Here is a 61397-nt window from a genome sequence, read left to right on the forward strand (position 1 = left end):
CACATGCACTGTAACCATTGTAAAAATGTAGTGTTACAGGGTGGACAAACTTGAAATTCGAAATGTTTGGTCAAAATTATTAGGTTATACTAGCCTGAGCTTCACCAGTGTGTTGATAGACCTAAAAATTGTTAAATTTTAAAGTTTTTATCAACAAACCTGTTCAGTCCAAAATCCACCAAACCGTAGGAATGATCTGCCAACTTAGGACTTCCCTACAACATAGGCAGAAACCAGTATGTGAGACAAGTAGTATGTCTGAATTCACAGTATTCAAAAGTACCTGGATGACCTACTTCTGGCAAGACTTTGAAGTGGGCTTCTGATGAATAGCCTACTTTACTATCTCATGAGGCGAAATTTCAAACCAAACGTAGTATCTACTACTAGAAAATATGCAATTTCAAACGGCCACTGTCTTTATGATTGAGTCATTGAATTATTAGTTCAATCGATCTGTTCAAAAACAGTAGGTAAATTCATTGTCGTGCGTTGCCCGGAGATGCAAAATTTTTCATTCTGCCGTAGCAATATTGTGCTTAAAATGTTAGTTGCTCAGTGTTCATTTCTTGTTTGTTGAACGACATAAAAGCAATTGTGCTGTTAATCTGAATAATTTCCTGCCCCCCCCCCCCTCTCTCTCTCAAAATCCTAATCAATAAAAGTAGCTTTAAAAAACATTTCAACCACTTAACATGGTTTATAATATGCCATTTCCCCTTGAATGTTTAATCTCCCCTTCAATCATTTTCCCCAGAAACAAAACCTGGAGCAGAGTTTGGCTGATGTGGGCATACGCTATGCTGTCCAGCTGAGTCAGTTGCAATTGCAAATAGACCACCTGCAGGAGGAGCTACAGAGACTCAATGCCAACATGCAACAACAGGCTTCCGAGTACCAACTGCTGCTGGACATCAAGATGAGGCTGGAGACGGAGATCGTTGAATACAGGAGGCTGCTGGAAGGAGAAGCTCAAACGTACGTAGAACAGATTTATTCAAATTTGCTCTGTTCAGGTGTATGTGACTTGTTGTGAATGTCAGTTCAGTTGTTGAGCTTATGTACTGTATCAGCTAAGACCCAGGGTGTATCGTTGTGTTCTGTAGGACCGTCATAAGCACGTCTCAAACTTCCATGACTAAAACCTCCATGACTGAGACAGAAACAGTGACCAAAACAGTGGAGATAAAGGAAGAGGAAGAGGAAGGTGAGTGAAATGAAATGTTTTATGTTGGTCCCTTCCTTCAGTCAACATGGAGCAGAAATGAATGGAACCAGTAATAAATGTGCCGTTTGAACCCTTTACAGAGTATAACCCTCACGTCCAGCGCAGAGTGAAGGTCATTGTGGAGGAGATTGTGGATGGCAAAGTTGTATCTTCTTCTGTTGAGGAGAAAATCCATGAAATTAGCTGAGAAGATAATGCAATAACAAAAATAATCTTATATATGTAGACTGTAATGACAAATGTTTTTTTTTTATTTGTTGTATTTTGGATACTAGCCACTAGGTGTCGCTGTACATCAATTAAACGATCAGCTATAGTCGAAATTAACTCAAGGTGAGGATTGCAACTATGAGTAAGAGATTGAGATAGCGACATGGTCAGTGTGAGGCAAAGAAGGGATTTTTATTAAACGAAAATCAAATGTGAACATTGACACTCAGGAAATGGTTTTATTTGTGCAAGTGAAAATAATGTTTGTTTAAAAATATAGGCCTACCCCGTTTGAATGCTTAGAGTCAGTGCAAAACATGTTTAATAATGGACTTCTTAGCAAATAATACCTGTTTTTTCATTTGAAACAATGACTCTTTGCAAATTGTGCTTGCTTACATTGCAAACTCACACTCGCACACATTAAGGTTTTAAGGAAATTACTCTTTGCATTTGTTATATATATATATATATATATATAAAATAAAAGGTTATGTCTGACATATCACTGTAAAAAATTAATCATGGGTCTTGGTGATAATTGAAACATTTCACTAATAAAATCAAGAGATACATTTTCCTAAAAAAAATGTAAGCAAACATACACAATTGTGAGGCTTGAATTGAGGAACCGATTATAAAATTAAGGAAAAATGGCTACCTATTTATTTTAATAGAATTGGCTCAATAATGCGTTTTTTTTAGAGACGCCATTGTTAGTTCCCAGCATGCTTTGCACATGGCTGGAAATGGTGAGGAAATATTGAAATGAAGTGTTATTTTATGTGTATTTGAGTAAAGGGAAATATCAGTTAATGTTTATGTTTGACATTTGAAAGAGTTTCTATTTTGTTTAAGTTTTGATCGTTACGATTGTGCAGAAGAGTAGGGCTTATGCTTAGGTTGTGAATAACTGCATGTAATGGAACTAAATCATGTTCCCTTGATCATAGAGCAAAAACTTTGCTGCAATGCCTGTATATTAACAAGTTTGATTCTGTGCTGATCTAGCAGTAAATAATCTTTTAATATTGCAATATAACTCAATCAAATATAAACAGGTTATTTCCATTCACTCTAATTCACACATTTTTGAGCATCAACTTAAAATAAAAAAGCATATTTCACTAAAAATATTAAATTCAATGTGTCATAGACTAAATAATTTAGGGGATTTTACATGTATTTATATAGGTAGATTCCATGAAAGAAATCGAGCCTTAACTACTCAAAAATATTATGTGTAACATTGTTACCATAATTTTTTTAAGTAAATATCAGTAATTTTTTTTTACAGTGTACTCCTCTACAAATGCACTAGGTGTCATAATACATCCATTATATGTACTGTGATAGTAATGTAATTTCTGTCATGCAGTAGCCTACATTTTCATATCCTTATCGTATATTAGATAAAATACTAAATTCACAATTTGTAAAGATGGAAAACACAGTATCATAATTAAGTGTACACGAGTTTAAAGGACAAGTTCGGTATTTTACACTTAAAGCCCTGTTTACAGATCGTATCTGATGAAATAGAACGGTTAAGATTAAAATTTGGACAGATTTAATCAAAATGTTTCAAACACAACATTTGTGATTAATTGTTTGTGTTTGTGTGCGTGTGTGTGTTTTGTGTGTGTGTGTGTGTGTGTGTGTGTGTGTGTGTGTGTGTGTGGTTCAGGTAGATACATACGATAGCTAAATACGTTATAATATAGGTTATGGGGACAAAATGTAAAGATAAAGATGACAATATCCTTGTCCTTGTATCCCCATGAGGAAAACCGCTTAAAATCATACTGTGATGTAAAAATGCAGACATTTTTCTGTAATGAGTAGGTTTAGGGTTAGGGAGTAGGGGATAGACTCTTTTCTGTGATGGTTATAGGTTTGGGGGTAGGGGATAGATTAGAATATAGTTTGTACAGTATAAAAATCATGTCTACAGTCTTATCCTATAAGTGATATTCATTTAACTAACAAAAATCTTAATGACATCATCCTCCAGGAAGTGACTTCGGTTGGAAAAACGTCTTAGGTTACGACTGTAACGTCTTGGTTACGTATGTAACCCTAGTTCCCTGAAGGAGGGAACGGTGACGTAGTCGGACGTGCCGACTGATTGGGATCACGGTTAGGGAGCCTGTCATCTTCGAGTATTGTTAAAACGAATTGCATCACATGCTCCGCCCCGCAAAGCGGGTATAATGGGAAAGCGTACCTATCGGTGTAAGGAAGGTATGCTGCGGAATCCACATCCTGTCTGTAGGGAGGTGACATGTGGAGATGGGACTGGGCGGACATATGGACTGGGCGGGCAGTACAAAATTATGGAATTTCACTGAGGTGGCTCCCTCCTATAACAGGGGGGAGAGGGAAAACACGGGCTCACCGCAGGGAGCAACATATGGACCCAGCCTAACACAGGTTCCACAGTGCTTACGAGTGAAAGGCCTGGCATTGAACGCTCTGCCACGTCTGACGCCAAAGGGGTGTGGAGGAACTCGACAGGGTTGGGTAAAAGGGGAACTCAACTGGCGCAAGAATTGCGCACGTATCTAGTCCGTAGGAGGGGAATGGTGCAGCAAGCCGACACTTCGAACCGGGATTACAGTGAAACTGGCTTCATGTGAAGGGAGCCCACGGGAAGCAGTGGTTCGACACATAAGCTAATTTTGTAGCAAACGTGATAGGTGTCGCCCAGCCCCCAACTCTACTAATTCTGTCAGCGAGGCACACTGTGTCAACGCCTAGGAGGGAGCAATACTCTCACTTTGGAGGAGCTCACCACCCATGTGGGCATGTGCATCTAGGGAATTACACCAAGATGAAGGCCACCACTACAGTGGGTCAACCTCTGCTTGGAAAAAAGCCTTCCCTTCTGCTGTTCTCCGTAAAAGACAAGAGCTGGTCTGAGGCCTTAAGGCTTTGCATTCTGTGCACGTATAACCGCAATGGAGTGGGCGGACAGAGAAAAGCCAGGGCTGGGTCTGCCTCCTCCGGGGCAGCGCTTGCAGGCTCACCACCTGGTCCCATTCTAAGGGAAAGGTAGGAACCTTGGGCACATATCCAGGCCGGGGTCTCAGACACCCTGAGAATTAGCCGGTCCGAATTCCAGGCATGATTCGCTGACCGAAAATGCGAGCAAGTCTCTACCCTCTAGTAGAGACCAAGCAAGCAGGAGAACTGTTTCTTTAAAAACAGGATTATTAACTCAGCTGCCTGCAGAGGATCAAAGGAGGTGTCTGCAGTGCGGTAGCACCATAGATAAGTCCCAAGAGGGTAAATATGGGGCGCAAGGCAGATTCAGTCTCCTTGCTCCCCTCAGGAACCTGACGATCAAGTCGTGCTTCCCCACGGATTTGCATCCTACTGCATTATGATGTGCGACAATCTAGAGGCAATATACATATATTGCCCTCACTCCAACCCATCTCGCAGGAAAGAAAGCACTGAAGTGATCGAACATCGAAATTGCTTCACGGAAAGAAGACTCAATTCAACGAATAGGTTCCACTTCTAATTGCCGTATGCAAGCCTCATTAGAAGGTGCTCTCGCAGAAGTGATGGTGTCTACGACATATTCTTGTGGTAGCTACCGGAACCTCCGCGCCCTGTCCTTTTAGGACCAGACCTGGAGTTTTCCCAAGGTCTAAACGCAGGTGCCATCATGCCCCATCCCTGAGAATGTACTCAGAGGAAAGAGTCAGGAAGGGGCTGTCGAGAGGAGCAAAGTTTGAGAGAACTAGGTCCGGTTGGGCCAATAAGGGGCAACTATCAAGACCTGCTCCATCTCCTCCCTGACCTAGCACAGTGTTGTGCAAGAAGGCTCACTGGGGAACGCATTTCTGCGGGGGCCCCGGGGCCAGACGTGAGCCAGTGTCTTTCCGTGCCGAGGGTTGTCCGTTCGGAGAGGAGTAAAACAACTGGCAGAGGAACGAGTCCGGAGCAAGATTAAAGCAAAGATTGTCTCAAAGCAAGATTAACGGCAAGCAACTCGAGGCAATGGATACCAATGCAGTCAGAGTCCGCCCAGACCCCCGTTACTACATGCCATTTGTACGTGGCCCCTCAGGCCGTGTTGGTGGACACTCGTTCTAGGAGCGGTTGGCCCGGAGAAACAAAGGTCTGATAACGGGCTGAGGGTTTAGCGACAGGCCAGGGTGATTGTCACATGGAGCGTGCCGCTCTGCCACGGCCACCTCGGGACTCGGCTGTAAAGCCAGTGCTAAAGTGGTCTACATATGGAGGAAGCCGTGCATCTGCCATAGGCCCAGGAGCCTCTGAAAAGTTTCAGAAAGACCCTTCCTCACTTCTGGCCTGGGTGCGGAAGGATGGAGATCTGAAGTACATGTCCTTCAGGTCAAACGCTGCAGACCAACCTTGGGGATTGGCAGGGCCGGAGCACTTAGTGTCGATGCCTCTCCAGCCTTAAGATATCTCGTCAATTCCATATTGACCATAACACTCATGAGCTTAAAGGGCACCTATTATGGAATTTTGAAATTTACCTTTCATGTAGTGTGTAACATAGATCTAAGTGAACAAAAACATCCTGCAAAGTTTGAAATATGAAAGTGCACCGTATATAAAGTTATTGTCTTTCAAAAGTAAGAGTTGACTCGGAGTCATTTTTATGAATCGTTAGAAGACCGAAGCTTTTTCTCTGACTAGATGACGTCAACTTGTCAAGTTATTTGAATACGATACGCCCACTTATTGCGCTCCAAGGCCAGGGAAAATATCATGGCAACGAGACGCTGTGTTCTGAAGTGCGACTCAAAAGCAAACTTTTGTCATCTGCCCAAGGAGGAGCATTTGAAGACTAAGTGGCTACAATTCATACAACTATACCACAGAAGTATAGTCCGAGCCTTGTGCTTTGCTCGCGCCATTTTCAAGACGATTGCTTTACCAACTTAAATGCAATCAAACTTGGATTCGCGAGCCGGCTGATATTGAAGGAAGGTTCAGTTCCAAGTGTATTTGCATCAGCTTCCTCCTCCGTATCACAACCTGTAAGTGTTATTAATAATTTTTTGCTTTTATATTTTATGTAGCATGCTTAAGAATTATTTTGTTTGTTGTGTAAGCACCGTTTAGCTTCTAGGTCTTCAATGACAATTGTTTTCGGAGTTGTCTTAAAGAATAGAGTAATACCTCGTAGTAACGTAACTACATTTTATTTTTTTTATTTTTGTAAAAACGTTATGTTTATGCATCGGGCTAACGCAAACAAAGACTGATTGTGCTTTTACAATATGAACTCTGGGCTATGCTCGCTAACATAACATTACATGCTTTATCTTATTTTTAGTTTTTTACTACAAACTACAAAGCAGTGGACTATAATAATTATTATAACACAATTTAATTGATAAAAGCATCATTGTACTCCATGTTAAACAATAAGTATTATCTCTGTAAACACTGCTGGGTCATCTGACCAATCAACGCAGATTAGCGTTGCGCAAAGGAGGGGTTTGAAAAATGAGTCGTTGAACGATTCATTTGGGAGTCGGTGAGCAAATCAGGTAAAAATAAATGCATATTATACGACAACAAAAGTGTTTTTTGTCATTGCATGCATGTAAAACTGTTGTTGGGGACTCCCTAAACAACATTAGGAACATTTTAAATGTCATAATAGGTGCCCTTTAACATACACTGTGCAGGGTGGGTGTGAGGGTTTGGTTTGTTGGCTCTCTTGGGCTGGTTGTTTTTATACACAGCAGAGCACTCGCTGCTGTATCATTAGTCTCTGAAGGGCATGAGAGATTAACAATTTTCTCAACCTCCTCAGCGAGCTCGCTCTGAAAAAACCCACATGAATCGCCTGGTACAGATGTCTGTCCCTCTTCCCTCGAGAAGAGAGCAGACGAGAGTGTAATTCTCTCAAGGGAAAAAACTCACAGTGGCACAAGCAGATCCTTCAGGAACTGATCGTGCATGCTCTGAGCCCAAATAAACACACAAGTTGTCTGTCATCAAGTAAATATCTTAGACACGGATGCACACACTTCTTGAAGCGTTTTTCACAAGCCATGATTACCTTTTTGAAGTTTTCAGATTGAAGCGTACAGACAAAACAGTCCCTGAAGACGAAAAAGCTGTTGACAAGTTCTCCAGTCTCCCCTTATACACTTCCGGGTCGCATGGTGATAATGCCATAGGCTGTCGCCGGCCAATAGGATTGCCGTGATTAGATGATTAGCCGTGATTAGCGTTTCAGACACCGGTTCACGCGGAGGCATTCCCCATAGTGTTCTGACCCAGTGCGAGTTCCCTTTCGAAAGGGAACAACAGCACAAACATCAGTAAGTGTGGTGTTAAAATAATACACTTTAGACAATATTTCTGGATATGTGATTGAGCAGGACCAGGTTTAATTTTGCATTCACAACCTACTTGAATTCAAGTAAATCATTAAAGGTAAAAAAAGAAAATAACATTCTTGCAAAGATTGAAGAAGTGGAAGGAAGCAGAATACAATTTTTTCTATATATATCCTGTGCACTGGTTAATGGTTTTTGATAAATGAGGCAGGAATAAAAACCTTTTGCACAATGATAAACAAGTCTTCTAACCTGTAGTTTTCATAATTCAAGAAGACTTTGAGGCTCCTCGGTATAGTAGAGCTCTTGTGACTAATATTTATCTTATTTCTGATTTATGCCTTTACAAACATTATTGAGTTTCTCTCAAAGCACATTTTAGGCTAGTTCTGGCCCTGGCCTTCTTAATTTTGTTATATAATCTGGGTGTAGAAATATTAGAGGCCAGATGGTCTCTTCCGATTTTTGATTTCACAATAAGGTGAATGGTTGTCAAAAGAATAAAGCCTTGTGGTTGACATCTTGAAAACAACTCGTTTCAATTTGTCAATTTTAAATGACTTAATGATCATTATCAAGAACATAAAGTGACTTATCTTCAGGCCCTTGGCTAAAAAGCTCTGAGATGGCATCAGATTGATAAATGAGTCACCAGGGAAAACTAGTTTTGTCAAGCTCATTCGAGCTCTCACACTTAGTAAGATGTAAGATGCCACACCTATGACAGACTCACTATCAACACAGCTGCTCTGCCTCACAGGCAAATCAAAATGATCTATGAATTTTCTCATAGTCCTCAAAGATCATTTGCTTGTGTAGGTCATAACAACACACATTTATCATCCAATATTTGAATTATCATTTAATAATTTAATTCATTAATTTAATCATATGGAACTATGCAACTGTGCTACCACAGAAACCGAAAATTCTCGGGCCAGCAGCATGTGTCCAAATTTCAATCTTAACCGTTCTATTTCATCAGAAACGGTCTGAAAACAAAAATACATTTTGCCATTTAAAGGTCACAATTTTCAAAATGAGAATAATTTAGTCAGATAATGCCTTAGTATTTGGTTCCTCTATTTAAAATATTTAAAAAATATGAAATATTTTCCTCATATTTGGATTATTTAATTGAACTTGCAATCTTTAAAACATTAAAAACAAATACCCCCCTCCAGACATAATTTTTGGCCACTACTATGTTTGTTAATCTAATTCAGCTGACACATTTTTTATTGCTTCCTTTAAGGTTAAATGTTTTCTTTTGCAACTATTGGTATTGAATATGATGTTGCCCTAAGACCAGCTTTGTCATTTTCTCCTTTCTCTCTTATCCTTTTCTTTATCATTAATTTTTTTTAATTTACACATGCTGGATATTTCATCTCATCTCATCTCATTTCATTATCTTAGCCATTTTTTGGTGCCCAGAACATGGGAAAAGTAAATAATGGAATACACTTGCTTCAAATGATAATCATGCGCCTGAACAGTTAATCCTCTCAACAACAGATTGAAAAATCAACCCATGATTCTTGCATGAATTGTGCTTGTTGTGCATGACAGGTCAAATCCAGGTAAAAAAAAAAACATCTTCAGATCATGAGAAATGAGAAATCCTGAGACCAGTTATCACCGAAGATGTACAAATTTTATTTCTATTTAATTATTTGTATCTTTATTTATATAGCGCTTTATACAAAATATAATGTGTTTATATTACATTTGATATGAGATTATGTGAACACCCCCTTCTAATTAACGGTTTGGTTAGGCTCATGATTCCAGTATAGACAAATCTTAATGCTATAGTAAATACAGTGTCATCCATGGGCTTCCAACTGTCAATGTTTTATTTTCACAAAGCAATGTCCTTAAAGTCAAGAAGAACTGGTCAGGCCTGCATAAATCCCACACTTGAACCCAGTTGATCACCTTTGCGATGAAATGAAACACTGACGGCGAGCTGTCACACAAAAAACAATGCCTGACCTTTATGCTTTGTGTCTTAATGGGAGCAAATCCCTGCATCCATGTTCCAACATCTAAAGCCTTCAGAGAAAAAGCAGTTAGGGAGGAGCTACTCATAACGCCCATGTTTTCAAATCAAATGTTTAGAAAGCAGATAAGGGTGTGGACGGTGTGGTGATCAGGTATACCACTTGGTAATATCTCTAAGTGGATTTTTGGTTCTAAATCTATGGTATTTGAACAGCCTCTTGTGTTGGGTCCTTACAGAGCCTCTAAATATGATGATAAAAAAAGAGATGGTAAACAGTGCTTTTGCGTTTACTCACAACTTTTGCATTCACTTGCAAACGTTTTGAGTGAGAACACATATTTGCGAGAGAATGCAAATTTTCTCATGGAAATGCAATGGGGACGCAGACCCCGGTGTCTGAGGGTGTGTCCCAATCCACTTACTTGTGCACTATTCTGTGCAGTTTTGTAGCATAAATAGTGTGAGTAGCGTGTTCACTGAAAATTACAAAAGAAAAAGTACACTTTAAATACACTGATGATGCACTACATTACCTGAAAGAACAAGTAGGTAAAGTAAAGGTGTGAAACTTTAAACACTTTATGCACTCAAATGTCGCAGCTTTAGTTACATAGCGGATGGAGAGTGGCTATCAGACTCCGATGTTGAATGACGAAATAACCTTATAAAATTAATACACTACACGGTTGAGTACATAGGGCATAAGTACACAGTATAGTGGGTCATTTGGGACACAACTTGAGGCACGTGTGAAATCAGTGCAATGACGTCACAAAGTGAACATATTTGATTGAATTCCCTCGAAAGGGAACGTCTTAGGGTTACGTATGTAACGATATGCTGTATCGTGTTGCCTTGCCATGCATAATTGTTATAATACTGCTGGATAATACTGCTGCAGTAAGTTACAGTAACACTGGGTTTGCAATATGAATGTATTAATGGAACAACACAATTGTTAGATAATAAAAAAAACATCAGTGAATCAGGCTATTTCATGATGATTATAAAGCCATCAACAGATAACCACCATCACCTGATCTCCTTTCACTTTAGCTTTATTTGCTGCTGCAAATATGTTTAACAATCACAGTCACAGCAGCCAAAAAAGACAAAAGCTATAAAGAGTTAAGAGCCCAACTAATGGAAACACTAATCACTGTTATGGTAACTTCTAATGAAACACATTAGAGTTAAACTTGTTAATTCTCAATAAAAACTTTTGTAGACGTCTGACAGAAATAAAGTCAAACTGGTTGAAGTGAAGCTGTTAATGCTGTTTGTGGAGTTGTTTAATCCTCCTCTACTGAGATCTTGAGAGATCTAATGTCTTCTTTAATCTTCAGTTGATTTCATCTAGAGCCCTATTAACACTGGATTAGTATTATCTGGGGATCTCGTGTGGTGCGAGAAATGTAGAAATTACCCACCCATATCTGAATTTCGTGTGGCGCATTCGCACGGGATAAACGAATGGTTTTCAGCTTTCTCTTTCTTAAAATTGTATAGTTGTATGGTGTAGCGATATTACCCAGCACCCAAAATACTATCAAAACACTCCACTCCATTCTTCGCGAAAGATGGATAAAAAAGCACACAGGAAACAAAAACCTTGAAAAAATTATATACGACCCCGCCAAATCACAGAGATGCCCATTCGCAACGACTAATATTATCACAAGACCATATATTATCATTTAATATATTACCATATATTATTAATATTATCCATGTGTGCCAGATGTGGGCCGGATTTGGGACGTCACAATGTTGCTATGTGGGCATTTATATAGAGTTGGCTGCTGATGTTCTCTCTGCATGTATGGCTGATGTCGGACAGTGGCTCAATCAAAATCAGTTGGTGCTAAATTATACAAAGACAGTTTCCATGTGTTTTTCCATTAAGAAACTTGATCTAAATAAAAGATTTAAAATTAACTTGCAAAATGAAAAAATTCAATTTGTAACAGAATTTACATATCTTGGATGGGTCATAGATCCCCAACTAAATTTTACTAAACACATTAAGAAAATCTCGAAAACAATACGAAGAAATCTTAACTGTTTTAAATTAATCAGAGATTATATACCAAACCAGGCAGCCCTACTGTACATGCATGCTATGGTGTTTTCACACATTTCATACTGCATGACAGTTTGGGGGCAAGCAGCTCCGTCTGCAAAAACACATTGGTTCACTTTACAATCAAGCAATAAAAATTATGGATAAAAAGCCAATCCGTTATCATCACTGTTACATACTGGAGAAATATAAAATATTAAGCTTTGAAAGCTTTAGTAATTTATGTTTCCTTAAATTAATCTTCAAGTGTATTAATAATTTAGCACCTGAGCCTCTTAGTAAATTTATTAAAATACAGAATAGCCAAAGAGTTACTAGAAGTAGTACAAATCATAACTGTATAATACCGTATTGTAGGACAAGTTTTGCACAGACTGCCTTTTCTGTTAAGAGCTGTAGGCTATGGAATGTATTACCATCTGATATTAAGGCCATATCTGACTTCAAAAAGTTCACGTTTTCTCTGCACTCAAACATTTAATTTGTCCTCCCATCACATATTTTTTTCTATCGTAGGTCCTCATTATGATGATATGATACCCATGTTCTTCAATAATCATCTGTGTCTGCATTAGTAATTTTATATATATTTTATTTATACTGATTAACTGTAATAATGTGATGCCCTCAGTAATGTGGCATCAAAATGCACTGTGACATTAAAGTACTCTGGCAATTTTGACAGTATAAGATGATTACACTTTTCATGCCATAGCAAATAACCACCATGTGTGTGATTCAACAATCAAGACCTTAAAGTCTTTGAGTGTGGATTTCGATTTGAAATGAATTTGCACAGAGTTTTGCCAGTGCTGCAGAGAACAACGAGTATTGGCACGAACTTTGCTGGGTGAACAAAACAGGAAGCTCAGTCTGCGGTGAGTCATGAACATTCGTATCCTGCAGGCGATAATAGGGTGGATACCTCAACAAAAGGAATAGCTGTCATTCAAACAACAGAATCCTAGATATGTGTAATCCTAGGCACCAGTCCTTCATTCAGGGCAGGGCAGATAGAGTCATATGCCTACTGCACTCTTAGAAGAGAGATAGTTGAACTGTTCAAAGACATTTAAACCTGTTTTCTGACCTAAAGTATAGAATTAATGCTCAAAGCAGAGTATTGCTTTGTAGTACCCCCTTTAGTAATAAGTGAGAGTGAGAGGACAGGAAACATGCAGGAGACAGTCAAGTTCAAGCGCAAAAAGTACTCCTATCCAGGCCGATACCTCCCAAAATAAAAAATGCTCCAAGGAAAGTTTCAAAGTGTTCATTTCATTAGTTTGTTAGGCCATTAAACAGTCACTTTTTCTCTTGACTTTTAACAGTCCTTTCAGCCTAACAACAGTTTATCCTGTGTGAATGCCAGTGTTGGGGAAGTTACTTTTAAAAAGTAGTGTTTGCTCGTTACTCGTTACTTCTTAAAAAAAGTTATCCGTTACTTTACTTAGTTACCCCCTATGGAAAGTAACTTTTTACATGACTTGTTACTTTTACGTTACTTTTTTGTTGCTTGACTTTGGGCAGAACCCAATATCTGTTCCTAAATGTGCGACGGTGCGAATCGCGTCTTGATAGCCTAGGACAAAATTATATAGAAGACATAAGCTTAGTTTTCAGACACACGACTCCTTCTATCAAGGGAGGCATAATGCATGTATTTATATATATTTATATTTATGAAGAAATGGCCGTTAATGGATAGCCATGCCTAGCAGTGTGGCCCTTTCACACTGGACGCGATTTTGACGCACAAATAATTTGCGCGATGGTTTTATTTTTTGATCAGCTGTTGATCAATGAGTGCTTCCACACCGAACGCGAATGTGCTGCGGCGAAAAAACGACTTTTATTTTTTTCGCTATGATTTTTTTGCTATTTTTTTTACTTTTGCGGCGACAGAAAAGGCTTCAGCCAATCACATACAGTGGATTGTTTATTTGATTGCATGTAAATGTAGCCCCTGATGATTTTAAGAGGACAGCTCACCTTAAGCAGACTGCCAGATGCTGCTCCGGATCGATTGGTTCCCTGAAGTTTGTGGTCTTGTCAGATGCGGTGCCACTGTCTGGAACTCCTCAAATTGTCGAGTAGCATCTGCCTGCAAAACCGGAGGCTGCATTTTCAGGACCGCAGTTTTAGGATCGCATTTCTAGGACCCTAGGTTTTTAGTGACAACGCCACCGAGAGGACCAGAGAAGATCCATGACAATCAGAGTGTGAGTATCAAATGCGAAAACATTTTTATTTGTTTAACTTTAAAAACAATTGTTATGCATTTCATTGGAAAGTTAACGTAGCCAACGTGATGGTGATTTGGTAAATAGTCTTGAATGCATAACTTAGCCATCGTACATTAGCCTCTAATGCTGTAAAATTAATTGTTAGCACATTCATTTAACGGAACTGTTGCATGATAAGCCTGTGTTGACTTATTGACAGCACAATAAACTGTAGCATATTCGTTCTGAAAGCTTGTACTCATTGTTTTTCCATTTTAATTCAGTTAAAATAATCTTAATGTTTTCACTGTCACATGCTCAGTCAGCCTGTTTAACGTTACCCACAATACATGTGCACTCTGTGGTATGATCTTTTAAATATGAAATTTAAAATTAGAGAGCAAAGTTTGGGTGCACCCAAAACCTTCTTTTCTGTCTTTTAAAGAAAATGAAAAGCTTGTCTTCACTGGATGATGATGGTGAAGTATCCATGTTTTCTCAGCTGTCGGCGCAAAACTTTTGGAATGTTGAAGCTCTGAACGTCGCAAATTCGCGTCGCGGCTGATGTGAATGGTGCAAACTATTCGCTTTTTCGTTCTGCGTCCGGTGTGAAATTAAGGGCCTTTAAATTTCGTCATTATTTTCGTCAACGAAAATACAGACCACAGACGAAAACGTGACGATTGTCATGTGATGTGATATATTGTATGGTGGTCTCAACACTGTTACTTTAAGATCTGTGTGACGTGAATCATCAGGGGGTGTGTTTAAGCATGACGCGGGGAAAATCACTATATGTGTGAACCATATAGTTATGGCTGGATGTTAATAAACGGACGTTCAATGTGAGAGAAACTGCCTATTTACGGTCATTTTACATGGTGTCAGAAGTGACGGATAATGGCGAAGTTTAATCCACCGTCGAGTTTTTCCTTCGACAAGCCAACGGAGTGGATGGATTGGAGACAAAGATTTCAGCGCTTCCGAACGGCTACAAAGCTTGATAAAGAAGACGGAGAAGTGCAAGTGAGTTGTCTCATTTACGCCATGGGGAGTTAGGCAGAGAACATTTATAAATCGTTCGTGTTTGAAGAGGATAGACAAAAAAACGACTTTGAAATAGTCCTGGCAAAGTTTAACGAGTACTTTTTCCCGAGGAGAAATGTCATTCACGAACGTGCGTGCTTTCACCAGCGAGTGCAACAACCCGGCGAAAGAGCAGAAGCGTTTATCAGAGCACTGTACGAGCTGTCCGAGCACTGTGAGTTTGGCGCCATGAGAGACGAAACGATTCGCGACCGCATTGTGGTCGGCATTTTGGATAAAGATCTCTCTCGTAGGCTGCAGCTGATCACTGATCTCACACTAGCACAAACAATCCAGACTGATCGTCAATCGGAGGAGGTGGCCACACAAGTCAGCATGCAAGGCGAGACGGTGAGCATGGTCAGAGCAGTTGTCAGCACAAGTAAGCAACCTGTGAGGGGACAGCGCAAGCCTAAGGACAAAATCCGAGCTGACAGTCATGGAAAATGTGGCTATTGTGGAAATGCTGTGCATGCAAGTGATGAGCGCTGCCCCGCAAAGAAAGGCAAATGCCACAAATGCCAAAAAACCGGACACTGGGCCAGAGTCTGCCACAGTAACAGGTCAGTAAGAGAAGTCACGGAACGTTTAGACCAGCCCTCATACTTTCTGGGTTCAGTTTACAATGTAAATGAACAAGAAGAGCAGTGGATGGTGCAGCTCCTGATTGGGGCGACCCCTGTAAAATTTAAAATTGATACAGGGGCTGATGTAAACATTGTGGCAGAAGAGACTTTCAGCACACTAGTCCCAGTAAAGACACTAGAGCCAGCCAATGTTACACTGGATAGCCCTGGGGGGAAGATAGACTGTCTGGGTAAGTTCCAAGCCACTGCAGTGTACAAAGGACAGTCATATCCATTTTCTGCCTATGTGGTCCGTGGATACAAAGTCAATAACCTGCTGAGTCGGTCTCTATCAGCTGACATGAACTTGGTAAGAAGAGTGGAGGAGGCGAACAGGGTGGCCTCTGACTATGATGCGTTTGGTGAGCATGGCACCCTAAAAACCGACCCCGTCAAAATTCAGCTAAAAGACTCAGCACAGCCATGTCAGACACACACAGCGAGGCGTGTTCCAATACCAATGCTACAAAAGGTGAAAGAGGAGTTGCAAAGGATGGAGAAAAATGGCGTCATAGAGCGGGTGACACAACCGACTGAATGGTGTGCACCGATGGTACCCGTTCTGAAGAAAAACGGCAAAACACGCATTTGCGTGGATCTCAAAAGATTGAACAAAGCAGTAAAACGAGAACATTTCGTGCTACCTACTGCAGAGGAGATTATTGCCAAACTGAGCGGCGCAAAAGTTTTCTCTTCCTTAGACGCGGCCAGCGGATTCTGGCAAATCCCTCTCCATCCAGATAGCTGCAGACTCACCACCTTTATCACACCATTTGGGAGATATTGTTTCAGGAGGCTTCCCTTCGGGATCTCGAGCGCTCCAGAGATCTTCCAGAGGAAAATGCAGGAGACGCTTCAAGGGCTGGAGGGGGTAGAGGTCTTCATGGACGATATACTGGTCTACGGGTCCTCCCTGGAACAACACGACTCTCGTTTAGAGCAAGTGCTTCAGAGAGTGGAGTCTACAGGGTTAAAACTAAATCCTGAAAAATGCACGTACAGACAAAGCCAACTTCGGTTCCTGGGTCACCTTATTAATGAGACAGGGGTGCAGCCAGATCCAGATAAGGTGGATGCCATCCGACAGCTGTCACCACCACAAAATGTGCAGGAACTGAAAAGGGTGCTGGGCATGGTGAATTACCTGGGGAGGTTCATTCCCAACCTCTCAACAGTCAGCCAGCCTCTGTACGAACTACTGCGACATAAAAGTTTGTGGATGTGGACACACACGCAGCAGACAGCGTTTGAAAACATCAAAGAGCTGCTCATAAAGGCACCAGTTCTTGCGTATTATGACGTCACTAAGACCACTGCTGTCTCAGCTGATGCAAGCAGTTATGGACTTGAGGGGGTGCTTTTGCAGCTACACAAAGAAGGATGGAAGCCGGTAGCATACTGCTCTAGATGTCTTACTGATGAAGAAACTCGATACGCGCAAATCGAGAAAGAATGTCTGGCCAGGGTGTGGGCATGTGAGAGGTTTGAAAAATATCTAAGCGGCTTGGACGAGTTTAAGCTGGTGACGGATCATAAGCCACTGGTTCCTCTCATCAATAGCAGAAGTCTTGACAACGTTCCAGTACGGTGCCAGAGACTTTTGATGCGTCTAATGCGGTTTAAGCCCAAAGCAGAGTATGCGCCAGGCAAGACGCTTGTCGTTGCAGATACACTGTCCAGAAGCCCGCAAACTGTTATTATTAAAGAATCAGAAACACATGCCGATGTGGAGTGCTACGTGGATGCAGTAATACAAGGTGTACCTGCGACACCCCAAAAAATGGACTGTATCAGAAATGCCACTATGACAGATGGTGAGTTGCAAGCCGTGATTAAGCTGATCAGAGCTGGATGGCCACAACACCGCAGCCAAGTTCCGGCAGCAGCCAGAGACTACACGGTTGCAAAAGCGGAGCTCTCAGAGCATGAGGGCTTAGTGATCAAGGGAAGAAGAATCGTTGTGCCAAGGGCGATGAGGAAAGAGATCCTGGAAAAGATTCACGAAGGTCACCAGGGTCTTACACAGTCTAGAGAGAGAGCACAGGAGTCTGTGTGGTGGCCAGGAATTTCAGCGGACATAAAGAACATAGTGCTGTCATGTCAGATATGCCATGAATTGAGAAGTACACAGCAGAAAGAGCCCCTGATCTCCACACCACTTCCAGAACGACCCTGGAAAAGAATTGCAGCTGATCTTTGTGAACATCGTGGACAGAATTATCTAATTGTGTCAGATTACTATTCCAGATTTCTAGAGATACTGCACTTACCTTCTACAACGACATCTCATGTCACACAAAAGTTGAAGGCTGTCTTTGCCAGATTCGGGATTCCAAAGGAGGTGGTGAGTGACAACGGTCCTCAGTTCTCTAGTGCAGAGTTTCGAGAACTAGCCAAGCTACTGGATTTCAAACACATTACATCAAGTCCTCACCATCCTCAGGGTAAAGGTCACATTGAAATTGCTGTGCAGATTGCAAAAAGAATTCTGAAGCAAACAGATCCTCTGTTAGCTCTCATGTGCTACCGATCGACTCCCTGTGCCACTACTGGAGTTAGTCCAGCAGAGCTTCTTATGGGAAGGAAAATCAGAACAACACTTCCAACCCTAGAGAAGAATCTTCAACCCAGGTGGCCAAATAGGAAGTCTGTCATGCTGAAAGACAAAATAGAGAAAGACAGACAAGCTTTCTACTATAATCGTCGCAATGGAGCTAAGAATCTGTCAACACTGAGACCAGGTGACACTGTTCTTACCAAGCTGGACCACGAGAAGGTCTGGGCTTCACCGGCAGTGATCAGGCATGAAAGTGTAACACCTTGTTCCTATGTCATCGAGACGGAACAAGGAGCTGTACTGAGGCGTAACCGACGTCATCTTCAAGCAGTGCCAACACCAACATTAACAACAAAACAGGCTGTACACACACTTGCACCACAAACAAAAGGGACTGTGGACATTCAGCCTGCAGATACTGATACGACCGGGACTGTACCGACCCAACCATGCAGGGAAACATTTCCTACTCCAAAGCATGGACTGTTGCTTACCAGGTCAGGAAGAGTCAGTAAACCGATTGTCAGGCTTGACCTGTAAAGTATCAGGAAACTATATGCTCCGTAACTAGTTGTACTACAATAGTTAAGTGTTTGTTCTGTTCAATAGTACAGTAACAGTTAGATTGCTCAAATTCATGTTATTGAGAGGGGTTTACGTAAGCTGATAACAAGCTGTTTGTTTTGTATGATAAAGTTACTGTCAAGGGTTTTCCTGAAAGAAAAGGGAGGAGAAGAGAATACAGCAGACTTTGTTTTCAGAAAAAGGGGGAGATGTCATGTGATGTGATATATTGTATGGTGGTCTCAACACTGTTACTTTAAGATCTGTGTGACGTGAATCATCAGGGGGTGTGTTTAAGCATGACGCGGGGAAAATCACTATATGTGTGAACCATAGTTATGGCTGGATGTTAATAAACGGACGTTCAATGTGAGAGAAACTGCCTATTTACGGTCATTTTACAACGATAACTAAATAAAAAGTTAGGGATGATTTGGAAAGAGATCCAGCCAGAACTGATGTCTGGCTGCGTTCGTGGTAGATGCGCACATTTGAGTCGTAGCGTGCTGTTCTACCCAGCGTGACTAGAGTTGGCATGTGCTTGATGCATGTCTCATAAAACTGTATGAAAAACTGTATCAAAAATGTTTCGTCTGGGAGAAAGAGAAGAGCAGACATATGGATAGATCTGAATAAGACTGACGACATGGGATAGACATGATGATTGTTGATGACAAGTTAATTGGATTGATTATTTTAACGTGCTCCTCCCAAACTTTGTTTAATGAAACATCATTAAGTAAGGGGATTGTTATCACTGAACACGGTAAAGGAAGGTGCATAATAAAGGTAGTCTCAAAACTTTTCTGTGATAGCCCATTTGAGGGCTAGAATCTCCAACTTTCCGCTGTGCAGGTGGTAGTTTCTCTCTGCAGTCATTAAGGTCCTTGAACCATATAAGCTATCACTCTTAGCTTGCCATTCTGGTTCTGAAATAAGACAGCACCAAGGCCTTGGTTGGACGCATCTGTGTGACTCATCGTTTTTTATTAAGGATGTAGCACTGTCTGATCATTTCTGTATTTTCTTTGATATATTGATCTCTCCTGCCATTGAAGCTAGATCTGTGTCTGTCAAGATGAGATGCTTAAATGAGAACACTAGTGTACTATTTATGAAGGCTATCTTCAACGCCAAGCATATCTGCTGACTCTGTTGATTGTCTCCTTGATTCTTTTAACTCAAAAGTTAAAAGTGTAATTGATGATATTGCTCCTGTGAAAGTCAGGAAGAGCGGTAGACAAAAAGCACCTTGGAGAAACTCAACAGCAGTGCAAAATATGAAAAGATAATGCAGAAAAACAAGAGCGCATGTGGCGGAAGACAAAACTTGTCCATTATAACATCTACAAAGACACCATCCATGCTTTCAATATGGAACTAGGCAAAGCTAGACAGACTTTCTTCTCAAATATTATAAACAGCAACTTAAACAACACACACACTCTTTTTGCTACTGTAGAGAGACTGACAACCCCCCCCCCCCCAAGCCACAGATTCCCAGTGAAATGCTCTCAGACAGAAAATGCAGTGAGTTTGCTTCTTTCTTCTCTGAGAAAATCAATAATATCAGAAAGGTGATCAGCACATCCTTGAGTTGCACTGGGGTCAGACAGATCAGAAGAAACCGTACAGCACCTTAAAACATCAACCTGCGCCCTTAACACTCTTCCCACATCTTTTTTCAAAAGTGTGTTAAACAGCATATAAGCAGATCTCCTAGAAGTGGTAAATGCCTCACTTTTCTCTGGAAATTTTCCAAACTCCCTGAAAACTGCAGTTGTCAAACCCATCCTGAAAAAGAGCAATCTGGATAAGACCATATTAAGCAACTATAGACCGATCTCAGATCTTCCTTTCATAGGCAAGATCATTGAAAAAGTTGTCTTCAATCAGCTGAACAAATTCTTAAGCTCAAATGGATACTTTGACAATTTTCAATCTGGTTCCCGATCGCATCACAGCACAGAGACAGCGCTCATAAAGATAATAAACGATATTCGCTTAAATGCTGATACAGGCAAATTATCAGTGCTGGTACTACTCGACCTCAGTGCTGCATTTGACACTGTCGATCACAACATATATACTTCTTGACAGGCTGAAAAACTGGGTGGGGCTTTCTGGGATAGTCCTAAAATGGTTCAGGTCATACTTAGAAGCAAGAGGTTATTATGTGAGTATAGGTGACCATAAGTCTGAGTGGACATCAATGACATGTGGAGTCCCTCAAGGCTCAATTCTTGCGCCACTCCTATTCTTCTATGTTGTACGTTAACTGTCCACCTGTACATGCTCCCAATGAGCCAAATAATGAGAAAGAGCCAAATCTCTTACCACAGCTATGCAGACGACACACAGATGTCCTATCGCCTAACGCCCTATCGCCTAACGATTACAGCCCCATTGACTCCCTGTTCCAATGCATTGATGAAGTAAACAGTTGGATGTGCCAAAACTTTCTTCAGTTAAACAAAGACAAAACTGAAGTCATTGCGTTTGGAAACAAAGATGAAGTTCTCAAGGTGAATGCATACCTTCACTCTAGAGGTCAAACAACAAAAAATCAAGTCAGGAATCTTGGTGTGTCTCTAGAGTCAGACCTTAGCTTCAGTAGTCATGTCAAAGCAATAACTAAATCAGCATACTATCATATGAAAAATATTGCAAGAATTAGATGCTTTGTTTCCAGTCAAGACTTAGAGAAACTTGTGCATGCTTTCATCACCAACAGAGTGGATTATTAGACCCCTTACTGGCCTTCCCAAAAAGACCATAAGACAGTTGCAGCTCATACAGACGCTGCTGCCGGAATCCTGAGCAGAACCAGAAAATATGGACACATCACCAGTCCTCAGGTCTTTACACTGGCTCCCAGTTACATTTAGGATTGATTTTAAAGTATTATTACTGGTATATAAATAATTTAATGACCTAGGACCTCAATACATTGCAGATATGCTCACTGAATATAAACCCAACAGATCACTCAGATTAGGGCTGAACGATATTCTGTTTTAACATCGACATCGCGATGTGCGAGTGAGCGATAGTCACATCGCCGGAACATGCGATGTGAAGGGTAGTAGCACAGTAGCACCAGCGGGAGATATTACATGCGCTTCATGAGGCACGCGTGCCGCGGTCTCTCTCTCCCTCTCTGCCGTGCACGCGCGGTTTGGAGCACAGTCTCTGTCTCGTGGGCGCGCTCGCTCTAGATTCCGGAGATTTTAACTAATTCGCAGGCATCAGCCGCTATCAATATGCGGGAGACTCCCGGAACTTCCGGGAGACTTGGGATGTCTGTATTTCTATACTGAAATAATATCGGCATTATAATTATTGATTGTTCATATTTTGGTGCCCCCTCAGCTCTTGGTGCCCTACGCACTGCGCGTGATGCACGTGGTGGGAGCGACGGCGCAGACAGGCGGTATGGTGTAAAGCTGCTGTTTAAATGCGTTCTGCTTTTCTGTTTACAGAAATATTCAAATTTTGGAATAAAATATTAAGTGACCTTTTTGTCACTTGTAATGAAGCTTGCTTATTAGTGAAATTATTAATATCATGGAATGGTATATATTGACTTTAGCCTGTGTCACGGCCGGCTCTGAGCCGCGACAAATGAGGGAGGCAACGAGAACAAAAGTGAATCAAAAAGTATTTATTAACAAAAATAACTTTAACAACTCATAATTAAATAAGGAAAAACATGACGGAAAACATTCCGCTCAGCAAATCAACTTAAATAAAGAATAAGCTGCGTAATGAACACAAACCCCAAAATACGCGCTCCAAATTACAGGCCTGCAAACATAAAATCCCAAACAAAACTAATACATGAAGCAAACGAATAATAAACAAATAAAGCAGCAACCCAAAATAACAAAAGACTAAAGGGTAACCGAGGAGCGACTGAAGTCAGAGAAATGACAGCTTTAGCGTAGGTTCTGCCAGGAAGACTCAATCAGTGTGCCACGTATTACTTCTCTCCTAACCAATCACGTGCTAACACTCACAGTATAAAAGATCGGTACTTACATTCGTCTGAGTTCGCAGATGCTGACGCTGCCAAGTACCTCCATCCTCCCCAACCACCACCCAGATGGCACCTTCCCCTTCATCCTCCCCACCACCACCAGGATGGTCCCTTCCTTAACCTCCAGGGGGGGTCGGCTGCGCCCCTGCCTTCGTCTTCAGGCAGGATATGCAGATTCCGCTACCCTCGCATTGCTCTCTAAGGACGGGGCCTACGCCAAAGAACTTTATAAATTCATGCTTGCTGGGCTGTTAATAAATATACGCTGTTATATCAATTTATCTCCCGAGTCTTTCTGGTAGAACCATCACCTTTTATAACTCTCTGCAGGTGTTTCACATGATTACCTCAAAGCCCCCCCCACTCCACTATAGTTGTACGAGCAATAAAGGCACATCACACCTGGAGTTATGGCTCTCAATATCGCAATATATATCGTTGGGGAAAAAAATATCGCAATGTAATTTTTTTCCAATATCGTGCAGCCCTAACTCAGATCATTAGGATCACATCAGCTAGAAATACCAAGGGTTCACTCTAAGCACGGCGAGTCCGCTTTTAGCTACTATGCCAGCCGCAGCTGGAACCAGCTTCCAGAAGAGATCAGATGTGCTCCTACAGTAGGCACATTCAAATCCAGACTCAAAACACATCTGTTTAACTTTGCTTTTAATGAATGAGCACTGCCACTGCCACTGCCACTGCCACCCTCTTCTCTTTCAGTAGTGACTTCAAGTAGTGGTTGGCAATCCTTGAAAAGTCTTTGATATACTGGCGATAATAGCTCAGTAGGCCTAAGATCTTCCGTAACTCTCCCACAGTGCTTGGCCTCTTATCCTTAAGTGTTGTTATGGCAACAGTGTCAGCAGGGTCCCTTCGACTGCAGAAACAATTCGACCTAGGTAACGCACCTTGTTCTTGAACAGCTCACATTTCCGTGGTTTAAGCTTTACTCCATGGGCTTTTTACCGTTGGAACACCTTTCTTGTCTCTTCAAGATGTCTGTCAAAAGTCTTTGTGAAAACCAGGATGTCATCCAGGTAAGGCACACAAATTGCATCCCTTAGTCCTTCCAAGTACTCCTTCATGAAATGCTGAAATGCCCCAGGTGCATTCATGAGGCCGAAGAGAATACAAACCCACTCATATAAACCCTAAGGTGTACTGAATGCTATCAAGGGTCTGCGCTCTGGGGACATAAAGCCTTGGTGGTAAGCCTTGCCCTGATCTAATACAGAAAACCATGCCTTACCTCCTAAACTGTCCAGAATGTCCTGTAATCTCGAGGGATAGGCTGGCGATCAGGCAGTGTCTTCCTATTGAGATCTCTATAGTTGATACTCAACCTAAGGCTGGCATCCTTCTTACGAACACATACGATTGGCGAAGAGTACGGAGAATGGGTTTTCTCAATCCAGCCCTGGGCAATCAAGTCATGCAAGTCATCCAATATCGTCATCTGACTTCGAAAACGAATAACACTCTTCTCGCAGCAACTGTTTAACTTTGTTTTACTGGTGCATAGGTAAGTGGCTTACATCAACAGGTGGGTCCCACAATTCTTCACTGTTAACTATGTCCGTGATAGTGGCTTTTTCACCATCACTGATAATTGCAGTTGTTGCACAATGTGATGCTGCACCTGGTAGTACAGACTTTATTGACTGCATTGTCCCAAGCTCAGTTTTCCCTGCAAGCCTGATATCATGGTCTTGTTCTGCACACTGATCTTAACCACTGGGTGACTTCCGTTTTTCAGCGTTAGTAGAGTTTCCATGGGTTCAAGACCATCTGGACACTGTGGAAGAAGTGTCCAAGAAGTGGACATATCAAGTCATTTGTCTAATGTGAGAATACACATTGAAAGATTGACCTCTTAGATGATATAGTGATTGTGTGTGGAGCATTAACAAACCTTTGTAAATGTATAGTCCCAAGAAGATAGCTTGATAGATTCCTTCTTTATGTAACTTTTTACTGTAATAAACATAACTGATTGCACATTTAAGTGTTTTAATGTAAAATACTAGTACTGTATTAAATAATTGACTTCGAAGTACAATTCATTCTGAGTTGTTGTTTTTTTGCACTGTTCACAATACCAATCCACAAGCTTTCTTCTTACTCTGGCACATGTGTAGTGGAAATGGTTCTTGCACTCTGCACAGTCAATCATTATTCCAAAGTCTGGCCTTTGACAATGTGAGCAGACTGCAGGTGCTTGCATCAGTGGATCCATGCTGCACGTTAACAGCTCAGGGAAACACTTCGTTTAAAGAACACTTCAGCTTTAGGCAGGACTGCTTGCAGCATTTCTTCATCTCTGGTGATGCGTTTGATAGTAATATCTTGCTTTGTCCAAACCACGAAGTCGCAGTACTGGGCGTTGCATACAAGATTCTTCTTTAGTTGAAGTGCTTTGTCTAAGAACTGTGTGTCCTCACTACTCCCTCACTGTCCTCACTACTCCCCATCACGGTATTTGTATGGGCACTTAATCTCTACAGTTGCTTTCCCACAGCAGGCATAGCAGTTTGCCATTCCATCCGGCGATACCCCAAGATGTGGTTTGTCTGGCCGCTCAATAAGACCGCATAGCTCCACGTCAAAGTTGTGATGTTGTACTTTAATTATTTCTGTGTATATTCTTCTGTCCTCAATATCTCTTCCCCAAAGTACTGCTGGGACATGGGACAACTCTTGTTTGTTGTAGTGCAATACCTGTTTTACAAGGTTTGTTTTAGCGCTCTTGGTTACTACAGTGCATACACGATGTAGGGTTGTGCTTGTTATCCTTCCAGTTCTCTGTGTGTGCCAGGCCTGAAAGTGGGCCTGATTTTTTGTCGTAAGCTCAAGGTTTACACACTGCTTATTACTCCTTCCCCAGTTTTTCAAAGGTCTCTTCAGACCATGGCATCATACAGAGCTAAGAGTGGCAGGTCTCCGGTCTGTGTCAGATTCTGATGCGGAATCCGTGTCACTGAAGTCCATGCTAGTGAACACAGCTGTGTTAGGTGCCAGTACTTTCAGGACTGCAATGTCTTCATCTGTCAGTTCTGAATACACAAAATACATGTTATAACATATTTCAATACAAATTACAATCAAAAATAGTTACATCTGTCATTAATAGTTACATGGCACTGATTATAACTTTTAATTAACAAAACTGTTTTTACATTAATTACTCTACCGGTCAAGAGTTTTAGAACATCCACATTTTGTAGTTTTATTAAAATATAAGTAGTTCAAGTCCAGTAAATAGTATAAAAGTTAGCAGCATACTGCCAAAGTTAAATTAACAGGCTGTTCCAAGGTGTTCACAGATTGGGACATGTAACACCTTGGAACAACCTGTGCTAATACACCCTCAGAAGCTTTATTAGTACAATATTGCAACTAAAAAGGCAATTAATGAAAAAGACTAATCTAAATGAATTTAAATAAAACAAATCTAATTAATACCTGCTTGTTATATGTACATGACCTGATCTTGTCTACATTCAGATTGTGTCTACCTTTTTCATTGTTCTTTCTACACTTTACTCTGACTGGCTGCAGTTGGGTGTCTGTCCTCTTAGCCTTTCTGAAGCTGATCTCTCTCAGTCTGGCTGGTTTCACCTATCTCTTGGATGTGTTAATCCACATATTTGTCCCTGATGTACAACACTACTCCGTCTTTCCCATCCTGACCCACAGCTCAACTTTAAAGGAGAACTCCGGTCAATTTTAACATTGAGCTCAATTTTTAGTAAATTTGGAGTGCTGTCAATACAGAGAACAACGACAAAAATCGGTGTTGCCTACACTGTGTTATCCTATTTTTAAAATTTACACCCTATTGACTTGAATGGGGCAAGTTTTAAACTTAACCAGTTCTTAGTCTTATCATCCTTGATGTGTCATTACAAGTGCCCAGCCATGTTGAGTGATTCCTTCAGAGTGAACACGAGTGAATCTGACTGCAGTAGATGTGAAAGATATGAATAAAAATGATGTTATATCAGCCAGCGCACATACCTGTATTTAGTTCCTGTTTTCGGTGGAAGTCCAAAGTAGTCAATTGTCGAGTTCACGCGCATAGGTTTAGTTACTATGATCACGCGCCTGAACTCGACAATCGACTACTTTGGACTTCCACTGAAAACAGGAACTAAATACAGGTATGTGCGCTGGCTGATATAACATCATTTTTATTCATATCTTTCACATCTACTGCAGTCAGATTCACTCGTGTTCACTCTGAAGGAATCACTCAACATGGCTGGGCACTTGTATGACACATCAAGGATGATAAGAGAAATAAAAGCAGGTTTAAAACTTGCCCCATTGAAGTCAACAGGGTGCAAATTTTAAAAAGAGGATAACACAGTGTAGGCAACACCGATTTTTGTCGTTGTTCTCTGTATTGACAGCACTCCAAATTTACTAAAAATTGAGCTCAATGTTAAAATTGACCGGAGTTCTCCTTTAAACATAAGTGCAGCTGCATGGCTGTAGCATGACCCTAACCTGCTCAAAATTGTATAATGTATTAACACATTGGTTTAAATTGTGCTTTAGGCTATACATAACAACAGTTGTATGATTTCAGCAAATAAGCAGTTACATTTTGTTTGATTAAATTACATTTAAATTACATACGTGAAAGTTGAAACAGGAAAACCAAAAACATTCTTTTTACAGTATTAGATGTATCTAGTATGGTAACCACAACTGTTTGCTATTTACACACAAGATTTATGTAAGTTTTGCAATTTTTCAGCATACTGCAGGATGGACTGTAAAAGACTGCAAAGAAGAGAGGTCAGAGGGGTGAGTGTGTAAAAGGAGCATATAAAAATATATTGTTCTTTTATGGAGTCTCTGCACTCATTCTTCTTCTTCTTCCTTTTTTTTTTTTTTTTTACGACTACAAGGCAAGAAAAACCAGTTTGATTCTCTGAAGTTTGAGTTTCGGATGAATCCCTCTTTGTGTAATGACAGTGTTTTCATTGTCTGCTTTGAAACTATGACTGTTTATGTAAGTTTTAGCATCCCATGCTGTAAAGTATGAACCAGAGGATGTAATAGCTTTTCTCAATTTAGATATCAAAACTTCTGATGTAACATTGGTTTTGATTGACGCTGTGAAGTATTGTTTTAGTTTAAATACTAAAATGGTGTTAAATTAGCCAAATAAAGAAAAATTTTCACGATTATGTAAGAAAAGATATTAATATTAATAAGAAAAAGAATATAAAGTGCCACTATCTAAAATATAGAGAAAATTTATGATTGCGCCACACCCTGCAAAAAGAAACGCACTGAGCTTCTTTGTCCACTTTCAACCACTTCCAGAGGTTGTTGAAAACACATTCGACCGGATTGCTTTCGTAGTGTAGACGCGAGGTCATGTGGTCAAATGTGTTCGAACAACCACAAAAGATAGACCACCATACTCTCCGCCTACTGACCTAACGTGTAAAAATTATGGAAAGTGAGCTAGCCAGATGGGATTTTAACTTATTTGGAGCAAGCCCCAATTTTGGTTTGAAGACGAAAATTTTAAACACAGATGCAAAAGCTGCTGCTCTCAGTTTGTTTTTCCGTCATCTCTGGGCGCATTCATATCATATGTAATTTATGCAAGTTTATTTTATCCATTAGATTGAGAGATATAAATAAAAAAACTTTTTTTTTTACATTTACCCACCCCGATCCTACCCTTGAAGAAATCAGGACAGAAGAGGTTGAAAATGGACAAAAGAGACGGATTGAAACACCAGCTGTAAACAGGAATGTGTCTCCCTCATTGTGATCCGATCAACCAAAACACATCTTAATACCAGGTGTAAACAGCCTAAGTCAGACAGTTGTGTTCATGCGTGAATTGTATATTGTGTATATTGTGAATACTATTTTGAAAAGGCATTCTGAACTGTTGTGTAATGATGTAACGTATGTGAGAACGGAAGTGAATGAGTAAACAAGATGGATGAAGTTTGCTAACTCTTGTCTCATGTGCTTCATTGTTTTATAACTCCTGACAGACACCACAAATGGGTGTTGAGGATTAGGCATTTTTTGCAAAGTCGATGCTCACGAAGATGGCTGTTGCTAACATGCCTTGCCAGTTTTTTCCTGCCTTGCCCTGGTGAGCCTGCTATGCCATTCAACAAATGGCAGTGGATCTTTACAGTTATTGATGCTACAGGGGATGCCTGGCATTCACTGCCTTAGTACAGAGGGACAATGGATTTTCTACTCAGGTACAATGTCCTCATTTAGCATTATCTTTGCCAAAACTTTGCCTGTCAGAGCTGGGGTGATAGAATGCAAAGTCGCCTCAGCATGGGTGTCACCAATTGTTGTTACGCAGAAAGAGTTAGGTAAAATTAGGATGTGCGTTGACCTCAAAGCGCCAGATAAAGCAATGATCGTTGACTCTTTCAAGTGCCACACATGGATGAATAACAATAGGTTACTGTCGTAACCCCGGTTCTCTGAAACATCGAGTGGAGAGATCCACCTATGGGAAGGGCATCCGTACCTGACCTCTGCAGAAGCATCCAATTGCACCAAGTCTGGCTAGACAGACAGAAGCGCGCAGCCAATGCCAGGTAAGGCCCCGCCCCCTTACCTAGTGGCATATAACGCCTGCAAGCACTGCTATTCTCCAGTAAGTATATTCGCTTCTCGTGCGGCAAGCGGGGCAAAGCTGGTGGATCTCTCCACTCGATGTTTCAGAGAACCGGGGTTACGACAGTAACCTATTGTTCTCTTTCATCATCTCGTGTTCGAGATCCACCTATGGGAGAGACATGGACAGCTCCCCGATTGCCCAATACACTCACAGTGAGGTTCTGAAAGCCAGAGAAGGACGGTCGCCCCAGGGGGGCGGTGCCAGACACGTCCCATAATCATGAACCTGCAATCCTGACGCACACACATAACTGCTGTGCACATGCAGGACATGAAACATGTATGTGGTAATAACCCCAGCAACACCAATGTGCATATATACACCCAGGAAGGATTGGAAATACGTGCTTGGTGAGAGGAATGTGCATGGCCAGCCGGCCCGTTCACTCCTTATTCGTTACTTCCAACGGGGTTACAGGGAAGGGCTAAGAAGACCCCACCCCTAAAACCGAATGTGCTACCGAAATTCTGGTGACATCCAGCCGGTAGTAACGCACAAAGGTATGAGGAGAAGCCCAACTGGCAGCGGAGCAGATGTCCTGCAGTGACACTCCCCTAAACAAAGCCCAAGAGGCGGCTAAGCCCCTTGTGGAATGAGCTCTGATGCCCCCTGGGGGCTGCACTCCTTTTGATTCATAAGCCACAGCTATAGCATTCACAAGCCAATGTGAGAGGCGTTGCTTAGATATGGGACTCCCTTTGTGAGGGGGCGCCCATGAAATAAAGAGCTGGTCGCTCTTCCGGGACGCACTGGTCCTGGTCATATATGTCTGTAAAGCACGGACAGGACACAGAGCATTTAGCCTCTTATCCTCCGGGGAGGAAAACGGTGGAGGGTGAAAAGCGGACAGCTCCAACACCTCCGAAGTGAACGCAGGGAAGCACTTCGGCATGAAGGCCGGATTAGGCTTAAGGGAAACCTTATCTCCACTAAGAGAGAATTTAGTGCATGAGGGATGAACCGAGAGTGCATGTAGCTCACTGACACGTTTAGCTGATGCCAAGGCCAAGAGCAAAGCTGTCTTGAAGGACAGCAGCTTAAGGGAAATACTTCCCAGAGGCTCAAAAGGATGTTGAGACAGAGCCTCCAGCACCATGGAGAGGTCCCACTCAGGAACAGTTCTCCTGACGACTGGCAAAGGCGACGGGCACCCTTCATAAATCTGCGGATTAGAGGATGCTGCCCGACTGTTGAGCCCTCAAAGCCCACATGACAGGCCGAAATCGCAGCCAGGTAGACCTTAATGGTGGAAAAAAGACCTCCCTTTTTCCATGAGGTCTTGAAGGAAACACAAAATATCAGGAACTGAGCACTGATAAGATGTGAGACCACGCCCATCGCACCACCCTTCGAACACTTGCCACTTACAGCCATATAAGGACCGTGTAGAAACGGCTCTGGCATTCTGTATAGTGGCAATCACACGCGGCGAAAGCCCCAGTGCGCTTAGGTTCGTCCTCTCACGGGCCAGGCCCAGAGAGCCACCCTGTCCGGGTGTGGGTGGTAAATCTCCCCGTTCGCTTGGGACAATAGGTCCGTGCGTGGGGGGAGGCGCCACGGCTCGGCATATAACAGAGGGATTATCTCCGCCAGCCACGGTGCCTTGGGCCACCTGGGTGCAATCAGAATGAGAGACAGGCTCTGCTCTCTCACCCTGGCCAGTGTTGGAATTATCAAGCACAGGGGAGGAAAAGCATACAGCAGCACTCTGGGCCATGGGTGGGCCAGTGCATCTACCCCGAGGGGTGCGTCGCCGCCCTGACCGTTGATATAAGCCACAGCCGTGGTATTGTCGCAGCGTACGAGAACATGATGTCCCTGCAGGCGAGGCAGAAAATGATTCAGAGCTTTCCAAATGGTCAACAGCTCTAAATAATTTATGTGCGCTGAACGTAGTCTGCTCGGCCACAGACCGTTCACCGTTCTGCCCTCCTGGGTGGCACCCCAGCCTGTTAAGGACGCATCTGTCGTCACAACTTTCCGCATCATAACCGTCCCCAGAGGGGTTCCCTGTGCGTAAAAGTCTGCGCTCTTCCAGTGTCGCACGGCTGCCGAGCAGGCGCGCGTCACTATTACAGAGCGGCAAAGATCGCGAATCGGGCTGAAATGTAGTGACAAAACCCATTTCATGAACGCTCTCATTCTCAGGAGTCCCAGTGGCACAACTTGGATGGATGAAGCCATAAGACCCTGCAGCCTGAGGCATGTGCGATATTGCACTCTCGCCCCCTCTCTGAACTGCGATAGACAGTTCATTAGAGAGAGAACGCGCTCTTGAGAGAGACGCGCTCGCATGGAGACTGAGATCAACTCCAAGCCCAGGAAAATGACATTCTGACTGGGTGTAAAATTGCTCTTGCTCACATTCACTCTGAACCCGAGAGATGTGATGTGCGCGAGCACACGGCAGGTGTCCTGCAACACTTTCTCCTTCGATTCGGCTATTATGAGCCAATGTCTATGTATGTCAGAATCCTCAGACCAGACATTCTCATGGGTGCTAAACCCGCCTCCGCACACAGACAGAAACTGCGAGGGCTTAGACTGAGCCCAAACGGCAGAACTGTGAATTCGTAACATGTGCCTTGGTAGGCGAAACGAAGAAACTTCCTGTGTGGCGGATAAATGCTTATATGGAAGAAAGCATCTTTCAGGTCTACCGATGTGAACCAGTCGTTCTGTTTTATGGCGCGGGCGAGCGAGCCATGAGTTAGCATTCTGAAATTGTATTTCCTCAAATGTTTGTTCAACACACGAAGGTCCAAGATAGGGCGGAGAGAGCCGTCCTTCTTTGGGACCAGGAAATAACGAGAATAAAATCCCTGATTCATCAGACTGGGGGGCACCACCTGAATAGCTTCCTTGTTTAGGAGGGAGGATATTTCCTCTTTCAGAATGTGTGAAGCGTTCTCTTCCGTGTGTGAAGAGAGAACGCCGTTGAAATGCGGGGGTTTCATTGCAAACTGCAATCTGTAGCCCTGCATTATAGTACGCATCACCCACTCGGGAGCCGAAACCGCTTGCCAAGCCCGTTCGTGACTCGCGAGTGTTCCCACCCGAGCCGCAGCGGAGCTGTGTAAGCCCAGCTGACTCATTTGTGATGCAATGGCGCCATCTAGTGGATGAACTAGGGGCGACATGCCAGGGTTTAGAAAGATGTTCTCTCTCTGCAGGGAGATGAATTCTCTCTGCGGAGAGAGATCCTCTCTCCGTAACGAATTCATTTGATTCGTTTGTTTTAATGTGTTTTTTGTTTTTTTGTGTGTTTTGTGTTGGGGGAACACTGGGGCCGAAGCCTTTAATAATTTGGTGAGGGGAAGTGAGTGTGTGCGGTGTGGTGACACTGCTTTGTGACTTTTCCTCACAACAGACCCCTCGAACGTGAGGGGGGAACACACGTTCAACAAACACATGGGCTGGGCAGCCTCGCGAGAGACCCTGCGTCTTTTGGACAGGGGTTCTTGGACATGAAGAGAGTCCAAAGGGCTCGTAGCCCGTGAAAGTGGACTCGATGCCCCCACCGGCCGAACATCAGGCAGGCCGCTTGCGTTTCGAGTCGGTGGGGGTAGGGTTAGATGGTCTTCCAGCCGCGGCCGCGGCGGGAGTAGATTTTCCCCAGTGCTTAGCAGGCGGTGGGTTATTCTGCCATGGGGCGGGGGGTCTGTTGCGGGGCCTTTCCTTGCCCTGGTGGAAATGTCGTCCCATGGCAGGTGGGTTAGGCAAACGCGCAGGGGGTGCCTGGCATGGGGCCGCCTTCCTAGGAAGGCATAACTTGAAGGCCTCATCCTCCTTCTTTTTGTCGTCACACCGTTGTTGCATCAATGCGACGGCGGGGCCAAAGAGAGCCCGGCCGGGCTCCACCGATGCGCCCGCGATGCGCCGCTTCTCACTGTCAGGAAGGCCCGACAGGTTAAGCCAGAGCTCGCGCTCTCCCACCACAGAAAGCGCCATAGAGCGCCCGCAGGCTTGGACGGCCTGCCGAGCGTTACGGAGGACGAGGTCGTTCACCGTGAGGATCTCCTTCCACAAGGTTAGAGAAGGAGTTCCCTTTTCCAGCTGTTGCCCTAATTCGTCCAAAATCTCCGCCTGGTAAGCGGAGAGGAGTGAAGAGACGTTCAGGGCCCTGACAGCCAAGGCCGAGGATTTGTATGCGGCCTGGTGAACTGAGGCAGAAAAACGGTCCATCTTGTTGGGCAAGACCGGCTTCGGGGGAGCGAGCAGCCCTCCCTGAGCGGGGTTAAGGTGCCTGGCGATGGAAGGCTCGATAGCGGGGGGGTCACCCATACCATGAGCTGCCATGTCCTTCACCTCAAGACCCGTGAGACCGTGTTTGAAGTCGAGGGGGTCGCTCCAATTGTGCCTCATGTGCTTCGCGCACGCTGGAAGGACGGGGAAGAGTTGTTTTCTCGGACCGGGAGGGGGTCCCAGCACTTTCCCGTCGTAAATATCCCTCTCCTGGTCGGTGGCGCTCTGTGAAGCCGGCCATTCCATGTTGAGGCGAGCGGCCGCTCGCTCACAAACTTCCAGGAGGATGGACTGAGGCAAGGCCGTGTGGGCGCTAGCCTGGGGAAAGCCAGAGGGCGGGATGGCCTCCTCGTCCTCTGAGACCCCAAGAAGGGCCGCGTCATCCTCATCGCCGGAACCGGCCGGTTCGTCGACGAGCGTGAGGTTGCCCGCGAAGATGTCCTCTTCGGGGAATGCGGGATTGGGCTGGTCAGCCCAAATGAGAGAGGCGGCGCCCCGGGAGTCGCCCGGTAGCGCGTCGTCGTCACCGTGTCCCCCATCCGAGTCAGAGAGGCCGAGCTCGGAGCACTGGGTCGCTGCAACTTTCAGACGACGTCGTAAAAGCTTCTTGGGCAGCATAAGGCAGTGACTGCAATTTTCCGGGTTCTCCAAGGCTTCTTGAGCGTGTTTAAGGCCCAAGCAGACCACGCAGAACGGGTGAAGGTCCTTAGCGGCGATGAGCGCACCACACGCAGCCGGGCAGGCCCGTGATAGGCTGTTCCCCGGAGAAGCGGAAGGTTTAGACAGCGACATTCCGGAGAAGAACTCGGAAAAATCCGTGGCGGGCAGCCGTGGAAGGAGGAGCAGGTGAAAAACGGCGAGAGCGCGGGCGGCTCCGAATGCAGAACACAGCAGAAAGGCTGAAAAAACGACTGTCACGTCTGACGGAGGCTGATCAGGCGATATGTCCTCCTGAAGACACGAAAGTGAGCAGCGTAATCCAACCGAACTGTGTCAGTGCAGAGATTGCGAGAAGCGAATGTCAACTGGAGAATAGCAGCGCTTGCAGGCGTTATATGCCACTAGGTAAGGGGGCGGGGCCTTACCTGGCATTGGCTGCGCGCTTCTGTCTGTCTAACCAGACTTGGTGCAATTGGATGCTTCTGCAGAGGTCAGGTACGGATGCCCTTCCCATAGGTGGATCTCGAACACGAGATGATGAAAGAGAACTCTATGCTCTAAAAGGTTCTACTGTTTTCGCAACCATTGACCTGACTAATGCTCACTACCAAGTGCTGCTGCATGAGGACAGGCGTGACCTCACAGCCTTTATTACTTTTGGTAATACAACTTTTGGATTGGTTTCAGCAGCCACGGCATTTCAGAAGATGATTACCATCATCCTGACTGGCTTACCAGGGGTTGAAAATTAGCTGGATGACATTACGAACATCTACGAACGTGGCATGTCTATGCATGACAAAGCACTTCAAGCTGTCTTACAACTAAGCTGCTGGCTTGCAGCTCAATAAAGACAAGTGTTGCTTCCGGCAAACCAACCTGCCGTTCTTAGGTCACACTGTTTCAGCGGAGGGTCTTCACTCCTGCTTAATACTGTATGTCACATTTGCCATTATCTGCTTCTCCTGCAGATAATGCTGTTGCTCCAGCTCCTGTTTATGTTGTTGATGAGGAGTTTGTTGCTTTTCTATCTGCTGCCTGTAATTCTCTGTCTGCTGCTGATGTTGAAGCTGCATGTGCTTTTCGTCCTGCTCTTCGTACACAGATTTCTTAAGATTGGCCTCTCCAGCAAACACATTTACGTTGTGGCAACGTCTGTGGCACGTTACATTTCTGCTATGGCAACGTCACTGTCTACGTGCTCATAACATTGTAACAACGTAGAATTGAATAATTTAGCTGAGGTAAATTAAACGCAATACTTGCGTATTCTTGCTCGAGCCCAACGGGCAGTTGGAACTGATTTTCGCACTTCAGGGCAGTGACGAGTACATATGTCGTCCAGTGGTTGTCCAGACTAAATGTTGAGTTGTTGCCATACTATAAACTGTGACTGGAATTGTCTGTTAAGGATGTAACGACTGAGACAAATCACAAGTATTTGTTATATTTAACAAATAATCTTTAAAACCCCTCATGACCCCATAACAAGGTGTCTGTGACATCCCCCCAAGAGTAATAAAACCAGGCCTCTGGTTGCCATGCTTATATGACTTAAAAGAATGCAGAGCTCATTTGAAGTCATTTGAATCAGGTCATAGGAAAGACCCATAGCCTTTCCTGCATTAATTTATTGACGAACTGATATACTATACAACGTGCATTCCAGGACATGTGTGTATGTGTTATATTACAACCCGATCTAATGGCAATTCGTACGACCTTTAAAAGGTGGCTAATTCAAATGAATTCATATGACCTCACTCGTACGATTTTTGTTAAATCGTACATATTTTCCGAGTTGCCCAATTCCTAAGAATTCGAATGAATGACCTACTCCTGACCCTGCCCCTAAACCTACCCATCACCTGGGTTTAGAAAAAGTGAGGTCGCACGAATTCATACGAATCAGTCACATTTTACTCACTCGTACGAATTCGTACAAATTGGTCTTGAGCGTTGGTTATTACTGTGTGGTATTGCATTTTCGTTCTATGCATGCATGTTTCATGATAGGATTATGAGATAATGCACTCTATTCCTACTCCAATAATCACTCGAGACATGTACAATCATGCATCCCATTTCCATTTGTGATCACACATTCTTTTAAAGTGCTTTTGCCTATGTATCAATCCTGTAATGAATGTTTCATTATTATTCTATTAATTAAGGTCGCATATGTATCATTCTGGGTATCTACAAACTGGTATTTTGATGAGCTGCATGGTGTATATCATATGTTGACATGGAATGCTTCCCTTCTCACTGCATTTCCATGCACATCAACTACTCCTGAGTACACAGCTGAGGACACTGCTCACTACACACACTCATTACACTAGACCTAAACGTGATGTTCGGATTCAGCCTAGTTGGTTGAAGGACCTTGTCACTTAGATCTGATGTGCTGTTTGGATCTGATGTGTTTATGTGTCTGTGTTGTTGATGCAACTCTGATGTAATATTCTGTTCTTAAAAAAGGGGTAAATGTTGTGTTCATGCGTGAACTGTGGCTACTATTTTGAAAAGTAAGTCGGAACTGCAATGTGTGTGGAGAACAGAAGTGAGTAAACAAGATGGATGAAGTATTATTATTATTGAAGTATTAAATGTTTTTGCATTAATTTATATAAAGTTCTGAGAAACTTTAAATTTACTCTAAAGGGACATACAGTAGTGATGTAAAAACATGTTATATATATGATCAAATATTCCAGTGTTTTTGCATTGTATTGCAATGTTTATGTGCAGAGAAACCAATGCATCTGGCAAAACCTTTGCGCTGGCAAGATACTTTGCATTTGCTCACAAAGAACTCTTAAGTATTATTTTTCCTCCCATCTCATATTTTTCTCACACTCAGGGAAATGCAATACTTTTGCGAGAGAACATAGAAGTTTTGCATGTGAACGCAAAGTTTCTCTGAGGAACGCTAAAGTTTTGCAAAAGTTCCACCAGTGGACTACACAAAAATGTACATACTCCTTTTCCTATTTGGCTTGAAGTTTTGTAATGAGATTTAAAAGTGTATCTTCTGGTAATGGCTAATTATAGAAGCCAGAATGAATCAAGTCTGTTACAATACTCTTACACCTAAGAACTGTCAATAAAATTAGCCAATTTTTTTTTGTTTCTCCGTGGGTTATTGACACTGTGTACAAAGTAGATCATGTTCAGTTCCACATGTTTTATTTAAGCTATTCCACCCCAAAGCTGACTTACAGTATATAAATTTGAACATGTAGGTTTACAAGACATTATGTAAAACTATGAAAAAAGCGTAAACACAACTACAAGCCAAGTATACTTACAACACTTATTTATACTTTTCAAGTAGCCTATCTCGACTAAAAGATTGAGTACAAGACTTTTCTGTCAGTATAAGTAAGAGAAGTATACGTAGACTGAAAGTATACTTTCTTTTTTTTTAGAAGAAAGTATACTTACTTGCACACTTGAATAAACGTCTTTTTTTGTAAGGGTTGCTGCTTTTGTAAGCAATAAATTCCCACGGTGAAAGTATAAGGCTGACTACAGTAAGTCATTAATAGATTAACTCTCGCATGACATGCTCACAAAAGCGTGCACATAAATATGTCCTTTAAATCAAAAAGCTAGTGGTCTTGCAGTAACAAGGTGATTGTTTAATCAGATTTCTTTTTCTATGTGATCTGAATAAAGCAGAGCTTGCAGGAGCTTGTTTGGAACCAACAAATGGATCAGATTTATCTTGTCATTCAGTATCTAATGAAATTCACATCATTCATCACCTTATAACCACAGGCACATTCATTTAAAATTGATGAATTAGGCCTACTTAATACATACACTAGATCCGTGTTCAGTTATCCTTGCCACATTGTTTTCACTTGATTGTGTAATGACAGCTATACACAAGTACAATGTAACCTTTGTAAATGCAGTCAACTAGCAATTACTCTACTAATGTACTACTACTTCATGCAGCAGCCTTTTTAATGATGCTTCATTAACTGAAGATAGAACTGAATTAGTTGAATTGCATGGTCATGCTTTCCAAAGCAAAGCTTCAGCCCTCAATTGAAAGTTTCTTATGCATACAAGAATTTTCCTGAGATAAAAGTAAAGCTTTCTGGAGTGGCGTATCTGACTCATTTTTAAAGCTCTCAGAAAAACACTGTTACGCAAGACGAGCGGTACCATGCTAGCACGTCTCCAGATGCCTCTTGAGTAAAAGTTCACTTTGGAAAATGTTTCTCTCTCTCTCTCTCGCTATTTTTTTGTTGTTCTGTTCATGTTTGAAAAGACAAAGGGAGGTCTGTTCTGGGGAAACTGGCAGCATTCCACGTGCAAGAGACCATTTCACTGTGTGCTTTTAGCTTGCTGTTTATAAGTGTTTATCAACTCCAGCACTCTGTTGTCCTGGAAACCCCTCTGGCAGCCGCAGGCCATCCTGTCAGCACACATGATATGAAGCCTGTAACACAGACCGTATGGCAGTAACATGAGATACTATGCAGACAAGCATGGGAAAATCTCGTCCCTCATATAAAAAAATCACGTCCTGTGAAAACATTGTCAAGTTATGCATATTTTGAGATAAGATATGCATATGTCTTGTTTTTTGGCACATATCCCTGTGCTCTCAGAGATCATTCCAACAATTCATGTCATTTCACCTGCCAGATCCTCTGCCTCCAGGCATGTGCTGGGCGGAGAGTGAAGTTTTGAGTTCATGTTGTCCCCTCACCCCCTCCTTCATCTCTACCTCCACCCACCCCTTACCTCATCCCACAAACATATAAAATACAATCAGCCTCGTCTGTGAACCGCATTCCCTCTCCTTCCAGCAAAAAGACTCTCTCCTCCACTCCCCAGCAATGACGTCCTTCAGCAGCCGTAGTTCTGTGTCTTCTGGAGGGGGCTTCGGTGGAGGTCCTTCTCTAGGACGCATGTCTCAGTCTTCATCGATGGGCATCGGAGGCGGTGGCCGCTTAGGCGCCATGCGTGCTGGGAGCATGTATGGGGGTTCAGGAGGCCAAGGTGTCCGTATCTCCTCTGCGTCAAGCATGTTTTCAGCTGGTGGTGGCGGTGGTGGTGGAGCAGGTTATGGCTTTGGTGGTGGCGCTGGAGGTGGAGGAGGCTTTGGCTTTGGTGGTGGCGCTGGTGGTGGTGGTGGTGGAGGAGGCTTTGGCTATGGTGGTGGCTTTGGTGGTGGCGCTGGAGGGGGTGGTATGGACAACGTGGCCGTCAATGAGAAAGCAACCATGCAGAACCTGAACGACCGTCTGGGATCTTACCTGGAGAAGGTGCGCTCTTTGGAGAAGGCCAATGCAGATCTCGAACTGAAGATCAGAGAGTTTCTGGAGAAGAAAACCTCGCCTTCTGCAAGAGATTACTCTGCCTACTACACCATAATCAGCGACCTGAAGGATAAGGTACTGCTACTGTAAAACTTTACAACATCTCTTGCACAAGAAATGCATGATCTCATAGCTGCAGGATGGTGGGTGTGGTCATGTCCTCATTGAGTTTTCTGCATGTCAAAATGAAACAGCCATTCGAGTGCATTGTACAGTTGTGTATGTCATGGTTGCTTCCCAAAATTTAGCACAAAAGTGCACAACTACATGGGTGTATCAGACAGTGTTTGCATTTTGTGTCTATTTGGAAGCTAAATGTGTAAAAACCTAATTGTTTGAATCCTCTCTTGTCTCTGACAGATCCAAGATGCCACCCGTATCAATGGAGGAGTCTACCTGGGCATTGATAACGCAAAATTAGCTGCTGACGACTTCAAGTCAAAGTAAATCCAAGCCTACAGTTTATGAAACTTCTTTTGCTCTTACATTGGTGAAAAGTTCCTAATAAGCTTCACTGGTTTGACCCATTCAGGTATGAGAATGAGTTGGCTATGCGTCAGTCTGTGGAAGCAGATATTGCTGGGCTGAAGAGACTCCTGGATGAGCTGACATTGTCAAGATCTGACCTGGAGATGCAGATTGAGGGCTTAAAGGAGGAAATTATCTTCCTCAAGAAGAACCACGAGGAGGTACTGTAAACCACTGAAAAACCTGTCCAAATCAATCTTTTGATCTTGCCAAAACAGACATGTTCCTTTGACCTTGCCATGAGATTAACTAACAAGGCAATCAAATGTGGGGCTGAGAAGCACTGTAAATCTGAGGAATGGGCCTCAGGGGCCAAAAATATACATCATCTTGAATTATTTTTCTCTTTGTAGGAACTGGCGGCCATGCGCACTCAAATGACTGGTTCAGTAAACGTGGAGGTGGATGCGGCTCCTCAGGAAGATCTGAGCCGTGTGATGGCTGAGATCCGTGAGCAGTATGAGGGCGTCGCTGCCAAAAACCGTCGTGAACTAGAGTCTTGGTTTCAATCCAAGGTAGAAGAGGGCAAATAAATATGTGTTTCCTGAACTAGCCAAAACTAGAACAACCCAGTTTTAATCTTTAGAGATGCTTGACTAAACTCTGAATGTTATTTATCTGCAGTCAGAGACGGTGATTAAGGAGGTTGAGGCCAATACAGAGACCCTACAAATGTCCAAGTCTGAAATCACAGAGCTTAGACGCACCCTTCAGGGCCTGGAGATCGAGTTACAATCTGAACTCAGTAAAGTAAGTGTGTGTGAGTGTGTTGCGATGCATCTATAGCAAGATGGTAACGGCTGCTGAAATAAACATTTCAAACTATTCTCAGCTGGTTTAAGCTAAATTGGGCAAACTGGTCTCCCAGCCTGTCCAAGATGTGTTCTGTTTGTTTAGTAGGCAGCCAGGTCGACAAGTGCCCAAAACCCCTCTGAAACCCACAAAAATTATTCAGGGAGACCTGAAAATAATGGCAATTCCATCTTTTGCTGGTTAATACATGCAGTTTTTCAACAGCCTGGTTGAACGATACCATTTTTTACCACTCTGCACTAATAAATACTCAGCATCTCCACTCTTATTTTACAGAAAGGGTCTTTGGAGGGAACTCTTAGGGACACACAATCTCGGTACTCCATGCAGCTGACTCAACTGCAGGCTCACGTAACAAGTTTGGAGGAGCAGATTGTTCATCTCAGATCTGACATAGACAGACAGTCTCAGGATTACATAATGCTGTTGGACATCAAGGCCCGGCTGGAGATGGAAATCGCTGAGTATAGGAGACTGATGGATGGAGAAGCAAGCAGGTAGGAGGTGGCGGAAAAAAGACAGTGATACTGTAAAATGAGTGTTTGTTTGCCATTGGGGTTTTATTATTTCTGAGGAACATGCATCAACATATTCTCTCTTTGTCACCATAGTTTCAGCAGTGGAGGAGGAGGAGGAGGAGGTGGAGGAAAAAGCAGCAGCAGCAGCTCTTCCAAAACCGTCATGGTGAAGACCATTGTTGAAGACATTGTTGATGGGAAAGTGGTGTCATCTAGTACAAAATAAACAGCAACCATCAAAGACTGCCCATCTACACCTGTCACACCAGTCTTCATGCCTTGTGCTGCACTATTGTTAAGAATAAAATCATTGATGGAGCAGAAACACAACTGTGATTTGTCATGTTAAATCTCTTTATTGTTTTAAGTCAAAATGAATGCATTGTTTATTGATCCATATTTTGATTTTGAAAAGATAATGATACATTTTGAGATTTGTGGATGCCTGCAGTATCAGGCATATTTGATTGTCATTTAACACTGGGAAACAAAGAGCTGAAAGAGTTTGCACAAGAAAAAAATAATGACATTCATATATAATCATGTTCACAATCTTAAGGTAAACTTCCAAATTCTTTATTAATTGTGCATTATAGCAAGGCTTTATAAGACATGTGACGTCATCAGTTGAAGTCAATGTGTTTTTGAGCAGATTAGTTATTTTTTCTCATCAACATCGGGTTTTCTGTTCTTCACAACCGTCTCATTCACAACCGTTTCCACCACTGCGATTGGTTTGGTGGTTGCTTCTAAAAACAGACAATGAGAGATAGCCAATTAGCAGTGCACTACAAAGCTTAATAGTGATGCAATACATTTATACCAAAAAAATAATTTATTGTAAAATTGTCACTTACTCTGGGACTCACTGTAAAAACGAGAGAGAGAGAGAGAGAGAGAGAGAGAGAGAGAGAGAGAGAGAGCTGGTGTCAGTAAAGCTTTCTAACTTCTAAATCAGTCTATGCACTAAATTGACTGAATTTAAGAAATTCAAACACAAAATTAAGAAATTAATTCCACGAGCAGCACCTTTCAACACCACGCATCAGTTCCCTGAACCCTTCGATCTCACGCTCCAGTATGCTCTTTATGTCCAGCAGCGCATCGTATTCTTGTTTGTTGTTGGCAATTTTAGCATGAAATTGACTAAGCAGGTCCTCCTTGTCTGTGACAGTGGTCTGAAGCCTAGCCAACTGGTCCCCGTAACGGTCATGTGTGCCCTTCAGTTCCTCGGCAAGAGCTGACTTCTGTGGATAGTCATATATAAATAATTAAATATATAATACCATTAAATACATATGGTAACACTTTACAATAAGGGTGCTCTAATAAGCATTAATTCATGCTTAACTAATGCACAGATAATACTGAATTAATGTATTACTAATGATTATCTAAGCTATTCATTAATGATTGCCTCATTAGCAACTAATGAAGAGTCTGTCTGGTTAATATATTAGTTCATATATGAATTGTTATTAATTAAATATGTAATTGTGGATTAATTCCATAATCACTTATTTTATTAACTAATAGTGTTCATTAATTTGTTAATTACCACAATGAGCCTAATATGCATTAATACATTATTAATTACAGCATTAGTAGTGTGTCAATTACTACAATTACTAGATGATGAGTTAATAATGATGTGCCTCAATAAGTAAAGTCACAACATAATGATTGTTAGCTAATTATTAATTAATCATTAATGACCATCACTAAGCTGTTTATTAAACACTGCTTTCCAAAAACATTGTAGTAATTGACACACTACTAATGCTGTAATTAATAATGTATTACTGCATATTAGTTTCCTGTATTATCTTGAAGTTGAAATATAGCCTAAGGCTTTGGCTCATTGTGGTAATTAACAAATTAATTAACACTATTAGTTAATAAAATAAGGTATTATATAATTAATACACACTTACATATATAATTAATAACAATTCATATATGAACTAATATATTAACCAGACAGACTCTTCATTAGTTGCTAATGAGGCAATCATTAATGAATAGCTTAGATAATCATTAGTAATACATTAATTCACTATTATCTGTGCATTAGTTAAGCATGAATTAATGCTTATTAGTGCACCCTTATTGTAAAGTGTTACCATACATATTTGATATATATGATGTGTATTATATTATGTTATATTTTATTATTATATTATATTAGCCTATATTATTGTCATGAATTGCGTGGAAGCAAAGGCGGTAGTCGGATCTAAATGCAGCAGACTTTAATAAACACAGAACGGGAAAACTCGGAACAGGAACGTACATAGATTCAATAACTGACAACGAACAAAAGAGCACACAGGATTTAAATACACAGAGGGGCTGAGGGAACGAGACACAGCTGGGGCAAATGAGAACAACGAGAGGGACCAAACGAACTAACAAGGCAACACACCTGAAACAAGGGAACTAATAATTAACATGACTAGGGATACAATGAACAAGGCAGAGAAACAAGATACAAACTGAATGCAAAAACCAAAGACAGTGAAACCACAAACATGACAATAAACAAAACCGTTACATTATCCCCCCCTTCCATAAGGCGTGGCCTCACGCCGTATCAGAACACGACCTGGGCGGGAGGGGTGGGCGTCATGGAGTCCCAGACAGGGTAGTCAGGACCATAGACTCCATGACGGTACCGGTGAGTGGCGGAGCAGGACATGTAGGTGGCCACGGAGGACCAGGAAGTGCCGGTGGCCACGGCGGAGCGGGACGTGCCGGTGGCCACGGCGGAGCGGGACGTGCCGGTGGCCACGGCGGAGCGGGACGTGCCGGTGGCCACGGCGGAGCGGGACGTGCCGGTGGCCACGGCGGAGCGGGACGTGCCGGTGGCCACGGCGGAGCGGGACGTGCCGGTGGCCACGGCGGAGCGGGACGTGCCGGTGGCCACGGCGGAGCGGGACGTGCCGGTGGCCACGGTGGAGCGGGACGTGCCGGTGGCCACGGCGGAGCAGACTCAGACAGGGACCAGGGCAGGGCATACACAGAAGGGGATTGGAGCAAAGACAGTAGGGAAAAGCACCATGTCGACGTGGCCTTCATGGTCCCCACCGGACCCCTACTGCCCCCCCCAAAAAAGTTCTTGGGGAAATTAAAGCGAATAGCCTCCGGGCTGGCATAGGACTCTGGAACAGCCTCTTGGGCCTGAAGAGACATGGGCTCTGGGACGGCCTCCGGGCAGGCAACGGGCTCTGGGACGGCCTCCGGGCAGGCAACGGGCTCTGGGACGGCCTCCGGGCAGGCAACGGGCTCTGGGACGGCCTCCGGGCAGGCAACGGGCTCTGGGACGGCCTCCGGGCAGGCAACGGGCTCTGGGACGGCCTCCGGGCAGGCAACGGGCTCTGGGACGGCCTCCGGGCAGGCAACGGGCTCTGGGACGGCCTCCGGGCAGGCAACGGGCTCTGGGACGGCCTCCGGGCAGGCAACGGGCTCTGGGACGGCCTCCGGGCAGGCAACGGGCTCTGGGACGGCCTCTGGAACACGGAAAGGGCAGGAGACAGTCAGCTGGGAGGTGTGTGCTGTCCAGGCACGCAGGGCCATCATGGCATAAAAGGCACGGATAACTCTCTGGGCCATAGCTGGGCTGACAGAAGTAGCAGGTGGCTCACGAACGGTCTCTGGGCTGGTAGCAGGCTCTGGGGTAGTCTCTGGGCAGGAATCCACTGCTGTGTGGGTAGCCCAAACACACATAAGAGCAGCAACATATACAGACAGGGCAACCTCCTCTTCCCCAACAGGAGTGACAGGAAGAACAGACCGTACTTGCATGACCTCCAGACTTCGGGATTTGCAGGGGGTTCTCTTCCTCCTCCTACGTCGGCGAGGGGGCGCTGCAGAGAATGATGGTTCTGGATGGGCAGGGCTGGACTCAGACAACTGGGCAGGGCTGGACTCAGACAACTGGGCAGGGCTGGACTCAGACAACTGGGCAGGGCTGGACTCAGACAACTGGGCAGGGCTGGACTCAGACAACTGGGCAGGGCTGGACTCAGACAACTGGGCAGGGCTGGACTCAGACAACTGGGCAGGGCTGGACTCAGACAACTGGGCAGGGCTGGACTCAGACAACTGGGCAGGGCTGGACTCAGACAACTGGGCAGGGCTGGACTCAGACAACTGGGCAGGGCTGGACTCAGACAACTGGGCAGGGCTGGACTCAGACAACTGGGCAGGGCTGACGCGAAGAGCGGGCTCGGCCGTGCAGACGCGATGAGCGGGCTCGGCAGTACGGATGCGGCGAGCGGGCTCGGCCGTGCGGACGCGATGAGCGGGCTCGGCAGTGCGGATGCGGCGAGCGGGCTCGGCTGTGCGGACGCGATGAGCGGGCTCGGCAGTGCGGATGCGGCGAGCGGGCTCGGCAGTGCGGATGCGGCGAGCGGGCTCGGCTGTGCAGACGCGATGAGCGGGCTCGGCTGTGCGGATGCGGCGAGCGGGCTCGGCTGTGCGGATGCGATGAGCGGGCTCGGCTGTGCGGATGCGGCGAGCGGGCTCGGCTGTGCAGATGCGATGAGCGGGCTCGGCTGTGCGGATGCGGCGATCGGGCTTCCTCAGTGCTCGGTTAGAAACTCTCTTAGGTGAACTGTGCTTGGGCTTCACTGAATGCACTGGTTTAGGACCACAGCTGATTTCCTCAGCGAGTCCTACAGTGAGAGACGAACCGCACACCCACAGCGCTCGGTCCAGGAACTGCACAAAAGAGAGGTGTTCCGCATCTAACAGAAGCATTGCGCCGAGCGTGTCGTCCATCCCACTCCAGAAATTATACTTGAGTGTTTCCTCACTCAAATTGGTCTCTTGATAAAACTCTAGGTAAGCCCCCACGTAATCATCAAGCGACCGTCCATTCTGGTAGAATCCGTCTTCCATCATCATACCTCTTGCTTAGTTGTCCCCGGGTAGGCTACTAACTGCTAGATCCTGGTGTGGTCAGTTATTCTGTCATGAATTGCGTGGAAGCAAAGGCGGTAGTCGGATCTAAATGCAGCAGACTTTAATAAACACAGAACGGGAAAACTCGGAACAGGAACGTACATAGATTCAATAACTGACAACGAACAAAAGAGCACACAGGATTTAAATACACAGAGGGGCTGAGGGAACGAGACACAGCTGGGGCAAATGAGAACAACGAGAGGGACCAAACGAACTAACAAGGCAACACACCTGAAACAAGGGAACTAATAATTAACATGACTAGGGATACAATGAACAAGGCAGAGAAACAAGATACAAACTGAATGCAAAAACCAAAGACAGTGAAACCACAAACATGACAATAAACAAAACCGTTACAATTATATTATATATTTGTATTTTACAGGTAAAACTCGAAAAATTTGAATATCGTGCAAAAGTTAATTTATTTCAGTAATTCAACTTAAAAGGTGAAACTAATACATTATATAGACTCATTACATGCAAAGTGAGATATTTCAAGCCTTTATTTGTTATAATTTTGATGATTATGGCTTACAGCTATGAAAACCTTTTCAAAATATTCTAATTATGACTTTGGGGTTTTCATAGCTGTAAGCCATAATCATCAAAATTATAACAAATAAAGGCTTGAAATATCTCACTTTGCATGTGCACCTTTTAAGTTGAATTACTTAAGTTGAACTTTTGCACGATATTCAAATTTTTCAGGGTTTCACCATATACTATTATGCATAATATATTTATAAATGATTTAATTATATTTTTTGCTGTGCACACACAGGGATTGTTTGATGTTTTTGGGTGCATTCAATTATAAACAGTGCTAATAGTAATAACACACACTTTTGAGACGCTATGTTCTATTTAAACAGTATCTTTCAAATGTGTAAGCATAGGAAATTACAGGACATTTCCCCTGACTGCTCTTAAAGTCTTAAAGCTGGCAGAGTGCTGGTTGGTGAACTAGAGGGGGAGAGGCTGGAGCTCATGGACAAAAAAAAAAAAAAACCCAGCCTGGCACACATGTTCTGCCTAGACATGTTGCCACAGACTTTTCTGCATTGCTTCTTCACTTTAAACTACAACTCTATTTTTTGCTATAAAACTGAATGTGTTTGTAAGGGTTTGTAGGTTTACCGTGCTCAGAAGGGTCTGCAGTTCAATCTTCAGTCTTTGGAAGGAGCTTGTCAACTCCTTCAGTTCTGTTATGCTGCTCTGAAGCTCTTCATTATGTGTGACCACCTCACGTTGCACTGTGTTGATCTGCAGTTGACACCAACACCAAAAAAATCAAAAACCAGGACATCACACGCATCCTAACATCCCACTATAAAATAATATGCTATTCTTTTAATGGTATAGTTCACCCCAAAAATAAAAATTCTGTCAAGTTGTTCCAAACCTGTATGAATTTTTTCTTTCTTCTGCTGAACCCAAAATAAGATATTTTGAAGAATATGGGTAACCAAACAGTTGATGGGCCCCAATGACTTCCATAGTATGGAAAAAATAAATACTATGGAAGTCAATATGGCTCATCAACTGTTTGTATACCGACATTATTCAAAATAACTTCTTTTGGGTTCAGCAGAAGAAAGAAATACACACAGGTTTGGAACAACTTGATGGTGAGTAAATGATGACAGAATTTTCATTTTTGGGTGAACTATCCCTTTAATCACAGATGAGCTATGTAATTACAATTGAAATAAATTATTTTCGGACATGGATATTATTGTGTCAAAACTTCCACATTGTACTTAAGTAGGCTATTTAAAGCATTTAAATTATGCCTTTTTTCTAATAAGAAGTCATTTAAAGTCATTATGACCTGCTAAATATGTACTCTACATTGTAATTTGAATGCATACAAAATAAGATTATTTCCTTGGAATTGTAGTTGAGTAAAAGTGCAAGTATTCAGTTTTCATATAGTCAAGCATGGTACAATTCCCCCAAAATAATAATTAATCATAATAATGAATTTACTCAAGAACAAATGCATTTGTGGTTTTAACTTCACCTTGCTTTCACTCCAGGTCACCATCTCCTGACGGTTTTTCTCAGCCATAGTCTCATATTTTTTTCTGATCTCATCGATGTCCCGGGCCAGGTCCATAGAGGGCGCTGGAACGTCAGAGGAAACGTTCGCCTGAGCTCCAAGCTCATCACTAACTTGGGACAGCTCCTTTGAAAGCACATATCAAAAAAGTATGTGATTTGGCACAGAGACCGAGATGGATTGTATTATGATGCAGACATGGTATTCATTATCTCTCTGTAGATTTAACGGGAATAAAAAAGAAGTGGGAGTGGCGGGATAAGCCATTTTTTAAACATGTCTGAACGAATTCAGGAGAAAGTGTAGTTTTCCCTTGTTGATTCTGTTTATTAAAAAAATATTTTTTTACCACTTGGGACGTTTTAAGAGTTTTTTTAGGTTTATGTGTGCGCCTAGTTGTGTTTATGAATGATGACCTTTTGTAGACCCAAGAAGAGGCCTAGTGTTATTACGGTTTAGTTTAAAATGATGTAATGGGACGGAAAATCCCCAGCAGAGCTGGCAGCAGAAGAACTAGAGGAAAAAAGAAAAATTGAAGGAAGGAAGGAACACTCTTAATGACCCTGTGTGTTTTGGTGTGGAAACGGCTATCTTTAAAATGAACACTTACACGTAGCAGTGACCTGACCTCTCATTTTCAGAATGTGCCTTTCAATTGTTTTTAAGCAAAATATATAAAAATAAAATACTTTAAACAGACTTTCTTTCCATCTACATTAAGTTTAGAAAACATGTAGGCTATGTTGAAAAGTTTGGGATCACAATGATTTTAAAATTGATGACAACAACAAAGACATTTTTGTAATTTTACAAAAATACTTCTATTTAAAAAAAAAAAAAACGCTGTTCTTTAAATTTTATGTTTATAAAAAAAATCCTTTAAAAAAATCCCACTAGGTTTCCACAAGCAGCACAACCATTTTCAACTGTGACAATAATAATAATAATAATAATAATAAAGGTTTCTTGAGTACAAAAATAAATATATCTTCTAAAAATTAATCTTTGCCATTACAGGGAATAAAATAAAATAAAATATAAATAACATTATTTCACAATTTACTGTATTTGTGATAAAAAAGCAGCATGGCTGAACATGAGAAAATGCCTGCAAACGTATAACTTTTTATGTATATTTACTGTATATGGTATTTGAAGTGTGTGTGTCACTTTTCAATTTGAGGTAATCTTATATTTGGATATCAGTTCCAGGCCTGTATTTTCCTGTGTTCAGTGTGTACGAGGGTGTGTGCCCGTCTGTTTGTGGGAAGGTTGGAATGTGAGGAGTGTTGGAATCTCACACTGAGAGAAGATCCATGTCTTTACTTTTGAATTAAATGGGCCTTTCAGGAATGAACCCGTTTATGAAACAGAATCCTTATGTTTCCACAATGGCTTACAAATCTTGGCACAGAGCAGCACAATGGTATAGGCATGGTCCCCCTGCAGAAACTGAGTATGTTATATGGGGTGTTTACACTGAGCGCGATTTGCAGCAACAACGCGACTGAAAATCAGATGCTGCAGTATTGGTAGCAGTTCATAATGCATCACCTTATGCAATATCTTCTTAGATATCAAAATAGTAATTAATTTGTAGCAGTGGTAGCTAGTAATTAGGATAAATCCTGGTGGTGAAGTAGTGTAACTTGTTTGCTAAGCTAGCAGGCTAATCAGCTAGCTGTATGCAGACAAACCGGTCAGCTGGCAAGCTATGCTTTATTTGGTCTTAATCACACCCCCATACCACATCACCATGGTGATATTTACTGTATACAGTTCAGTGGAAATGTTTCCAACTTACTTGGGCTTATATAACAGCTTTGTGTAAAACAGGAATCAATTTGTGGGTGGAATATCTGAATGGCCAGTCTCATGGGCAAAGCCCTAAATAGAAATCCTGTCATGGTTATTGCTGTTTACAAGCTAGAATTTGCTGTTTTAGAATATAATAATACACTATGGAATGGAACACCAATCGACTGTGTTCTGTCCATTTTAATGAAATGAGAGTTTTTACCAAAATAAGAGGCAGAACAGACGTAACCCAACTGAAGATTCTTCAATGAGACAGGTTAAGATGGGAAATGTGTGTCATATATCGTACCTCCTGATGGCTTCTCTTCAGCATGATGAGCTCCTCGTTCAGAGTCTCAATCTCCACCTCCAGATCCGAACGACTCAAGCTAAACTCATCCAGAATTTTCCTCAGATTGTCGATGTCAGCATCAATGGACCTTCTCATAGCGAGCTCATTCTCATACCTGAGGCAATGGTTCCCAAAATTAATAGCCAATAAATTACCAATTAAATCAATAATTCGCAAGATGTCAATTTAGTTTCTCACTTTAGTTTGAAGTCGTCAGCAGCCAGTTTGGCATTGTCCACTCTCAGGATGGCTGCGGCATTGTCTTCGGTAATTGATCGAATCTGTCATAAAAAAAAGGTATTATACATGATTACACAATAGGTGTCAAAGATGTCAGTCTTTTAAACAGGTTGCCGAAAAATACGCCCCCAGACACTGAATTCCAAATTAGAAGAAACAAAAACAGAGTAGTCTAATTGCACTATAAATAGTCTGGCACCTGGAGTCATTATATTTTTAAAACTAGTTTTTGGTTTCTTTGGAATTTACTACAACCACAGTATGTGGAACAAAAGCCAAATCTGACAACAAAACGTGTTCAATCTGTGTCTAAGCACATTTCTTTCGATCAGTAGTTATCAACTGGTTTGGCCATGGGATCCACATTTTAATTCTTCAAAAAACATATTTATTAAAATTAAAATATTTATAACTTATACTCTACAAATCCCCTACAAATTATAAATAGCGTATCCATTCATCAAAAGTGCTGACTGAGATGAGATTTTGTGCCATCTCTTATGGCCAGGAGAAAAAATTAAGCTGGAGTCGTCATTGTATTGTGCATCTTACCCATTACCCTAATTTAATAATAAATAAAAGTTTCGCATCAGTAAAACATAGAATTAAGTTTGTTGTTGTTGTTTCTTTGACTACTCACTCCGCGACCTCTTGAAACGTCTGTGCGACCTACAGTAGCTTACCAGTTGAAAAACACGCTATCTCACAATCAATTCATACAAATTCGTAAGAGTGAGTAAAATGTGACTGATTTTACGAATTCTAAACCCCAGTGACGGTTAGGTTTAGGGGCGGGTCAGAGGCTGGTCATTCGTACGATGAAAATGGAAATACACAAAAATGAGGTCATATGAATTCGTACGAATTATTAGCCACCTCATAAAATTTGTACGAATTGTCGTGAGATCGGGTGAGAAAATTGGTGAGAAATATAGTTATAATGAACGTTTTAGTAATTGTAATAATGTTATCTATATTTTGTTATAGCCTATGTTTTTTTTTAGGTTCCTATTTAACTTTCATTATTTTTATTTTATTTCAGCTTTAGGTTTAGGCCAACTTCAACTTAAAATTCATATTTTTAACTTAAATTTCAGTTAGTTCCAGGGGCAACGTTAAAAGATTTTTTAAGTTTGAGTTCTTAATATTTATCATTGTATCAATAATGGCATGTCTGCATACATTACCATGTCTCAAATAGCATGTCAGGTGATCCACTCTGACCCTGAGATCCCCACTCCACTCTGAACTTACCTCGTTTTTCAGGTCATTGATGGTGTCCTGGAAAACGGAGTGGTCGAATGTAACATCATTGCGACTTTCATTCCAATCGCTGATTTTGCGTTCCAGATCAGCGTTGGACGTCTCCAGTAAGTGCACCTTCTCTAGGTAAGAGGCCAGGCGGTTGTTCAAATTCTGCATGGAGGCCTTCCCGGTAGCAGGCGAGTCTACAGCATCACCCCGGTTGAATCTCCCTTGAGAAGAATGAGGAGCCGAAGACGAGGATATGCGGGTTCCTCGACCACCGGCACCTCCATAAACACTGGTGGTTCTGGAATTAGAGGGGGAAGACATAGTTCTATCCTAGACAAGGTCTCAAATGTAGAAGTGGAGGACAAGATACAAAAGCAAAGCTTGGCTGTGACTTTGTCAGATTCAAAGAAATCTTTAAATACTTGCCCAGTATGGAGGAGGGGAGGGGAGGGGAGAGGATATTCATTTCCAGTGAACCGATGAGTGAACAGGTGAATCTACATTGCCCTCTAGAACCTGAGCATCAACATTTTTTGTGCTGTTTTTAAGCACGCATTTCCTCTCCTGGACCGTATGATCAAGGATTCTTATCATAACGTTTCTATTAAAGTGAAAACCAAATGCGTATCTAAAATAAACACACCCAGTTGTAGGGAATAAAATTATATCAAAATTACACCCAATTTTACACCCCCTGTATTTACATCTTTATGAGCACTTTGAAATGGCAGGAATAATACGAATAATTGTGCTCATTGTCGAGTTGACTAAACACATTTCCTCTTAACACTAAAAAAACATAAACAATTTTAAAAAGGTTAATTTTTACACATATGTACGCAGGCCATAGGCACAAGTTTACTTTTGAACCATCCTCAGATAATATTATGACTATAAACTACAATATGGCAGTTGTCTTGGACTTACTGACACCTAGTGGTGTGGATGTATCAAGTAAAAGCATGTTTTTAATGCCAGATTTAATAGAATCAAGATTTTATTAGCTTCATAAAATGACAAACTTTATGTAAAATCAGAAAGTATGTCTGCACACAAGGATTTTGTCAGTGCAGAAAAAAAGCACAGACATACAAATTAGGCAATAAAACACATTAATATTATTGTTTTAATTTAAATACAATACAATACAATACAGTAATATAAATAAATTAATATATAGAATAGGTTTAAGAATGTATAGACTGTAATTTATAAGTGTAAAGTTTGAGAAGTTATTTTACAGATGTACAATTCTGACAAATGTTTTATAAAATAAAATAAAAGGCCAGTTGTGAGAGTATTAATTGTTCCGACTTAATATAGCTTGATGGAAGAAGCTGTTCTGCTGCTCAGTGCTCTGTAGCGCTGGCCAGAGGACAACAGGTCAAAGAGAAAAATGTGGAGACCAAAGAGATTTTCATTTTCTTAGTCCTTTTTCTCACTCTGGAGGTGTAAAGATTTTGGTGGTTGAAAAGGGGGCACTAATAATCCGCTCAGCCTTAATACTGGGCCAACACCAGTCTCTCAAACGACATAAACATCTGAACATCTGATTGTGTGTGCGTGCCAATAGTAGGCTATGCTCAAAAGGTAAATAAGGATGTGTTTCTTTTTAATGGGGAGGGTGTGGAATGTGTGGTTTAACAGAAGTTCAGGTTGATCAAAATGATAATGAAAATGAAATTCTCCTCATGTAACTGAACCTGTTGGTTTACTCTAATCTACTTCTGTACTATTATAAAGTTAAAAACACTAAATGGCAATCTTTTTATCTTATGACAAATGTGAATATGATTATTTATGTACCAGTATAAATGTACTGTTTTTTTGTAACCATCCAGCTTACATGCTAAAAAAGTACATGCAATATGATACATCTGTAAGATTGGAAATAATTCAAGACATTTGCTTTTTCACCCCCTCTCTCTCACAAGGACCTTGCTGATGGTGATCTGGGCCTGTAGGCCAGAGGTTTTGGATAATGGGGGAAATTGTGATTGTCTGATTGGTCAGTTTAAATCTCTCACACCTGGGTGTTAGTCACATGGACGGGGGAAATTACAAAACAAGATTGTAACTGTTGTTCTGTCTCTTTTTGGATGCTGGCCTGCTCTTGAGTCAAAGGCGCTCTGCCTTTGGCTCTCTCTCCCTCTCTCTCTCTCTCTCAGGTAACATTTTACATTTATGCCGGGTACGATTAATGGTTAAAGTTATTATCACATTAACCTATTTTGTAACTATTTTAAGTAACATAACCTTATTTTGTCATATTGAACCTTTTTAAATCATGGAGTCAGATTAAAACGAGATAATTGCATATGTGAATGTGTCTTTTTAACTTTGCGACGCTAAAAAGATGATAACACGCGCGTCCTTCACCGGCTGGCCGGAAACCGGAAGTTGGACCGATCAGCCGGATCTTACACATCATAAATATATAAAACTGTTTTTTTTTTTTTAAATGATAACCATTCACTTTTAATAAAAAAACAAACAAACAAAAAATTCAGAATGCTGCTTTACCAGATAGCCTATATATCTTCTCATCTTGATGAGAAGATGTTACGAGATGTTACGTAACATAACTCTCGTTATGTTACGAGAGCCCATGTACATTCCTACGACAGCATAAAGAGATCAAATTTAGATGACTGTAAAGATATCTACACTTAAAAGAGGTGGAGTATCTTCGTTAGTTCATTCGTTCGTTTATTTATTTATATAGCACTTACAGACCACCGTAGTTCCAAAGTGCTGTACATTGCAGTAAAACCCAACAGAACAAGAAGACAAAACATAAGTCAAGTCAAGTCATCTTCATTTATATAGCGCTTTTAACAATGTAGATTGTTTCAAAGCTGCTTTACAGAGATATATAATAATGTATTATTTTCTGTATGACCAGAAATGATAGAGTATTTTAAGTTGTTTCCACTAGGAAAATGCAAGTGATAATCTTAGCCCTGTATTATTATTGTCTAAACCGTATTATGAATGACATTTGACGAATTGCTTTGTTCATTTTTTGGATAAAAGCGTCTTCTAAATATGTAGCCTAATAAATGTTAAAATAATGATGATAATTATTATTATTATTTGAGTAAACGGACCCCAAAAGTCAGGTGACTGTAAATGTGCAAAAACTGTTTCCATTACAGTTTTGTGAAATATTCACTTTCTGGCAGGTGAAATACTGCATTATAATGGTTGTATTGGCATTCTAAGGGTATTTTAAGAGGTAAAAAGTAGACATTTATTAAACTGAGCGTATTTAATAAACTGAGACGTAGGATATTTAATAAACTGAGCGTAGCCTATTCATCTGTCAATATGAAACGTGACTGTCAGGGTTTGGGGTTGAGGAGATGAAGCGAGGACTCAATTGCAGGAGAATGGGTTTTTATTAATAATAAGAATAAACAAAACACAAACAAAAACTACCCCGAGGGGGAAAACAAGACAGACTTGAGTTGACTTGAGTTGACTTGACTTGACTTGACTTGACTTGACTTGACTTAAATAACAGGGAAACACACGGTGTACATAAGACAACGAAACAGCACAGGACTGAAAACACAAGGAGATTAAATAGGGAGAACAAACAAAGGAGGTAACGAGAGAGGACAGGTGGGGCAAATCAATCAGGTAATGAGGGAGGACAGGTGGAGCAAATAAATCAATAATCAGGTAACAAGAGGGGAGGGGCTAGACAATTAACTGGAGAGCACATGGCACAAAAGAAACATACATGGCAAGCCATGTGCTCACACCAAACACGACTAGAAACACAAGCACATAGCCAGTAAAACAAATCACAAGCCATGTGCTCACACAAAACGAGACAACATGAAAGCACACAGCTAGTGTAAAACACAAGCTGCGTGCTACACAGTACAGGACAAGACATGAAAGCACATGAAACAAGGCACACAGACAAGACAACATAGGAGTGTCAGGGCTCTGTCACAAAACGTACTCGGTTACTAACGTAACCTCGGTTCTCTAGAGAGAGGAACGAGTACTGCGTTGTCGTAGCAACGCATTGGGGAAAATCCTTTTCCACGAGAATACTGAAGCAAAAATTATCCTTAATTTTGTATCTATGTAAAACGCATTGCCACAGCATACAGACCTAGGCGAGACAGCTCGCGCGCCTATTGGCTGCTGTGCGGCAAATGCTTAAGCCAATCGAGCGAGCCCTAGAGTGACGTCACACCCAATGAGGGCACTTCGCGCCCTCCTGCGTCACGTCCCGCCGAAACAGGCGTGGCTTAGGGCTATATATTTCGCTCACAGGCTTATGAACTCTGATTTTTAAAGCGAAACAACCAGAGCGCATACACGGCAGGAAACGCAGTACTCGTTCCTCTCTCTAGAGAGAACCGAGGTTACGTTAGTAACCGAGTACGTTCTCTTACGAGAGATACTCTCGCACTGCGTTGTCGTAGCAACGCATTGGGGAACACCCTGTAAGACGCCGTGTGTGCAGTTATCCGACACCATAGACCCAGAGCACTGAGCTGGGGTTCATATAGTACATAATCACCTGTAGGACTCACAGAGAATCCTGAAAGAGGTGGGCTCTAACCACCATCTCTCGCAAAATGACTGCCTTAGTAGATCAGTATAGAATAGACTGCGCTTAGCAGATCAGTACAGAATAGACTGTGCTTAGCAGATCAGTACAGAATAGACTGCGCTAGCAGATCAGTACAGAATTAACTGTTAGCAGTTCAGCATAATAATGCCATAACTGACGACTGAAATGTCAGTCTAACAAATACGGTTATTTAAACCGATAATATCTTGGCCTGTAAGGCGGGTACCTCGAGGTTATAAAACCTGATAAATGTAGACGGTGAGGCCCAGCCTGCCGCCATACAAATATCCTGTAAGGCAATCCCACTCGACCAAGCCCACGAAGAAGCCATACTTCTCGTGGAGTGCGCCCTAACACCCAAAGGGCACTGAATGCCCTTGGATGCGTACGCTAGAGCTATAGCGTCCACTATCCATCTGGATAGGCTCTGTTTCGAAGTGGCCAGTCCCTTGAGACGCCCACTGAACGAAACGAAAAGCTGCTCTGTCTGTCTGAAAGCAGACGAGCGCGACACGTAAGCTCTCAATGCCCTCACTGGGCAGATGAAATTTTTGTCCATATTATCCCTGATGACCGGAAGGGCAGACAGGGAAATAACCTGCACCCTAAACGGTGTGTTTAGGGATTTTGGAACGTAACCATGCATAGGTTTGAGCATGACTCTGGAGTCATTAGGCCCAAATTCCATGCACGACGCGCTCACTGAGAGTGCGTGCAAGTCCCCAACGCGCTTCACTGAAGCGAGAGCCAGGAGAAACACCGTCTTGAGCGACAAGTGTTTCATATCAATCTCCTGAAGAGGCTCGAAAGGAGGACCCTTCATGGCGTCCAGCACCGTGGAAAGGTCCCAAATGGGAACTGTGGGAGGTCTGGGTGGATTAAGTCTCCTAGCTCCTTTAAGGAACCGAATGACTAAATCGTTCCTTCCTATGGACTGGCTGTGTGCGGTATAAGCCGCTATAGCCGCCACATATACCTTGAGTGTGGAAGGGGATCTCCCGCTATCCAACATCTCTTGTAAGAAGGACAAAACCTCTGTCACTCCGCAGTCTGGGGGTGACACGCCGCGAGACGTGCACCAGCCAGAAAAAACAGACCATTTAGACGCATAGAGCCGTCGCGTAGACGGAGCTCTAGCTTGTGTGATCGTGTTTAACACTCCCTGAGGGAGGTCAGCGGATACCCGTTGATGGCCCACACATGAAGAGACCATAGCTCTGGGTGAGGATGCCAAATCGAACCATTTGCTTGAGAGAGTAGATCTCTCCTCAGAGGCACTGGCCACGGGGCGGTGCTGGCTAACTGCATCACAGCTGGGAACCAGGGTTGATTCGACCAGAGCGGCGCTACTAGAAGCACTGAGCATCCTCCCTCCCTAAACCTCTCCACCACCTGGGTCAGGAGGGAGACAGGGGAAAAGCATACAGCAGGCGGCGCGGCCACTGATGAGACAGCGCGTCCTTGCTTTTTGAGAAAAATTCTAGACAGTGAGCGTTCTCTGGAGACGCGAAGAGGTCCACTTCCGCTCTGCCGAATTTCTTCCACAACAGTTGTACTGTGTGTGGGTGTAACGACCATTCTCCTGCAGGAACGCGGTTCCTGGACAGTACGTCTGGTCCAATATTCAGGTGCCCCGGCACGTGCGCCGCCCTTAGTGAAAGGAGGTTGCAGCGCGCCCATATCAGAAGGCGTTTGGTCAGCCTGTATAACGACAGGGACCTGAGGTCGCCCTGGCGATTTAGTATGACACCACTGACATGCTGTCTGAACGTATCAGTACATGGCAGCCCATAATCAGGGGACGAAAGCGAGTGAGCGCTTTGCACACTGCTAACATCTCGAGGCAGTTTATGTGGAAGAGCTTTTCTCGCTCTGACCAAAGGCCAAACAGCGGTCTGCCCTCGAGCAGCGCTCCCCATCCTGCGTTGGATGCGTCCGTAGACACCACCCTCAGACTCGAGGAAGTCCCTAGGCTTACACCTGACAGGTTCCAGTCTTTTGACCTCCATGGTTTCAAAGCTGCAACGCAAGCTTGATTGACCTTGAGGCGAAGCCGACCGGTGGCCCATGCTTTGCATGGCACCCTCCCTTTGAGCCATATCTGCAGCGGGCGCATGCGCAGCAGACCCAGCTGCAGTACTGCAGATGCTGAGGCCATCAGACCTAGCATTTTCTGAAAGCTCTTTAGAGGGAGAACAGCGCCGCAGCGAAATGAGCTGACTGTGCGTTGGATGCGCAGCGCACGCTGTTGTGACAGCTGCGCTGTCATCGACAGCGAGTTCAGTTCCAGTCCCAGAAAAGAAATATTCTGACTGGGGGATAGCGAACTCTTTTCCCAGTTTACTGTGAGACCGAGATTCTCGAGGTGACTCAGCAGCAGGGCTCTGTGCGCCACTATCTCTGAATGAGATTGGGCTAGAATGAGCCAATCGTCCAAATAGTTCAGCACTCGAACACCCTGCAGTTTGAGGGGAGCGAGTGCTGCGTCCATGCACTTCGTAAATGTACGGGGTGCTAGAGACAAGCCGAACGGCAGGACTTTGTACTGGTATGCCTGGCCCTCGAAGGCGAATCTCAAAAATTGCCTGTGACGTGGCGCAATCTGTATTTGAAAATACACGTCCTTTAGATCTACTGACACGAACCAGTCTCCTTGGCGAACGTGCGCGAGGATTTTTCTGGTCGTTAGCATTCTGAACTGGCGTTTCACAAGCGCTCTGTTCAGTTGCCTCAGATCTAGTATGGGTCTGAGACCCCCGTCTTTTTTGGGTACCAGGAAGTATCTGCTGTAAAGCCCCCCTTCGCTCTGAGCCTGAGATAAAGGTTCGATAGCCCCTTTTCTCAGAAGTTTCTGAATTTCGGCTCGAAGTAGATGTGCTACATTCGAATCTACCGAAGTCTCGACGCGCGCCGTGTGGCGGCGAGGGCGTCTGCGAAACTGTAGCGAATAGCCTTCTTTTATGATGTTTATCACCCATTTTGAAACCCCGGGAAGCTTTTCCCATGCATCTGCACGTGTAGCTAGGGGCTGAGTGAAAAGCGCGCTCTGACCGACTCGCGATACAGCGGCTTTCGTGAGCTGCGACAGAAATGTCTCGCTCGCAACATCTGAGGCCGGGGCCGCGCTTATGAAAGCGGGCAGAATGTCCGCGCTCGACCCCTCGACAGCCTTCAGGCGGGAGAGGGAGGGCTGGACGGGCTCCGTAGGAACCGTGATGCTTGTGTGGGAACGCGGGCACTGGGGACCGGGCACGTTGACCACCTTTATAGCATCGCTCGCCGGAGCGGAGCACCTGCACGCAGGTTTCGTTCAAGCGCCATGCTCGTAACATCTGAGGCGGGGACCGCGCCGATGACAGCAGGCAGAATGTCCGCGCTCGACCCCTCTACGGTGGTTATCCGGGAGGGAGAGGGCTGGACGAGTTCCACTGGAACTGTAATGCTTGTGCACGGGTTGAAAAACCGGGCCCTGTCGCGAAATGGTGGCGACACGAGAGCCGTGTGCTGTAACATGGACGCCATTGCCGCGTTTGATGCGGGGGCGCGCTTCATCGAGCGGGCAGCCCGCGCGCCCTCAGCTCTCAGCTGAGAGGGAGCGCGCGGGGCGAGTCCCGTAGGGCTCGGCATGTCAGTGAATAAATGTAGGTGCGTGAACGCGGGTACATTTATAGCACTGGTAGTACTGTCTATTAGAACTGACTGACCGTGCATCGGTTTTGTTTTACAGAAACCGTGTGACATGTAGCCTGTAGTGATTGTGGGCACTGAAAGCGGGCACGCTCACTACATATGATGCACAATCGACATGAGTCGATATTAAGTGCGCAAGCCCTGTATTGTGTAGGGCTGTGCTTGTGTGTACGAATGGGCACTGAGTAGTGGGCATTACAGTCACACACGTTACACCATCGGCCGTGGCCGGGACACCACGTAGCACAGAGAGTACTGTCTATCAGAACAGACTGACCGTGCATTTGTTTCGTTTTTACAGAAACCGTGGGGCATGCAGTGTGTAGTGATTGTGGGCACTGAAAAGCGGGCACGTTCACTAACTTACATGTGATGCACAATCGACATGAGTCGATTTATGTGTGCAAGCCCAGTATTGTGTAGGGCTGTGCTTGTGTGTACGAATGGGCACTGAGTAGTGGGCATTACAGTCACACACGTTACACCATCGGCCGTGGCCGGGACACCACGTAGCACAGAGAGTACTGTCTATCAGAACTGACTGACCGTGCATTTGTTTCGTTTTTACAGAAACCGTGGGACATGCAGTGTGTAGTGATTGTGGGCACTGAAAAGCGGGCACGTTCACTAACTTACATGTGATGCACAATCGACATGAGTCGATTTATGT

General features: G+C 43.1%; 3 protein-coding genes across 3 annotated transcripts in view; 2 read left to right on the forward strand and 1 right to left on the reverse strand.

Annotated features, from left to right (window-relative positions):
* The window catches only part of krt99 (keratin 99), an 8218-nt gene extending 5651 nt beyond the window's left edge, over positions 1-2567 (forward strand). Inside the window, exons 7-9 of the mRNA XM_079597197.1 lie at positions 758-978; positions 1107-1207; positions 1309-2567. Coding sequence (XP_079453323.1) covers positions 758-978; positions 1107-1207; positions 1309-1415 — 429 coding nt within the window. The 3' untranslated portion in view covers positions 1416-2567. The remainder of the gene's footprint in view (positions 1-757; positions 979-1106; positions 1208-1308) is intronic.
* Positions 2568-37277: 34710 nt separating this feature from the next.
* krt15 (keratin 15) lies at positions 37278-42088 on the forward strand. Its single transcript, XM_079597235.1, has 7 exons — positions 37278-39974; positions 40260-40342; positions 40432-40588; positions 40781-40942; positions 41052-41177; positions 41517-41737; positions 41852-42088. The coding sequence occupies exons 1-7, from the start codon at positions 39417-39419 to the stop codon at positions 41982-41984; spliced, it is 1440 nt and encodes a 479-aa protein (XP_079453361.1). The 5' UTR covers positions 37278-39416; the 3' UTR covers positions 41985-42088.
* Position 42089: 1 nt separating this feature from the next.
* Positions 42090-53016, reverse strand: krt98 (keratin 98). The gene is made up of 7 exons (XM_079597243.1): positions 52438-53016; positions 51142-51224; positions 50902-51058; positions 48756-48920; positions 47870-47995; positions 42779-43005; positions 42090-42507 (listed from the first exon to the last, which is right to left on the reverse strand). Exons 1-7 carry the CDS (start codon positions 52756-52758, stop codon positions 42462-42464), a joined length of 1125 nt encoding a protein of 374 aa, XP_079453369.1. The 5' UTR covers positions 52759-53016; the 3' UTR covers positions 42090-42461.
* Between the last annotated feature and the right edge of the window lie 8381 nt (positions 53017-61397).

The sequence above is a fragment of the Phoxinus phoxinus genome, assembly GCF_949152265.1.
Source record: "Phoxinus phoxinus genome assembly, chromosome: 22".
NCBI classification, from domain to species: domain Eukaryota; kingdom Metazoa; phylum Chordata; class Actinopteri; order Cypriniformes; family Leuciscidae; genus Phoxinus; species Phoxinus phoxinus.

Excerpts from the sequence above, each read along its gene's own strand:
- krt15 (XM_079597235.1), top strand. The coding sequence starts at position 39,417 with ATGACGTCCTTCAGCAGCCGTAGTTCTGTGTCTTCTGGAGGGGGCTTC. Across the intron at positions 40,343-40,431 it reads GCTGACGACTTCAAGTCAAA|GTATGAGAATGAGTTGGCTA; the intron begins GTAAATCCAAGC and ends TGACCCATTCAG. Across the intron at positions 41,178-41,516 it reads TACAATCTGAACTCAGTAAA|AAAGGGTCTTTGGAGGGAAC; the intron begins GTAAGTGTGTGT and ends CTTATTTTACAG.
- krt98 (XM_079597243.1), bottom strand. The coding sequence starts at position 52,758 with ATGTCTTCCCCCTCTAATTCCAGAACCACCAGTGTTTATGGAGGTGCC. Across the intron at positions 48,921-50,901 it reads TGAAGAGAAGCCATCAGGAG|GAGCTGTCCCAAGTTAGTGA; the intron begins GTACGATATATG and ends GTGCTTTCAAAG. Across the intron at positions 42,508-42,778 it reads GGTGTTGAAAGGTGCTGCTC|AAGCAACCACCAAACCAATC; the intron begins GTGGAATTAATT and ends GTCTGTTTTTAG.